This window comes from Phocoena sinus, chromosome 6 (genome assembly GCF_008692025.1).
Source record: "Phocoena sinus isolate mPhoSin1 chromosome 6, mPhoSin1.pri, whole genome shotgun sequence".
Lineage (NCBI taxonomy): Eukaryota > Metazoa > Chordata > Mammalia > Artiodactyla > Phocoenidae > Phocoena > Phocoena sinus.
This window is the reverse complement of record NC_045768.1, coordinates 2,895,501-2,954,240: the sequence shown is the minus strand read 5'-3', so window position 1 is coordinate 2,954,240 and position 58,740 is coordinate 2,895,501. Positions and strand designations below refer to the sequence as shown.

At 53.9% G+C, this 58,740-nt stretch overlaps 1 protein-coding gene and 1 long non-coding RNA gene across 12 annotated transcripts in view; one reads left to right on the top strand and one right to left on the bottom strand.

The window, feature by feature from the left end:
* Window positions 1-3,710, top strand: part of LOC116755432 — a 4,007-nt gene extending 297 nt beyond the window's left edge. The window contains exons 1-3 of the long non-coding RNA XR_004350378.1: window positions 1-1,721; window positions 1,968-2,151; window positions 2,872-3,710. The exon at window positions 1-1,721 is cut by the window's left edge and continues 297 nt beyond it. This is a non-coding gene — a long non-coding RNA (uncharacterized LOC116755432). The remainder of the gene's footprint in view (window positions 1,722-1,967; window positions 2,152-2,871) is intronic.
* Window positions 3,711-30,864: 27,154 nt separating this feature from the next.
* LOC116755430 lies at window positions 30,865-58,505 on the bottom strand. Of its 11 annotated transcripts, XM_032634893.1 has the most exons (5): window positions 57,944-58,083; window positions 54,219-54,319; window positions 39,097-39,207; window positions 37,024-37,547; window positions 32,402-36,315 (listed from the first exon to the last, which is right to left on the bottom strand). In XM_032634893.1, the coding sequence occupies exon 5, from the start codon at window positions 34,888-34,890 to the stop codon at window positions 33,952-33,954; it is 939 nt and encodes a 312-aa protein (XP_032490784.1). In that variant the 5' UTR covers window positions 34,891-36,315; window positions 37,024-37,547; window positions 39,097-39,207; window positions 54,219-54,319; window positions 57,944-58,083; the 3' UTR covers window positions 32,402-33,951. The 11 variants fall into 11 exon arrangements, 9 of the variants coding, with proteins under 9 accessions (XP_032490784.1, XP_032490779.1, XP_032490778.1 ...); XR_004350376.1 differs by lacking the exon at window positions 39,097-39,207 and adding an exon at window positions 30,865-30,897 and having other exon boundaries at window positions 32,988-37,106; window positions 52,184-54,319; XR_004350377.1 differs by lacking the exon at window positions 39,097-39,207 and having other exon boundaries at window positions 32,402-33,619; window positions 33,851-37,106; window positions 52,184-54,319.
* Window positions 58,506-58,740: the final 235 nt, after the last annotated feature.

The window sequence follows — 58,740 nt, the reverse complement described above, 5'->3', positions numbered from 1 at the left end:
CCCCATTGAGTGGATTCCAAATTTGTTTATTTATCCACTTTCCTGGTGATGTGCCTGCAGCTTGTTTTCTTTAAAAAAAAGAACAAACATCTGGGACTTCTCTTGTGGTCCAGTGGTTGAGACTTCACCCTTCCACTGCAGGGGGCTTGGGTTCTATCCCTGGTCAGGGAGCTAAGACCCTACATGACTCACTGCATGGCCAAAATATAATAATAATAAAAGATAAAAATCTTCATTGAGGTATAATTCACATACCATACAAATCACTCATTTAAAATGTTTAGTTCAATGGTTTTTAGTGTAGTAATAGATGTGTGCAACCATCACCACAGTCTGTATAATACTGTTTTCATCACCTCAAAAAGAAGCCCTGTACCCTTTAGCTATCATCCCCAGTACCACAGCCCCCCTGCCCTAAGCAACTGCTAACCTACTTTCTGTCTCTACGGATTTCCCCTTTCTGGACGTTCTCATAAGTGGAATCGTATAATATATGACTTTTGTGGTCAGCTGCTTTCCCTCAGCATGTCTTCCAGGATCATCCAGGTCATAGCATGTATCAGTTTCTTCATTCCTTTTTATGGCCACGTAATATTCCATCGTATGGAAACAGCACATTTTATTCACACATTCATCAATCGATGGGTATTTGGGTTGTTCCTCCAGTCTGTCTGTTACAGATAATTCAGAACACTCGTGTGTCTTCATTTCAGGAAGTGGAATCGCTGGGTCACATGGTAGCTCTGCATTTAATTGTTTGAGGAGCTGCCAGACTGTTTCCCACAGCAGCTGCCCCATTTCACCTCCTCTCAGAAGTACAGGAGAATTGGATATATGTATCTTTAACTCCACAAGATACCACCAAATTGTTCCCAAGGTCCCTGTGGCAACCCAAGTTGAGCCCCGCTGACAGGGCAGAGTATGGTGAGAGGGTGCCACTCTCACCAGGTGAGAGTGGTGCCACTCTCACCAGGAAGTGGCATCACCAGACGTGAACGTCTGATGACCACGTGGGTACGCAGTGGTCACTCACCAAGTTGGAGCTTAGACTTCCCTGATTACCAGGACAGAACCATGGGAAAGCACCAATATTCTGTCGTGCTGACCTACTGGGAATATTATTTCACAGGGCTCAATCTCATAGTAAGATCGAGCTTCCTTTAAGGAATGAATGAATCATTTATTTCTTTATTTACTTCGTCCACATTGATCTCCTCAGCTGTGAGTTTCGTATTTATATATTTTGCTGATTTCCCTGCTTTTTTAAGCAAAGGGGTCTTTTTCCTTTTGATATATGGATATAGGGATATTATTTATGCATTCGGGATATTAATCCATTATTGCACGTAGGATGAAAATATCTTCTACTGCTCTGAGGCCTAGCCTTTTCACTCTGCCCATGGCGTTGTTTCACGATAAGAGGTTTTTCATCTTAAGACAGAAGAACTTATAAACCGTTTTGGGGTCTGTGCATCCTCTTTGCTGTCTCCTTTAAGAAATCTTTCCCCACCTTGAGATGACTCAAGATAGCTTCCTTCTTTCTCTTTTAGTAATGCTGACATGTTCATCACACCAGGTCCTTAAACCATCTGGAATATATAATTTGTAAGTGATGTGATGTCACAACCTGATTTTCTCTCTTTTTCCGCCCTGATAACAATGATCTACACATCGTTTGTTGTCTGGGCTCCCCTGAGGATCACTTGTCCCGCTGCCACTTGGTGAGTTTCCCTGTGGGAGCGGACCTGTTCCCTGGGCTCCCGGCTCTGACCCACTGGGCCCCTTTTCTCTCCCTGCTACACCAATCTCCCTTTTTTTTGCCATCACTTTATAAGGCTTAATAGTTGAAAATGCAGATAACACCACCTCCTTCTTCAAACTTGTTTTGCTTATATTCCTGCCCTGGTCCTTGCTCAGCAATGCTTATGGTAGAATCAGTTTTTCAAGTGTCGTTAAAACAAACACAGGCCTCCTTGAGATTGCACTGGCATTCCAACGGATGAAAACATGAAGTGAGGACGGATGACATCTGTAGGACGCTGAGGATCCCACCCATGAGCCTGGGACCACTGCCTCATTCTTTTTTCCCAGCTGTTTTCCCAGGATTTCATCTGGGGCTGCACCAAAAGTTATGTAAGCAATTCTTCACCGGTGAGTGCTCAGCTAGGGTTGAGGGTTTTCTACTGTAAACACTGCTGCGGTGAGCGTCTCCTTGCGTGGGTCTCAGAATCCGTGTGAGGGGTGGGGTCAGGATGCGTCCCTAGACGTGGGCTCGCTGGGCCGTAGAGCATGAATGCTCACAGTGCGGGAAGGTGTGCCACGTTTCCTCCTGGAAAGATTATACCAGTTTACGTGGCGAGGGGCCAGACCTCACGGGTGAGCAGTGGGCTCAAGGCAGTGGGATTCGCTTTGTTCTGATCCCACTCACAGGCTGGCAAAGGTGGAGGTGTCCTGCCGTGAGTCCATAATCGCAGCAAGACACGGCCCCCCCATACCCACCCCACCAATGTGGTCCCTCTGCTGGTCTCACTGACCAGGCTCGGGGGTCAGTGGCTGGAGGTGTGTCTCCTCCTTCAGCTTTGCCCCCAGACCTGGGGTGAGGTCCCAGCCAGGGTATGTGGAGCTCATTTGAGCTCGTCTATGTGTGTAACCTCTGCAAGGGAAGAAGTGGAGGCCAGCCCTTCACACTACATCCCCAGGGCTATGGCAGCACCCAGGCACAGAGCCCGTCCTCAGGATATACTTGGAAACTAATTAGATTAAGGACTGTCCCAGCTGTGACCGGAGTCTCAGGCTGCACACTTGGCAGAAACATCCCTGTTCCTGTTAACAAGACGCACCCTGATCGGGTCCTATGTGCACCTTCTCCAGGCTCCCAGAGGCACCTGAAGACACCTGGCGCCCCATGAACCAGGGAGCCACGTCTCCTGGGAGCTGGCTTTGCGACCGCGGGGATAACCTGCCCTCCCAAGAAGCTCCCCCTGAGCCTGACCCTCAGCCAGATGCAGAAGTTCTTGGGCACAATCTCCGCCATGTTTCATCAGTCAGTGTGCACACAGGGCCAGCCCCGATTCAGGGGAGGGAAAACGAACTCCACCTCTCAACAGGGAAGTGGCAACAATGTACCGAAGAAAGTGATGGTGGCCACCTGGACCCTGGTCATAATGTCAGCTTCACCCATAATGGAGGTCATCTGCCAGGGTTGATTCTGGGCCCGGCATTGGGCACCTACCCTTCTGGGTACATACTCTTGTTCCCATTTCATGGATTGGTGAACTGAGGTTCCTGGGGGCCTTATATCTAACAAGTAGCAGCACCAGCGTTCAAACTCTCTTCCGTCTTGTTCTCAAGATCTTACTCTTTCTACTACATCAGGAGGCTTTGTGACAAGAGCCACCAGGGGCCTCCTTTAATTGTTTTCTAGGATATCTTTCCAAGGACACTCAAATTGCTTCAGCTCTCCCATTTAGTTTAATGTTTTAAATTATTCTAATTTTGAAGATATATAAGAATATATACATGATTATAAAGCAAACAGCCATGGATCCACCACCAAGGTCAAGACAGACAGCTGCCGACAGCCAGATGGCTCTGCCCTGACCTTCCCGAGCACGGCCCCCCTCAGCCCTCCAGAGGTAACTACCACCCTGACTTTTATGGTAACTGCTTCCTTCTTTTTCCAATTATGCAGCCCTAACAAGACAGTTTAGTTTTGTCTGTGTTTTAACGTTATGTAAATGGAATCATACAGTAAGCGTTCTTTCATGTCTGGGCTTTTTCTCCCCCTCAAAATTATGTTTTTAGGTTTATCCGTGTTGTTTTGTGGAGCTCAGTTTACGCGCGTGTGGATGTGTGTGGGGTTTGTGGGTCCCGGTTTTTGTCGTCACTGGCTCCCCGTGCCGTATGCAATTTCTTTGCATGAATACACCACACTTTACCATTTCTCTCTCGACGGACATTTGCACACACGAGCCCAGGCTCCATCAGGATGCTTTTCCAGGGGTGGGACCGCTAGCTCAAGGGCAGGCACACTCCCAGCTCTGCCAGATCGCACCCACCCATTTCCCCACGTCCACTCCGACTGGCAGAGGTTAGGCATCCCAAAGCGTTACATTGTTGCCAACACGTGATATTGACAGATATTTTCACTTTCCTCCATCTGGCTAGACTTTATGATACCTCGCTGTGATTTTATGTTCCACAGCATTTTAAAGCCCATTTCCACGGCAGGATTAATGAGTAAACAGCGCTCAAGAATGACGCCCTCTCGCATCTAGAAGCAGTGGGGCTCCAGGCCTCCTTCCCCAGCTTGTTCTGGTTTTATTCCTATTATTTTTATTTCAGCGATCGCAGCACCTGTCTTTCTTTGGTGATGAGGTTCCAAAGCCAGGGGACGGTTATGTGTCCCCCCAACAGGCGTCCAGTCACAGCCCTGAGGTTTGGCCCCCTGCCCGGGGCCTTCCACAGTTCCGAGAGCTAAGCAGGGTGAGCTCGCCACGCCATCCACAATTACAGACAGGGACAAGAGGCACGTCCTGTGTCCTGTGCGCCTGGCTAGCAAGCCCCCCACCCTGAGGTCTCTAGTCGACGACCAGGGCCTTTGGCGAGTGGCTACCCTACATTCATTTATCCCTTCGATCCACCTTTATCACGTGCCAACTCCCAGATAAGAATGGCGGACACCACTGTGCACCAAGCTGTTTTGTGTCGGTCTCAGTCTATCCATAGCGATGCTACTGGCTGGGAAGGGGATACTGGCCGGGGAACACTCACGTGGTCCCCTGCTTCTTGTGGCAGCTCCCGCAGACATTTCTCCACCGGAGCCAATGTTGGGTTGCACCCACCCTTGTGGTTCTCCTGACTGCAAGATGCATCTCAGCAACACCCTTCAGGGAACGATGGAAAAACAAGGCTTGTCACTCATGGGTCCTGGACGGTCTACGCCTCACATAGGTCTGACCCCACATAGCGAGGTCACAGGTAGAGAGATAGCATCGACTGGAAGTTCTGCCTTTTTTGAGGGATCCAGGGTGGAGTCACTCTTTATTGGCAAATTTTAAACCCGAGAGAGAGAATTAAGGTTCAGGAAGGGAAAGGCGGGGTCATTTGAAGGTCAGTTACCTAGGTCCCCCAGGATTTCCTAAAAGAACGTCGTGAGAGGGGCGGCCGAGCTCTTTATCTAGTTGTGCAGTGGGAAGGTGTTTATTGAGGAGGGATGTCTTTGAAGTGGGTGCCCGGGCAAGCAAAACCTTCACGTCAGGCACCTGCCCTACAAAGCCACTGTCCTCAGCATTCATGCCGTGTTAGCTCACTCAACCCTTAGGCAACACCGTGAAGGAGGTACAGTAATCTTCCCTTTGGACAGACAAAAACACCAGCACAGAGAGGTTAAGTGAATTACCCTAGGTCACACAGCAAGCAAATGGTGGAACTGAACTGGGGATCAAACCCAGGCACTCTGTCTCCGAGGCCCACACACAGAAGCATCCTGGCTCAGGGCACCTGGAAATGACGCCTGTCCCCCTCCTCCTAAAGGGCTCGTGTGGCCCAATTTCAAGACACGCTACAGAGCCACAGACCACGTGATAGAAAAAAGGATAGACACGGGGATCAATGGAGTAAGATAGAGAGCCCAGAAAGAGAGCCACGAACATCCCCAACCGCTTTTTGCAAACTCACTTTAAATTTTAGAATAGCTCTGAGCTTACAGAAAAGTTGCAAAGATAGTACAGAGTACCCCTGCACAGCCAGCACCAAGCTCCCCCACTGTTAGCATCTTACGTTACCACATTACTACAGTATAGTTGTCAAAAGTAAGAAACAACATTGGAACATTTGTAACTACACGGGTTTGGAAACTATAACAAAACTCCACTTCATTCTGAGCTCATCAATTTTTCCCTGATGTCCTTTTTTTGTTCCAGGATCCCATCCAGGACACCGTACTGCATTTAGTCATGTCTCCTTAACTTCCTCTGAGCTGTGACAGCTCCTCAGACTTTCCTTGCTTTGGGTGAACTTGGCAGTTTTGAGGACTGCGCAGGTGTTTGGGGGAAAATGCTCCCCCACTGAGATGTGTCTCGGGTTTTTCTCATGACGGTGCCGGGTTCGAGGAGTGGAGACCACAGAGGCGAGGGGCCACCCTCCCAGAGGTACAGGACGTCCACCTGACTTATCACTGTTGAACTTGACCTTGAGCCCTGGCTGAGGTCGTGTTTGCCAGCCTTCTGCCCCGTGAAGCTTCTCTTTTCCCTTCCACGCTATCCTCTTTGCAAGGACGTCACTAAGTGTAGCCCACTCTCAGGGCTGGCAGGGGTAGACAGGAGGGTCTACGTGAATTATTTGGAATTCTGTGTGGGAAATTTGTCTCTTCTCCCTGTTCATTATTTATTCAATCATTTATTGATATCAGTATGGAATTGTGGGTATTTATTTTATAATTTGGGTTACACTCCCAATTCTACATTTTGGTTTGGCTGCCCCAACTATTGCAGTTTTGGCCATTGGTAACTCTTTCAGGTTGGCTCCTGTGCCCCGTTTGTTTCTTGAACCCACCCTTACCTTCTGTGCCTACAGGATGCTCCAGGCTCATTGTGTGTATCTCCCACCCCAGCCCTAGAATCAGCTGTTTCTATACAGAGCCCTGCTTCCTTTCATTGGAGGATGGTGTTAGAAACCAAGATCTGGGCACTGCGTGTGCTCATGGCTGCTGGGACACCATTGCTTCTCACTCTTCTCAGCTGACAGAGCTGGGAAGTACATGTGTGTACAGTAATCTATGTATACAAACATATCTGTAATTATTTCTGCATCTGTCCATCTTTATCCACATTAAGCTAATACGAGCCCATTCTTTTTGGTTTTTTTTTTTTGCGGTACGCGGGCCACTCACCGCTGTGGCCTCTCCCGTGGCGGAGCACAGGCTCCGGACGCACGGACTCAGCGGCCACGGCTCACGGGCCCAGCCGCTCCGCGGCACGTGGGATCTTCCCGGACCGGGGCACGAACCCGTGTCCCCTGCATCGGCAGGCGGACTCCCAACCACCGCGCCACCAGGGAAGCCCTGAGTCCATTCCTACGAATCCAACTTTAATCCAGTACCGTATGGTCCTTTCGAACTTTCCCCTTTGCTTGTGTGTAACCTCCCCCTTCAACACTGAGAAACCTAGATTCCACCACTCACCTTATATTCACTTATTTGTTCCCTGCCCGTGTGCCTGCACAGCACAGCACCTTCAGAACTGTTAACCCAGACCCCCACAAGAAAGAATATCCCCAACCAGCACAGCATTTATGCACTGTGCCGTTCATCTTTACTCTTACAGTTTCTAATCAAAATACCCTTTTCCGTAGTCACTTAGGTCAGCTTCTTTTCCCCCATTCCCTTCAGAGATGTTACATTACACGTATCTAATACAATTAGCCTTTTGTCACCATCTGCCTTCCATCTCGGGATCCCCTCACATTTTGGTTGATTTTTTTTAATTTTATATATCAAAGTTCACTCCATGTGCTGACAAGCTGTATGAGTTTTGACAAATGCATAGCGTCATGTATCCACCAGGCAGTGCCGTGCAGCGTGATCCCACCACTTAAAAATTCCTCTGTGCCTCTCCACCGCTTCTCCCGCACCCAGCCCCTGGCAACCACTCATCTCTTTCCTATCTTTATAGTCTGCCTTTTCCAAAACGTCATATCAATGGAATCCTACCATATGTCGCCTTTCTGGTCTGGCTTCTTTCACTTAGCAGAACGCGTTTAAGCCTCATCCATGATGCTGCACAAATTAGCAGCGCTTTTCTTTTTCTTGATCGATTCTGTGCCGTTGTCCGGAAGCACCGCCATTTGTTTGTCCACCTGTTGGAGGACATCACGGTCGCTTCCAGTTTACGGTGATTATGAATCACGCTGCTTAAAAGTTCACACGTAAGCTCTTCTGTGAGTGTGAGTTTTCAACTCACGTAGGTAACAATACCTAGGAGCGTGGTAGGTCTACATTTAACTTTAGAAGAAACTGCTAAACTGGCTTCCAGAGGGGCTGCACCATTTTGCTCCCACCAGCCCCGAACGAGCTTTCCTGTTGCTCCACACACTTTCATGTGCCTGTTTGCCGTGTACCATTTTGGGTGAAGAGTTTGTTCAGATTTTTACTCGTTTTGAATTGGGTTGTTTTCTTATCACTGAGCGTGGAGTGCTCGTAATATGTTCTAAATACATGCCCTTTGCTGATACAAGATTTGCAAACATTTATCCCCATCTCTGGTTTGTCTTTTCTCTCCACATAGTTAAGAGTTTGATTTTTTTCACCAGTGTTTTGTGCTTTTCCATCTATAGATCCTACACATGTTTTATTAAGTTTACGCTTAAGTAATTCATTGCTCTTTGGCGCCGTTCAACTGATTTTTGACAATGATGTGAAGACAATGGGACGGAGAAAGAATAATCTTTTGAACAATCGAGGCTGTAACCATTGGTCATCCATATGCAAAAATAATTAATAACTTCAACACGTACCTCTCAGCAAACAAAACGAAGTGAAGGGGATCTGAAATTCCACATAAACCAGCTCTCCCCTTGGCCTCCACTGCCAGGGACCCAGCGGGCCCAGGGCATTGGGTGAACCCACAGGAGAAGCGGCCAGGGTTTGAGTCCCAGCTCCTCCACTTCCCAGCCATGAGACTGGGGTGAGTGGCTTCAGCACCTCTGTGTCCCAGTTTCTCCAACGGGAAAATAAGGATAATAATACAGCTGCCTGGTATGTTGTCCCGAGGAGTCCATGAGCTAACACACAAAATGCGTTAGAACAACGTCTGCTACACACAGAAGCTGTGTATCCTTTGCTATGTTGTCGAGGTCACAACAACCTCATCGACCTTTGCTGCTCCTGCATCCCACAGCCCCTCCCCTCCCTGCAGAAGGTCCCACCCTAGGATCGCCAAGGGCCCTTCCGTGGTTCCGGGCGGGCTCCATCCCTGGATCTCAGTGATCTGCCTCCACCGTGAGGGCCCCTGTAGTACTTGACCCAAAGCCGCAGCCCAGTGCCTGGGTCCTACTGAGGCCGCGTCAGGGTCCGGGCAGAGGAGGGACACATCCCGTGAACAGGGACTCCCCCTGCAGGCAGCATTACCCCACCTCTTGACCAGGGAGTCAAAGTTCAAAGGCCCCGTGGCTGCCCAGGGTCACAAAGCTCTGAGTGGTGAGTGAGGATTTGCACCCAGGGGGTCTGATGCCATCGCTGGGTCCTTACCCACTGGGCCGGGCTGCCTCCCAACCCGGGCTTTATTCTCTCCAACACGCAGGGGGCAGCTCTTCGCGAGAGGGCCTTGGCTGGGAAGCCGGGCGGAGGGGAGCCTAGGAACCACATTTTACCGGGAGCGTTGCAAAACTTTCTAACCTTTCATCTTTTCCAGCGTGTTCTTCTCATCAGCCACAAGCCTCGAAATCATCACCCTGACCCAGGAGAGTAGCACAGACAGAAACGTGAGGGGACCCGATTGCATATGGCAGGTGGACTCGCCCTGTGACTGCTGGGAGACTCGAAAGATAAGGAGACTCTGCCCTCTGACAGACTCCTCGTTCCCTCACGTGGGCCCCTGTCTGTCCTCCGCGTACATCTGCAGGCCAAGTGGCTGCTCCAGGAAGCCGATTGGCTGGGCCGGGGACTCTGAATCACGGTGCGTGAGGCGCACAGCCCAGCTCCAGCTCACTTCCTGCCGATTAGAACATTTCCCCCCTGGGGGATTCCTGAGCCCCCAGTGTTCTGGCGTCAATCTGTTTCCTTGCAGACTTCACATCTCAGGCAGACACATAATGTATAGGAACAGCCCGGCCATCTGGGCCAGAGGCTCTGCAGGCGCAGGGCTGCCGTGGTCCAAGGGGCCCCACCCCCGGCCATGCTGGCGCTTTCTCTCTGATGCATGGTCCAGCCACCATCAGTGAGAGACGGCTCCCCAACTCCCGCCCCAAGGCAGCCAGGAAAGTTTGGCAGGAATCCACCTCTGCCGAGGGCACGGAGCCCAGCGGTGAAGCGTGGGGGCTGTAGCCTCAGGCAAAGCTGGGCGCAAAGCTGCTCTGTCCCAACTCCCATGCAGCCCCGGAGGAAGGGGCTGACCCCGCGGGTCTCTGTTTCCCCATCTGTAAAGGGCGCTCAAAACTGCCCCAACATGCTGGGAGGACGCAGTGACCACTGCCGCTCGCCACGTTTGCTGGTTCCCTGCCCACACCCTGGACCCTGCCCCTGGCACCCACAGTGCGATGTCTTCAGGTGGACGGACAGGCACCCCCAGAGAGCGTGGACTCTCCTGACGCAGGCTGGCACACAGCAGGTGCTCAAGAAACGCTCCCATTGACCCCGTTCTGCTCACACAGACCTCAGGTTTTGCCTCGTGAGACCGGAAGCTCTTTGAGGAAGGAGCATGTCCCGGAAACACCCAACAAGACGGCAGCTGGGCTGGGGGAGACCTCCGCTCTCTACTTCTTTAGAATCAGAGCCTCCGGATTAGGCTGCGTCCGGGGACCCCGGGGAAGGCCCCGCCTGCTCTGGGCCTCACTTTGCTGTCTGAAAACAAAGGGGTCTGTTTCATCTGCCGTCCAAGCTGGCCCTCAGTGCCTTGCTTCCAAAACGTGGTAAGTAATGTATCAAAGGCTTCAAAGTGTCCTCCCCACCCTGACAAGTTCTGTGGTCGAGAGAGAAAATTCCCACGATCTTCAGCTTCTTTAATAGGTTCCAAGGCGTTTCCACACCAGGGTCCCACACTCCCCCAGCTGTCCCTTCATCTGTGCCGCTTTAACAGCTGTTGGCCTAGAAAGCAGCATCCACCTGATGATGACCACCAAGGGACATGACAGATTCATCATAGGGAAACAATGGCCCAGAGAGGGCAAGCGACCGGCCCCGGGCCACACAGCACAGCCACGGTTGGTGGGATGGACACCAGGCCCGAGTCCTCCTCTCTACCCGACACACCTCAGGCGCCCTCCCCAAGCCCCAGTTTTCTTGTACCCAGAGCATCCGAGAGCCCTGCAGCCACTGGACATTCCCCCCACGAGGGCTCATCACCTGGGGACCACTTACCCTCTGGGCTTCCCTGGATAATTGGAGCCCCACCCTGATCCCCACCCCCAGCCCTGGCCAGCTCGTGTGGCCTCATGGGAGCTGCTGGCCCAGCATGAGAATGAGCTCAGCCTTCGTGTCTGCTCTCCAGATGCCCCAGTCCCAGACCTCCTCTGATCCCTGCCCCAAGCACACATTCCACGGTTTGTCCTCAAAAGACAAAGGTCACACATCATGTGTGCTTGCTCTCAGCCCAGCTCCTCCCTGGGACCGTGGTGGACCCCTGGCCAGGACGGCCACTGGATGTCACCTTGTGTGCTGCTGAGGTTTCTCCCCGGGGCTGACAGGACAGCAGGGCGAGGTCAGCCTCCGACCGGGCAGGAATGAGGCGGGATGGATCGGTGATGTCTGTCCTGCTGGGAACGGACGGGGGGCTCACCTGTAACTTACCAGGTGACCACCTGAGCCCGCCTCCAGAGTTTACTGCTGGTTACTAATTTGTGCTCAGCCCAGGGCTCGGCCTGGGTGGCACTCCTCACTTGCAGACTCGCAGACGGCTCCCCAGGGTGGACCCCTGTGGCCTACATGGACAGGACACTGTAACAGCTGAAGTGTCGTCACCCAGTCCTCCCAGAGGCACAGCAGGAGTCAGCCCGTGTCTCAGATGAGAACCGAATCCCAGGGGCCAGGTAACAGTCAAGGCAGGCTCAAACCCCATTCGCTCTCAGACCAAGGAGGAGGGAACCCGGCTAAGCCCCCAGCCTCCGCCAGCCTCCGCTCCACCTGCCTCCTCTGGGCTGGGGCTGGGCCACCCGCTCTAGTCCTCACACTTCAGCTCTCACCCTTGAACCCTAAACGGCCAACTCCCACCCTTGCCCATCTCTCTATATGTGCTCATCAGAGCCCCCTACTCCCCTGCATCCCCGCATCAGCTCACCTGGGTCGCCTGGAGCGCCCGCCCCACCTCCCCGCACCTAGCTCTCTCCCCCAGGCCTGCAGGACCCAGCTCGCTCTACGGCTCCCTCAAGACCCAGCACTGTCCGAGTCCCCCGAGTGGGTGGGTGTCCCTCTGTGGCCAGAGCACTCCGTATATTCATGGGAAAATTAAACGCCCCCTCCCCGACCTTCCTCCGTCTCCTCTGCCTGGAATGGCTCTCAGCAAGAAAATGTAAGGAGATAGGTAGAGACGTTCTCAGCCTGGGATCTCATCAGAGGTGTCGGAAACAGCAAAACATCACCGTCATCTCCAGGGGCATCTGTACGTTTTTCTGTGAAGACGGAGGGACCTAGAACCTTCCAGAGTCGCCTGGGAAGTTCCCTGAAGGCTATGGCAGTGCACCTGGGGGAGCTGGGATTCTAGGGACTACCGGGGAATTGAAGGGTCCCAGAGTATGAGTGGAGAAGCTCACACAGCTGTGAACCCTCTGTGTGTCTGTCGAGTCCTGGGGGCTGGAAGTGGCCACCTGTGTCATCACAGCCGGCTCCCAGGGGGACTCACTGAAGGTCTGGACACAAGGCACAGTGCGGGGGTAGGGGGGTGGCTGCCTCTGTCCCCTGCCCCCGCCCCCGGGGAAGCCGGGAGTCCAGGAGAATGGGGCGGAAAGTGCCGAAGGAGACCACAGCCCCCGCCTCCCCTCTCCCCGACCCAACACGGAGGCCGGGCCCATACGGGCTGGGTCCGCCGGACCGGCACTGTGGCTGGCACGCAGTGGGCATTCTAGCAGCGTCTGCTGTGTGCAGGTCCAGCGACAAGAGCCGTGGCTGTGGCAATGTTCACAGGCCACTGGGGGTGTCCTCGGGGCCCTCTGTTCCTTCTGCCCCAGATGGACGGCAGCTGCCTGGGCTTCTGAGCGGCAACAGAGCCACCTAGGACCCAAGAGGAGCGGCGTGGGAAGCCGTGCCCCTAACCCATCGCTATCCAGTCTCCAGACGCCTCTGAGGCCCGAGGAAGCTGTGGGGCTCGGGAAGCCCCCGAAGGCCTGCTCACCGACTGCAGTCAGTGCTGCCACTGTCCCCGCCGGCTGGACCCGTCCGGCGTGGGGGCGGCGTTCCGTCACTCCCAGCCCCTAACCGGTCACTTCCAGTTGCTTGGAAAGAAAACACGGCAGGCTGGCTCGGCCGAGGGAGGATGTGTTTTGTGAGGGGCCTCGGCAAAACCAGAACCTAAACCGTGGAGCCACTTAAGCTCAGAGTTTATCCTTCAGAATGTTTACCAAGGGCCTGAGGCCAGCCCCTGGTGAAAGGCCACGCACGGCCCTGCCCGTGAGGAAAGCGTGGTCCGGGAAGGGTGGCTGCAGGGATGCAGGCACCGGTGGGAGCAAACCCTCCGTTTTCTGACCTGCTAAAGGGACAAACAGCACCAGGGCCCAGCCTGCAGCTGGTGGTCCCTCTGCGGCCACGTGGATCGTCTTAGGTCACCGACAGCAGGTTCCCCGGGAGAACCTCCCCCCTCAGCTCTTGAAAGACCCTCTCCATCTCCAGGGGTCCTGGCCGTGCCTGCCCAGCCCACCGCTCCCAGGGATGCCCACCCGGGCCCTGTCCGCCAGCCCCCAGGTCAGCAGAGCAGAGCACTGCTTGGCCAGGCAGGGGACCCAGAGTCCTGCTGGGCACGGACCCCAGCCCCTCCCCTCGCCCCCGTCTATTCGACTTGGCCATCCTAGCTTCCCTTCTGTTTGTCATTTCAATCATCTCAGGGCAATTTCCTTTCTCATCTGCACACTGATTCCCCTCCAGATGGCTTCTCCCCCCCACCCCCCTCTACCAGGGTCTCGGGCCAAACCCCAGGGCCAAAGGCGGGGAAGGAACAGCGGAGGGTGGCTGGCGGACAGGAAGTCGCTGGCGGCGGTGCCTGCTTGGAAAGGGCCGTCCTCTGCAGAATGGCTGGCTGAGCGAGCTCGGGCTGGTCCCACCAAACCAGGGGCAGTGGCCACAGCTATGCCATGAGCACATTTTTAGACTGTGAGTCAGCTGTTAATAGAGAGATTTTTTTTAATCACCCCAGAGAGAAGGCTGATTTATAGCTCTCCTCCACCGGGGCTGCGCCATCAGGGAGGGGGTTTGAAAGAGGCTTGGGTAGAGGGAGAGGGCAGCGGGCCCCAGACCATCCACTGGCTGGCAGCGGAGCGGGTCAGAGAAGGGCGTACCGACCTCCTGTCCCATCTCCGTGAGGAGGCTGGCTCCCGAGATGAACGGTCCTATCACCTAGGGCTCAAGCTGGGGCCTCCATCGGCTCTGACACCCGCTGGTGTCACTGTGACTCTAATGCTTCATTACAAGGGAGCATGAATCAGTCACAGAAATGGCTTTTCTCTGTCCCCAGCCTGTGCCAAGGCTTTGGGGTTTGAGGGATGAATAAGACAAACCTCTTATGCAGAACAGGCAACACGTGTGAAAAAGAGCTTTCCAGATCTAAGCAAGGTGAATGGACGTGTCCCTCTGCGCCTATAGAGCAGGGGCCGGAGGGGAGAGGGACCGTCAGACCGGACTGCCTGTGCTTCAGGACAGCTGCGATCACCGCTTGGCAGCGGCAGGCGGGGCCGGGGAGGCTGATGCAACAGAGCCAGGCCGCCGGGAGCTCCAGCCCTCCCCGCCCCATCCCTGCAGAAGCCTCACTCCCTGGCTCGAGCAGGACGCCCTCTCACCTCGGGGGCTCCTGCAGGGCGGCTCCCGGCACCTCTGGGGTTTCTGCTTGGGTTGGGGGACGGGGAGCCAGGACACGAGACCTTGGTGACCCAACCTCTCCATTTTCTGGGACGACGGAGCCTCAAGCCCACTTCGCACCCAGCCTGACAGCGGGCTCTGCCCCCGGCTGTGTAGCTTCTCCAGGCCTCGGCTCCCTCAGCTCCAAAACGAGGGTGGGCACCGTGTCTACCTCACGGAGGGTGTAAAAGGGGTGGAGGTGTCTACTCCAGGACAGCAAAGGACAGGCACCGATCTGACCTGGCCCCTCTTCCTTCTCATTCCCAAGACAGACATTGCTAATCAACCACCGCTCTCCTTCCTACAGATTCGAGTCTGCCTCAGAATCCCTCTCAACACCGCCGTAGGCCACCACTTGTAATTGATCAGAACTGTCAATGAAAAACATCTCTCTACGTAGAGATGAAAGGGAAGCCCAAAGACGAGCAGGGACCTGCCCGAGCTCTCAGAGCTGGCAGTAGAGGGGACACCAAGCTACAGTTGTCCAGAACATCGGGGAGGAGAGGACAGGGAAGGCAGGGCTCTGGGGGTGGAAGAAGCAGCAGGGTTGGCAGCACCTGAGTGAGCAGGACCCAGCTGGGTAGCGTGACCACCACGGGGATCGAGGATGCTCCCTGCTGGGGATCCTAGCCCATCCCCAGGGGGTTGCCCTGTCCCTGCCCTTTCCCCCTCACCACTCATGCTGTCTGGGCACAGCCCAAAGATGCACCCAGTCCTGGGAGGAGGGCTGGATGAGGGCAGAGAGGGCTGGGCCTGGGGGTCCGAGGGCTGGTGAGATCCAGGCCAGGGGCTGGCACTGCCACTCACAGAGCTGTGGGTGCTGGTCATGGGGCGTGTCCCCTTGTCCCCCTTCAATTACATGGGAACTGCAGCAAGTGGGCCGTGGGTCCCAGGTCTGGGGGAGGGACACAGGTGGCTCCCCAGGGGCCTGGGGGTGAGGGTCTCCCACAGGCAGCAGCTACAGCCTGTGTTTCCTTCAGGTCTGCTCACATGTCCGCCCTGGTTCCCCAATGCTGAGCAGGGGCCATAGCTGAGCCCTCCCGGTGGGCCCCATGCCTGTGCCAGGCTGACCTTGTGCAGCTCAGCAAGGCTTGCTGAATGCGTGATGCCGAGGACGCGTTCCTGGGGGCTGACCAGACGCGGAAAGGGGCCGGGGCTCAGAAGCTGAGAAGCAGTGAGGTCACCGTCTCAAGCCACCAGGCCCCCGTTTTGCCCCAGAGCAGGGTCCCGTGACAAACCAGAGATGAGGGTCAGCGGCTTGCAGTGAAAGTTATTGCCATCAGACAGAAAACCTCCTCTTCTGATGGTGGGAAAAGAGCATGAACTTGGCCCAAGCACTTGGAATGAATATTCCAAACGTCCCGCAGGCAGCAAGAGGCAGAGGAGGAGATGCAGCCGGAGGCCCGAGAACCTCCTGTCTCAAGGCCAGCTCAGGGGGGCCCCCTCAAGGTCCCTGCGGAGCGTCAGAGCAAGCCCCCCAGCTCTGACGACAGAGCACCCACGGCCAGCGAAGGCCTTCAGGGGCCCACACGCTGCCAAGGGCAGCGCCCACCTACCTCCGCCCCCCAGGATGCAGTGCTAAACAAAAAACAAATCGTGTACACTAAAATAAGGGGAAAGAAGCCTAATAAAACATTTATTTTCTCCCAAATGACAACCTTAATGCTTTTTACGAAATATTTTAAGAACGTTTCAGTGTCTCCGTCTTGCTAAGCGCGCATACTATGCACTTGATTTCAGCCCAGCATGGGGCTGGGAAGTCTGGCTTTCTCCCATAACCACCCGCACAACTCTGGAGGCAAACGGTACGGCTGGGGCCCTCAGCTCCTCCGGGGACCAGTGTCCCGTCCCCTGCACGCCGTGCCGACCCCAGCCCCAGGCTGGCACCGTGGCTCCCGCTGGGCAGGCAGAAACCCAGACAGAAGCGCTCAGGAAGCTCCAGGGCTCCCTCCTACGAGGCTGGCCTGTGACGGGGATTCCACAGATTCTGGCTCCCCGGGAAAGTCAGCAAGAACCCGAGAAGTTCTGACGCTCTGCTTTGCCCAATCGCTCACCCCCTGAGAGGCCAAAGTCGGTGTCCCGACAAGGAGGGACTTGGGGAGGAAGTGACGCTGTTGATCTCCGTGGTCAGAAATGGTTTGGGTGCCAGCAACGGAATGAATTTCAGCCAGAAGGGAGACATAACCAGACACATCCACGGGACAGTGAGGGTTTCAGGAGGCGGGGTCTGAAGTCAGACACACCTGGGTTCAACGTGGGACTCTGGGAAGTTCCCTGAACTCTCTGCACCGATTTTCCCCATCAGTGAAGTGGAGACAATGCCTGTATGATGGGGTTGTAGTGAGGGTGAAAGACGGCAACATACACGCGTGCGATACACAGACCCAGGAGCGCATGCTGCCTAGCCGGGAAGCGCAGCTGTGGGCGCTCCAGCTCTATGCCGGAAAGTTTTTAACAACCAGCTCAAGGGGTTGGGGGGAGGACAGCCCCACTTTGAACCACTTGCCGATTTCCGTGGCGTGAATATTCCCACCTTGTCGGATTCCGAGCTCCCATCGTGATGTCTCTGACGCGGAGCTGGGGGAGACGCACACCATCAGCTCTGGCGGGCCAGCCTGCCCCGGCTCGGGCATTCCACATCCCAGGAGCTGTGGCCTGACGGAGCCACGGACAGGCCTTTGAAGATGCAGCTGAGGGGTCAGCTTGGAGACAACACCCTGTGAACGTGAGGACGGGGCCCCCTCCTGCACATGGCATCCCCCCTAAATCAATGACCTGTTGCCAAGAGGGTCAACACACAGAGGGGTCTAAGAGTCAAGGGGAGGGAAGACGGGGTGGTCCCTCCCACCAGCACTCCCAGCAATTAAGTAGGGGGAGCTTGTCCTTCTATCCACACAACTCCGGGTTCCAGAGAGAATCACTTTCACCAGACACAGTAAGAGCTCCCCCAGCTGTCCCCCACCGCCACCCCCTAGTAACTCCAGCCTCCTCGTGCCAGGAGACCAGTAGCTTGAGAGGGAAGTAACTCCACCAACAGGGTGACCGGCCGTCCTTTTCCCCTTTGAGACCAGCGGCGATGGGGCAAGGGGGGGAGGCATGCTGTGTTCGCCCCCAGCCTGTTCTGTTAAGTGTCCCCGGGAAAAGGGCTCAACCAGAGCCCAGGAGGAGCTGTTTTCCCAGGTGGAGTGTGTGCCCCTGGGGTGACTGGAGTGGCCACTGGACCAGGGCTTGTGCGGCAGGAGCCTGGTGCTCACGGCCCACGCTGCAGCCGCGTCTCTCTGGCAACTGCTCTGGACTAGAGGAGCCCGCTGTGCAAGGTCATCCCTCCCTGGGCCACCCACATCCAGTGACTTGTCAGGCAGGATACAGAGTCTCTGCCCCTTCCCTGGAGGCCGCCACCCGCTCCAGCATTCCCCGTGGGGTGCGCTGCGGCCCTGGTGCCTCTGCTCCACGGCCCATCTCTCCCTCTGCCCAGGCCCGTGCTCCTCACTCTTTTAGGCCTTGGTCCCCAAAACCATCTGCGCATAATTCTGTATTTCCAAGGCTTCCACAGAATCCATCTTCCAGTCGGAAGTCCAGACCCCGGCCCCAGAGTTGCCACGACCAGGTGTAGAGGGAGGGGTCCCGCAGCTGCACCATGCATGGCTGGGGTGGGGGGGCACGGGCACTTGATAGGCAGCTGTCCCTGACGGTCCCCCAGACCTCCCTCCAGCAAACAGGGGCAGGACAGCACCAGGAGCCTTGTCCCGCGGCGAGTGTGCTTTTAATTAGCTGTACGAGAAAGTCATAGGGATTGACTGTCCACTGACTGCGTTTCAAGGGGGTGTTGGAAGAACTTGCTGCGCGTAAACTAGCCGTGGAGAAAAGCGCCGCCGCTCCGTGTGCACGTGGAACTCTTGACTGGGCTTTGCAACGTGGGCGGGAGCCAGGCTTAGATTCCTCTAGGAAAACATCTGAGATTCTACTGAAAACCAGTGAGAAAAGAATTCCATGTACACAGTAGGCAGCCTCATGCTAGAAAGAACTCAGGCCTGCCTGGATCTATACAGACTGGAGATGAACTTTCTACGGTGTGGCATTTAGAGGGTGAGAAACAGATCCTCTGGGCAGACGCTGAGGAGTCCGGTAGTTTTCAAACAGTGTTTTCTGGAGCCCCAAGGGGTCCACTGGGCCTCAGAGGCTGCCCGCGGGGTTGGGGGTACTGCTCCCCCAGACGATGCCGAGAGCATCCCACCTCAGTCCATTTCACCTCCTGGACTTCCACAGGGACTTCCTGTGACAGACGCCAGGGAGGCTTAAAAACATGCTGGCACGTAATGACAGCCCCGCTCTCACAAGGTCCTGTCGGAAACGGAGAAGCAAGACGGCGGTGCCTCTGCAGGCACATGCCAGTTGGGTACTGAGCTGCCCAGTTCCACGTAGGCAGCAGCTGGGACCACGTGGTGGGGGAAGGGTAACCATGGCAACCTCCCCCCAGTCATCGCTAAGTAATTCCTCCACAATGTACAATTGCTCTGTTTATAGGAAGAATGCTGACCATATATTCTGGTTTTCCATGCACAATACTTCACTAGGAAAGAATGCAGAACCCACCAGAAGGAGCTCACGTTGCACTTTTCCCAGTCAACCAAACCTCTTCCTGGTCCTTGGGGAATATGATGGATGGGGTTCCATCGCTCTCCCTGCAACCCGAGAAGATGTAGACTGCCCGGCCTCAGATTCACTGGCCAGAGGAGGGTCCCCATGTGTCAGACCACGGATGCCTCCCACCTGAAAACCTCCTGAAGACATAAGGGGCAGTGGACTGTACCAGCCGCGGGTCTGGAGTCTGTAATCGGGCCAAACCACCACGGCACTGGTTGGTCAGAATGAAAATTCAGCCCGTTGAAGCACAAGGGAGTTTGGCTTCTCGCTGGCCGAGGCCACAAACGCTGCTCTGTAACTTCAGCTGAGCCTCTGTTCTCTGGGGAAGAGGCACACACGCTCGCTTCCTTGCGACACGAAGTTCAAACTTAGGAGGGAAAGATGAGTTTCAGGTGCTAAAAATAATCTATGGGTTCTTTATGAGGAGGGCAATCCGCCCTGCCGCTGGGCCCGCCTTGGGAGAAATGTTTTCACTCCCCATCCCGCCTTTGATGGATGTGGCGGCCGTGTCGTTGGTATTCCAAACGAGGCCTGTAATTTCCTGCGACCTGGAAATCCAGATGTTCCCCGGTTTAGACTTTACCGCTCAGAACAATGAATTTTACTAAAATGCACCCTGGAACTTTTTTGAAACTATTTTTTTCATGGGATGCGCGTGACGGGAAAGTGCAGAAATCAACAAAGTGTGGCTCAATGAACGATCATGGAGTACGCGTCCAGGTGTCGACAGCCAGGTGGTGGCCGCTGTGGATCCCACCTTCTCCCTGAGAGCCCGTGAGCCCCTCCCACCTCTGTCCCTTCACCTGCGCCCAGAGTGGCCCCCACTGCCTCGAATGACGCCTTAAGTGAGATTCATCTGTGTCGCCAGGTACGCTCTTTTTTCCCATTGCTGTGTAACCACATCGAGGCCTTTCTTAAAAGGAAAAGAAAATTAGTTTGTTATTTGAAGGGGAAACCTACCCCGGGGGGAGCTCTGGGTGGGAGGAACTTGGGCTCTCCCGGGCCACCGTCCATCAACGGCACCCATGTGTGACTCACCGCTGGTGTCTTCAGGCTGCCTCCAGTGAGCTGGCGAAGGAATCTCAGTTATTAAAGGCTGTGCTAATTGCAAGCGCCTCCCGCAGATGGTCCAGTGCGGGGTAATCCTTTCCTTTCCCTGTCCCCTGTTTCTACATTTTTTAATGAGAGGAGGCAGAGAGCTGGTCTAGGATGCAAAAGATAAGCTGTTCTCCCAACTTCAAACACCCTCCCTGCATCTGGAGCCTAGACGCCCCACCCAAGCCCCGTCCTCTGCAGAGACAGTACCCAAGAGATACACGGGCTTGGCATCCACCCTGCCCAGGGCCTGGTCACGAAATCAGTGGGCAATATCGACCGCTTTCCTATAAAGAAACAAAGCCAGCAAGAACACGTAAAGGAAGAACAGAACCTATTTACAAAACACTAAAACATTCCAAAATGACTAAGCCTATTTGACAAAGATGCATAGGATCTATAAGAGGAAAGCACTGGACCTAAGTTCTAGAAATCAGACAAAAATGGAAGAGGAAACTCTTCGTGGATAGGAGACATATTAAATATAAATAGATAATTTCTTCCTAAAATTATCTATTCGTGGAACTGAATCCTCAGTAAAATACCAGTAGTATTCTCCGTGGTGGTGTTGCAGGGAATTTAAGAGATAATTTTTCAGTTCAAATAAAATAATGAACTCATGAGGACAGACTGGAAATTTCTGCTTCATTACTTGAAGTCACCAAAGCAGCCCTCTCCGACATTAAAGCCACCACATTTAAAACAGCTTGGTACTGGAGATGTCAGCCCATCGGTGGAACTGAGCAAATCCAGAAATAACCCCAGAAAGACATGTGGGCCCTTAGAAGATGATAAATTGGAGGGAGAAGATGGAATGTCCTGTAAATTATGGTCCCGCAAATGACCAGTCATTTGGAGGAAAAAAGCTTAAGGAAGAACTGAAGCCCTACTCTCTCCTTGCACCAAAACAAATTCCAGAAGGATGGAGTTTTAAACATGAAAAATAAGACCATAAAAAGTAGGGGCAAAATCACACATGGATTTATAATACAGTCTTGGAGTGGGAAAAAACATTCTAGCCAGTACCCAAAAGAAGTCACATCAGAGAATATTGACTGACTTGAATACATAAAATTTGAAGGTTCTGCAAAGCATACACATGTACACATATGTGTGCATACGTATGTCCTTATAACATACAGATGCTATTACATATGCCTATATATCACATATATCACATATATCACACATACACATATATATGTAAGTATCTCACATACAGATCCAAATTCAAAGATAATCTAGCCAAAAAACAAAAACCTGCTACAGGATAGACCGAGGCTCCATTCCTTAATAAACTAAGAGCTTATACAAATCAAAAAGCCTCCAATTAGATGAAAAGATGTGAAACCCAACTCAAGTTATTTCTGAGCTATTATATTGGCAGAAATGTGAAAGTTTTCAATACCCGGTATTGGCGAGGGTTCGGCAGAAGAGGCAGGCCCGAGGCCACGGTGCAAGGCCAGTTCGTGTTCTTGTTGGCAGGACACTCTGCTCACCCCAGTCGACACTTAACACGCACCTTCAGCCTCTCAGTTAGGAATTCCACTGCACGACTTTACTTACTTTTAAGGAAGTACGCCAAGATACACACAAGAGAGTGTTTACAGCCCCATTGCTTGTAAAGGCAAGAACACTGCAAACAACGGAGGTGTTGCCCCGGCACTGAGGCACTAGCCGCGGGAGCTGCTCTAGACGCTTCCCTGTGACGTAGACACCCTCATCATCCTCGTGATGCAGACAAGGAAACAGAGGCACAGAGAGGTTGGGTCCCTGCCCAGGGTCACACAGCAGGTGAGGCCTGGCACGGAAACTGGCACGTGGCAGAAGCCGCTCCCCAGCAGCCAGTGCTATTCTTATCATGGTGGGCATGAGGGGCTCTGGCTAACGGTTTATTTCTTGAAGTGGTTTGTATCATCCTTGCAAACCGTGTGAGGCTAATTCTCTTCACCTAAGCACTCTAACAGCTAATTGTAGGGTGGACCTGACTGGGTGAGCAGTCCTGGAAAACAGGAAGATTTGGTGACTCCGCTGTGTCCCGTGCAGACCATCACCATCCTGGAGGCCACAGGAAGGTGCCAGGGTCCTGGAAAGGAGTCCAGAGCACCCGCGGGCTCCACAGATGCTGGACAAGGGCTTTTCCCTCCCAAGCGAAGCTGCAGCCCCTCCTGCCTGCTGGAGCCCAACCAGGCTGGCCAGGCAGTGCTTCTCCCCTGCACGGAACATTGCTCCCCGACGAGGCCCCGGGGCTGCGAGCCACACTCGGCCACTTCCAGGAAGTCATCTGAAGCCAGTCGTAAAGGCTGGGAGGATCCCCCTCCTCTGGGTTCCGGCTCTGGAGCCGCTCCAGACGCGCTCCCCACACCCATGGCAGAGGTTCAGGGGGATTCTTCCCTCTAGTTGAACCAGAGAATCTACAGGGGGGCTTGTCCTGCAGATGAAGCGTGGCTCCCTGGGGCACTGCAAGCCAGTGTGGAGGTCACTCTGAGGGCAGGGCCTGGGGATGGGGGGGCTCAGTCCCCAGGGAACTAAGAATAAGGTATTAACAAATGTCTCCCATGGCACATTCTTTTGTCCTTCCACCACCCCCAGACCATCCCAGGGTCCTCACCAGCTGTAAGGGGAGGCCCCTAGGGGCTGCTTTAGGGGCCCTAGAGAGAGTGGCCTGGCCCAATAGCGGGGAGCACAGGGCTTGTTCTCCAGACACGTGGTCACCCTTCGCACCACGCATGACTCGCCCGTCCCGGGAGAGGGGCCAGCGGGGAAGGGGGACTGGACTGCCCAGCTGGGAATGACGAGCAGTGGAATCTCCACTCCGTTGATAAGGAAATAATTCTCCATCATTGTCTCCAGTTCAGCCGCGATCACCTTGTGCGTTACAACTGACGTTCCTTCAGGAAAACCACAGTCAAGGACAGTGAGAGCTGGAGGGGCCTGGACGTAGCCATTCAGTCCAGGAGCCGTCTGGGCAAGCTCCCTTCCCGCTCGGCCCTCAGTTTCCCGGAATGAGGGGTGGCCTGGATGAGAGCTCCCAGAGATCCTTTCACCTGGAACTTCTGGGTCCCCAGGGCCTCTCTGGACATCTCCATGGGGTGGCGGGGTCTGCGGGGGAGAGAGCATGGCTGGTCACGGTGAGGCCATGGGGGTGGGGACAGAGAGGAGGCAGGTTAAAGGGGAGCAGATGGGCAGGGGTTGGGGAGGAAACACCGTGGCAGGCTTGGGCAGCCTCTGAGGACAGAGCGTCAGCAGGTCCAAGGCTCGTGGCGCTGGGGAGGGGGCCTGGGCCTGGGCAGCAGGCAGACGTGCCCCTAGGTGAAGCCCCGGAAAGCCCAATACGGCCGGAGGGGGACAGAGCAGCCCCGGGCCCAGCCTCAAGGCCCAGTCCCTTCTCCCACAGCCACAGCTAGGCAGCAGCTGTCTGTATCTGAGGCCTCCCCCCACTGCCCCCACCTCCTTGGCTTCTTGCTCCAGTTGCAATTTCGTTCCAAATGGTAAATACTTTATTTCCATCTGTGAGGCTCCCATGCAGATGATTTGCATGTGGAAAATACCTTTTGCTACTCAATCCAGCACAGGAGTCTGTAGTCCAGAAGATGAGTTCTTGGTGACGCCAGCGGGCAAGCTTTTAGCAAAACACTCCGCCTTCCTCTGGACCATGATAAACCAAGGGAATTACCCTCCCCCCGGGCCCCTCCATCAAGGGCCTGCCTGGGGGCTGGTAGATGACATCTCCAGGGGAAGGAAGCAGGGAGCCCACTTCTGAGTTTTCGTTTCAACCCCGCCTGGCTCAGCGTTGGCACACAGCCCTCCAAGACCCCTCCACTGGGTGGAGCACAGGGGTTCCCGCTGTAGACTTGGAGAGCCGCTTTCTAGCTGAGTGACCTGGGGAAAGTTACTTCCCCTCTCTGATCCTTGCGTTCCCCTCTGTAAACTGGAGGCAAGGATGGAACCTTCTTCAGAGTTTGCTGCAAGCGTGGAATCAAGTGATGCTTATCGAGTCCTTAGCCCACTGTTCAAGCTATTGCAATAGAAGTGGCCAGAAATATGGAATCTTCGAAATTTAGTGCGCCCCTTCAGCTTACAAAAACATGCTTGGGTTGCTAATTAAAGTAACAGCTGCTGGGTACGCCGGGGGGCTGCTGGCACATCAGGGATGCGTGCTGAGGCCCAGAGCAAACCCTGTGCTTGTAGCAGCACAGGGTTCAAAGAACGTATTTAAAGAAGATCAACCCGTTGGGTGTCTCTCTCCCCCGAGAGCAAATCCAGTCACCTCTTGACTGCGGCTGCCCTGAGCGTGGAGCCTCACGGGTCTGCCCCCAGCACTGCGTTCCCAGGGGCCCTTTACAAACGGAGGATGGACGGGGCCTCTGCAGTTCAACCCTGGACCCACTGGCCTCTCAACAGAGTTCACACCCGAGAACAGCTGCTCGTAAATGCAGTTTTCATTAATTTCCTGGAAGATGAAGTTTTAATTTCCACATGATGGGTCTCGGGAGACCTGGGGAAGGAGGACCCAGTGCAGAGCTGGCCTCCGTGGTCCCTGGCACCCTTGTTTATATTTATTCCCACATTATTTGTTTAATCGTCTCCAGTCCGTGCCCAGTGTTCTGGCTCCGAGGGGAAGCGGCCAAAGCCCATGAGAAAGCGCCCCATGTACTTTCCTGGGGGGAGGATCCCCCCAAGAAACTTGAACTTGCAGCAGCTCAAAGGGGGGCGGTGTTGAGACCCCACAAAGGACAGCGAGGCCCCTCCAATGGGTGGACATCACGTCACTCCACTAGAATGTTCTTTGAGCAGTCCCAGAACGTCCATTCCAGGGAGGGGACCACTGTGGTCCAGGAAGCCCGGGAAGGAGGACAAAGCTTGCAGCAGAAACGCCGCGTCGGGATGGACACACGGACACACGGGCTGCCCAGTTCCAAGTCTTCAGAGTGTGAGCGTGAGGGGAGAGCGCGGCCGGGCATCGCCGCAGGCAGGGCTGCCGGTCCCTGCGGCCTCCCTGCCGACAGGTTGAGGGCTGCCAGCTCCTTCCTCTGCTTCGAGATGTTGCTTCCATCCAGCCAAAGCGCAGGGGGGCCGGGGAAGGCCGAGCAAGGGCCCTGCCTCTCACTCCCAAGCAGTTTAAAGTGTTACAGGAAGACAGCTCCTGCTGCCCTCGCGCGGGGACTCTGCGCCAGGCGCGGCCACCCTGACTGTGTGACGGGGGACAGTTCGTGCATCCTGCCCGCCTCAGGTTCCTCGTCTGGAAAATGAAATTCGTAAGGGCACCCGTCTCACGGGCGCACGACATCCTCAAGGGAGCTAAAATCTGCCGAATGTTTAAAAGCCATCAGGGCACACGGTGAGTTCTCCAGAAGTGATGGTTAAATTAAGAAGATGCATAAGAAAGGAGGCCAGATACAGGAGGAGGTGGGTGCCCCAGCACAGTGGGAGGCCAGGGGGCCTCATCTCCCAGACAAGGAACCGAGGAATCAGAGAGCCGGGGGCCCAGCTGGTGGACAGGAGCGGCCTTAAACTAGACATTCCAGGAAGCAGCAGTAAGGCGGCCCTGCTCCCCAGCAGCAGTGACCTCCAGGGTGGAGGGTGAGGGCATGGGACCCCTCCCAGCGTGGAAGTGCCCACTCCGCCTGCCCCGGGCAGCCCTGAGGGGGCACATCGCCGCACGGACATCTGTGGAGCTTCACCAACAGCCCAGTAAGGTCCTGGCCTGCAGGTCCTGTCTTTGGCCCTCAGATGGGGTCCCTGCTCCAATAATCAGGGTGCTAAAGCAGTGCCTCCAATCCCAGGGCGCCCCATCCATGTCCCCAGACCCGCCCAGCTAGCCAGGGGCCCTGTTCCAGGCTGAGAGGCTGAGTCTCAGCTTCCCCGAGGCAGCTCACCCAGGCCAGTGCCACCAGCACCTTCCAGCACCTGCCCCCCTCGGGCCCCAAACTCAGCTTGCTTTTGTTGTTTGTTTGGGGACTTTTGAGGGCATATTTTTAAGTGTCAAAAATGTACACTTTTAAGTGTAAAATATTTCAAACACATCGGAAAGTACATAGCAGCACCGTCCAGTAGTCTTTTCTGTGATCGGGGGGTGTCCTACCTCTGCCCGTGCGATTCAGCAGCCCTGGACGGACACATGGGGCCTGGGGCACTGGAAACATGACCTGCCTGCCTGGAAACCTTCAGGTGGAATCTGATTCGATCTCAATTCACTGCCGTGACTGGGCTGCCACGCGGGACAGCACGGGCTTAGAGGAGATGGCTCAGACACCATGAACGTCAACGTTCATGAAGTTTCTGTGCCATTTTAGTTTCTCCAGAAACAGAGCCAGAGACAGGGATTGGAGGGCAGCTTGTTCATTTGGAGGATGGAGAGAACGCTGGGGCGGGGAGTGGGCCACAGGAAAGGGGAGGCACCAGTTAAGAGCATCCCCTCCAGATGGACACATGAGGACTGGCCCGGGCACACAGCGCTGTCACGGCAGCGGTACCGTGCTGGATGGATGAACCACGCATGGGCACCCACACAACGGAGTGTCATTCAGCCGTGCAAAGAGGTGAAGCGCTGACACAAGCTATACTCGAACCCCGAAGACATGGTGCTGAGGGGAGAAGCCAGACATACAGGGGATGAGGGGGAGTGATGGGTACAGAATGCTATTCGGCTGAGGAAATGTATTCCAAGTAGACAGAGGTAACTCGGACAACATTTGAATGTACCGAAGTCCACCGGACCGTTAGCCTCTCCGCAAAAAAACACACAAGAATGTGTGAAGCCAGTCCTCACAGCAGGGGACTGGGGGTGCAGTGCTGCAGGGGCATGCTGGGAAAATGTTCCAGAAGTAACATCCCCAGGGGTAGGGAGCTGGCGTATTTATACACCACCACCACCCCCCGCCCGTCATGGTGGCCAAGCATCCCTGGGCACAGAGGTGCAGCCCTGGGGGCTGAGCTGTCTGGAGGACGCGGAGGGAGAGGGTTGGGGGGACATGGGGGGGCACAGATGCTGCTTCTCCCGTTCTTTATAATAATAATAATAAAACAGCCCCTCTGTGCACCACCTGCATCCCATCCCACCCGCCCCCAGAGATCATCTCTCTCTTCTTTTTTTTTTGGCCACGCTGCACACCTTGCAGGATCTTAGTTCCTCGACCAGCGACTGAACCCAGGCCCTCGGCAGTGAAAGCACGGAGTCCTAACCACTGGACCGCCAGGGAATCCCTGAGACCACCTTTCTCTTGAATGCCAGGTTGAGCATTCACCCGTGTGACGGGGAGAACGATGCCCCCAAAGATGCTCTAATTTCCCGAACCCGTGACTCGGTTATCAGAGAGGACCATGCACATGATTAAGTGAAGGATCTGGAGATGGAGGTTACCTTGCGTGATGGGGCTGGGTCCTGTGGTGTCACGAGGGTCCCTACGGGAGGGAGGCAGGAGGTCAGAGCGGAGAGAAGATGTGAGGGCGGAGGCTGAGGCCTAGGAGGGAAGACGCCTCCGGGAGCCCAGGAAGGGCCGAGGAACGCAGGCGCCTCCAGAGCTGGGACAGGCTGGGCGGCCGATGCCCCCCGGGAGCCTCCGGAAGGACCCCGCCCTGCTGACACCCGGACTGCAGTCCAGTGGGGCGGCTTTTGCACTTCTGACCCCCAAGACTGTAAGATCGTACGTGTGTGCTGCGTTAAGCTGCCAAGCCTGTGGTCATCTTACGGCAGCGGCAGGTGTGGCAGTTACGGCGCGAGCATCGATTATCGTCTGTCTCCCACTTGCCTTGCTCCCTCACTTCTGTTCTATATTCACCCCTGCTGATTCCTGGAACCGTCACCCATCCTTGTACTGCTGAGTAACATTCTGCCACGCGGATCCACCACAATTCATTCGTCCCGATCCCTGTCTATGGGTTTGGAGCTGTTTCCATGCGTTGGCGTTCTGTTTTGTCTTTTTGTTCTGGTACACAGGCCTCTCACTGTTGTGGCCTCTCCCGTTGCGGAGCACAGGCTCCGGATCCGCAGGCTCAGCAGCCATGGCTCACGGGCCCAGTCGCTCCGCGGCACGTGGGATCCTCCCGGACCGGGGCACGAACCCACGTCCCCTGCATCGGCAGGCGGACTCTCAACCACTGCGCCACCAAGGAAGACCCCGACGTTGGCATCTTAACGGACGCTTATAAACTTCTTTGCGCTGTTTCCTGTTTTGTAGGGTTTCTCTGGACTCGTATGTCCAGTGTTTATTTATTCAGCAAATGCTTCCCGAGCATCTGTACTCGATGCTACTTACTAAGAACACAGCCGGGCAGGGCTGGGCTCCAAACACAGCTGGTTCACCAGCCACAAGCCACAGAACACAAGTCAGGCTGCAGGGGGCTCCCTGGTGCCCCTTCACCAGGCACCCCGTGAGAAAGAAGTACCCTCATCTCCATCCCCCCCCAGCAGCCCCACAACCCCCCAAGAAACCCTTCCTGCCCGCCTCTCTCAGTGGAAGCTAAGCCTCCTTCTGTGTGCCCTGGGGCAGGCAGGGTGAGAAGTGACCGGTGGTTTGGAACCCTCTGGTCTCGGCATCTGTGCCTCTGCCCTGGTTACAAGACATGTGGCGGGCCGTGCTGAGCAGACACGTCAACACCGTCAGACCACGAGCATTTCAGGAGGGGCACTCAGTGCCCTGAGGACGTATCATCAGGTGTGAGGTATGACGTCATCACAGAGGCTGCCCCAGGCCTCCCTGTACGCGCCAGGCAAGGCGAGCCCCTCTCTGCAAGCCTCCTCTGCAGAGTCATCACGGTGAGGCTAGCAATTTCCCCATCTCACGGATGAAGACGCTGAACTTAGAGAGGACTGGTCCCCCGCCCAGGTACGCCCAAGGGGGGCAGAACGTCGACTGCAGGGCTTTCGAGGTCTTCTGCCGGAGGAAATTCCACCTCTTCTGGGAATGCCCTGTTTGGTTCGTCCTGTAGATGGGAGGCCCCTAAAGGGAAAGCCAGTCTTTCTGTACTCAGGACCCAGGCCAGGGGCTCTGAGCCTCGGTTGTGCTTAGAATACAGGGACCTGATCTGAATCCTGAAATCATTCCTTTATCAAAAAAAAAAAAAAATCTACTGAGCTTTGCCGTGTGCTGGGCGCTGGGCTTGGCGTGGGGCCGGATCAGTGGATGAGACAGAGAGGGCCACGCCAGTCGGAACCTGCAGAGGGTCTGATTTCCAACTCACCTGAGTCAGGGCTCCAACAGGAGGCAGGTGCTCTCTCAGGTCAAGATCATTCAAGGAGGGTTTATTCCCAAAGGGACGATTGCAGTGGTGCAGAAGAAGGGGTGCCCTAGGGACAGCACGGTGACTGGGAGCTGTCATCCCAGCCCCCAGGGAGGAGGGGAGGTAGTTTCCAGACCCCACGTGGAGAAATCAGCCTGGTAGGAGATGCACGGCCAGCAGAGACGACCTCGGCGGTGGGGGGTGGGGGTGGCGGGGGTCACACAGCCTGCCTACTCCCCTCCCTCCTTTCTTCCCACCCCCACCCAGTGGCTGAGTCCACCTGGAAGCCAGAGGAGCAAGGTGCCTTTGATATGGTCTACCCAGGACCACCCTCAGGACAGAGAGCAGAGGGGAGAAAGGCGGACCCTGGGTACGGAGGGGCAAGCAAAACACCAGCAAATGTGAAATGGTGCAGCCACCTTGGAAAACACAAAGCTAAACGTGGAGTTTCCAGATGACCCAGTGAGTCCACTCCTGGGTACAGACCCAAAGGAACCGGAAACGGGAACCCAAGTCCAGGTACACATAGGCTCACAGCAGCACTTCCCACAATAGCTAAAGGTGCAGACACGTGCACCCACCAACAGACGAAGGATAAACAATACATGGCCCATCCATACAGTGGAATATTATTTAGCCATAAAAAGGAATGAAGCACTGATTCGTGCTACCACATGGATGAACCTTGAAAACATGTTGCTAAGGAAAGAAACCAGGCACAAAAGGACAAATACTGTACATGAAATATTGAGAAGAGGAAAATTCATAGAGACAGAAAGTAGATCGGAGGTTACCAGGGGCTGGGGGAGATGGGAGGTTGTTACTTAGCAGTGACAGAGTTTCTGTTGGGGTGATGAAAGTGTTTTGAAAATAAATAGTGGGGATGGTTGTACAACATTGTCAGTGTAATTAATACCACTAAATCGTACATTAAAATGGGTGAACTTTTTGGTATGTGAGTTACATCCCAATAAAGCTGCTTTTTTTTAAAAAAAAAACATCAGGGCTTCCCTGGTGGCGCAGTGGTTGAGAGTCCGCCTGCCGATGCAGGGGACGCGGGTTCGTGTCCCGGTCCGGGTGGATCCCACATGCCGCGGAGCGGCTGGGCCCGTGAGCCATGGCCGCTGAGCCTGCACGTCCGGAGCCTGTGCTCCGCAACGGGAGAGGCCACAACAGTGAGAGGCCTGCGTACCGCAAAAAAAAAAAAAAAAAAAAACAAACATGAGACACATTCCACCCCTCTGCCCCTCAACACTCACCCAGTCCTGTCCTCCCTCTGGTTGAAAAGCTCATGTCCCCAGCACAGAGGATGGACCATGTCCCAGGAGCTGCCACATCATCGTGGGCAGTGTCAGTATGATTACAGGACACGCTCCCCCCCAAAACGTACAACCAGCTGTACCAGCGCTTGTCCTGCAGGGCAAATTGAAAGGGGCAGGGGGGACAGGAACAATGTGGGGCTTTCTTCCACCTAGGGTTCCATTGCCCCTTGACCTCTGCATGATCTCTGCTGGTGGGGTGACCCAAGACTTCACTTGCCAAGGATCCGGGTCCTTGGTGGCCCCGCCTTTGTTTTCTTCCCTAGTGAGGAATTTCTTATGTAAACAGCACAGCCTAGGTTTGATATATTTCTCCAATCGGTCAGCATCTTTTAACTGGTACGTTTTGTCCTTCTATGTTTAGTGTGATGACGGGTGACCTTTGTGACCCAGTCTTTGAAATCACTCTGTCTTCCTTGCGCTTTTGCTATCCATCCTGACCCCTCCAGGCTCCCCGCCCAACCCTGTCCTGCCTTTCTATGGACTGAGGTTCTCTTCAGTTCTGTTTTTCCCCTCTGCTGCTTTTTCCACACTGTTTGTTTTTAGCAGCTATCCTTATAGGTTTGACGTGCCTATCTAAGCTGAAAATTGATTTCTCTACCTTTCCCTGAAACAAGAAGAGGAATCTAAAATACTTTCACTCCAATCAACCCCTCCCACCTTTCTTGTTATTCTTGGCTGGTATTTGAGTTCTATCTTTTTCATCCCTCAAATGAGATTTGTTTTCTACAGTCACAGCGGACAAGGCTGGTGTTGGGCCGGGTCTCTTATTTTTACCATTTCTTCCAACAGCAGCACCCGTCTGACTGAATGCGTGTGTGCGTGTGCAGGCGTGTAGGAGCGCCCTTGGGACAGTGGTGGCCACTTTGCCTGCAGGGGATGCAGGCTGTGCCCGAGCCCACCCCCACCCCTCCCTCCCTGACCTCCAAGCACAGCCTCCTTCTGTGTTTGGCAAACGTGTGAGAAACTCTAAACAAAACCGTTGCAAACCATTCCTTCTGACGTCTCCTTCTCCCTTTGGATCATTCTCTTTCCTCCTGAATGATATATTTTCTGAGTCCTTTTCCTGAGCGTCTGTGGGGCTCTAACTCAGATCTTGTTTGTCTGACATTGTCTTTACCCAACATTTTTGTTTTGTTTTGTTTTGTTTTTTTGTTTTTGGTTTTTTTTGCGGTACGCGGGCCTCTCACAGTTGTGGCCTCTCCCGCTGCGGAGCACAGGCTCTGGACGCACAGGCTCAGCGGCCATGGCTCACGGGCCCAGCCGCTCCGCGGCATGTGGGATCTTCCCGGACCGGGGCACGAACCCATGTCCCCTGCATCGGCAGGCGGACTCTCAACCTCTGCGCCACCAGGGAAGCCCTATCCAACGTTTTTTAAATGGCCTTTCATGGGTATATGATGGAAGGAAGGGGAGTGTTGTTTGGGGAGCACTTAGGAGATGCCTTCCCGTTGCTGTTCTTTGAGAGTTTGTTGTCAGCATGGTTGTCCTTGATGGGGAATCAGTCTTTTCTGTCTGTCTGATTACATAGGACCTTCTCTCCGTTCATAGCCCCAGCGTGCTATCGTGTGTCTGCGGTGGCTCACCTCTCGTCACCCAGCTTCCCGAATCTCAGGACGCATGCCTGTCATCAACTGTCGCCCCTTCTCAGCTGTGAGCGCTTTGATCACAGCCCCTCTTCCGTCTTCTACTTCCCCTCCTCCTGCCGCCAGGACGCTGGTCCCCTCCCGCCCTGAAGCAGGCCTGCGTCGCTTCCAAGACTGGGTCACAAAGGTCGCTGCAGCCTCCCCAGCTCTCTGGGGAAGCGGCCACCACGCTACCTGCCCCTGTGAGGACACGGGAGCAGCCCCCCCCAATTCTCCTGCCAGGGCGTAGATCCTCAGGCTGCAAATGCACGGTTGCCTAGGAACGGGGTGGGGGAAGGTGACAAAATGGATCCCCCTGCACACACAGACCTCCCTTGGCCCCGAGCGTCTGCCTCAGCGTTCTCTCCTCCAGGAAGTTTCTGGAACGTCTGCAGCCCCCTTCTCTGGGCGTCTTGCCGTCTTCCAGGCCTGTCACTTTCAGTGCATGTCCTGTTGTGTCATAAGCCCAACTTTTCTTTCATTTGAGTTTCTTGATTCAAAGTCCATAGATTATCAGATTATTTCCTTGTCTCCTGCGTGGTGCCCAATTCTGGACCCTGTTCCCCGTAGGAGGCCGGGGGAGATTTCTTGGAGAGTCCAGGGCCTGAAAACAGACGCCCCCCGTGGAAATCACGCTGCTGTCCTCACCACGAGGGGCAGCTGTATAAAGGGCTTCCTACCACCGCGGGATCCCCAAGGGCAGGGATATTTTGGTCTCATCATTACCAGCACTGTGTCCCCCACGCAGGCCTGACACCGTAGGGGCTCAGCTTCTATTTTCAGAAGGATATGAATGTGGTTTTCTTTGCCCTTTGGCTGCTGACGGAAGAGTGGAGAGCAAACCCCGCCTCCGTTTCATCAGCTGGGAAGGCCTTTTGGTGAAAAGCCCTCTTCCATTGCACCCATTCCAATGACAATCTTCCCTGGCCCGGACTCTTGTTTTCTTTTAATATTGTATTTTACTGTAGTAGAAAACGCATCACATAAAATTTACCATTGTAACCACTTTAAAGCGGAAACTTCAAGGGCATTTACGAAATTCTCGATGTTGTGCAATCATCACCCCCTCTGGTTCCAGACTTTGGGCCCTGAGTTTTCTTCCTGCTTCCACACTGTATACTTTGCTCTACGCATCTCCCGGGAGCTGCCTAAAATCCTCATGGAGGGAGGCGAGATTTCCATTAAGAAAATACCTGAATTGAAAGGATGAAGTTTGGGCTCTTTTAAACTCGTAACTCTCCTGAGAACGCACGGCGGATGAAGGTGAGCTGGGGGTTTCTGCGTTAGCATTGGTCTAGTCGTCCAGCTCTTTCTGAGTTTTGGCAGCCAAAGACCTCTTTCCACGACACCACCGACTCCCAGCTCCTGGGCTCCGGGACCCCTCACTGGCGGCCCACACCCGGGAGCTGCCCAGGCTGTGGATTCTCTGTTTCCCTGGGTTACACACAAAAGTTTTGTCCCCCTTGGCTCTGTAGGTGGCTCTGTGTAACACAAACTGACCAACCCCAGAAGCGACGGCTAGAGCCGGCATCCCGGGGAGGTCGGAGGGCCGCTCCCGCCCCGCGCCCCCTGCCTGCCTGTCGTGGCCGCACCCTCGGAGGAGGAGACCGGCGGAGGCCCAAGAGCAAACTCCCAAAGGGCAGCAGCCCTTCTCCCTGCCCTCGACCCCCAGGCCGCTGCCTTTCCTAGCTTTTGTTCCCTGTCGGGACATCTTTGCCAAACCCTGAGTGGAAACATCTGAGCAGCTCTGGCTGCATCTCAAGGCTGGGATTCGAACACGGCTCAGAGCTGCCAGCTGGTCAGTGCATCTCGGGCTGTGGACCTCTGCAGCTTGGCAGTGAGAAGTCTTGGACGAGAGGCCCCAGCTCTGCCTTCTCCTGCAGCATGTCTGAAACCAGGCGGGCTCCCTGGAGGAAGAAGGAGAGACGGAGGAGAGGGCACAGCTGAGGCCTTGGAGATGGAGAAAACTCCTGACCCCCTCACCATTACCTGCGACTCGGTCATCCCAGCTGCACGCTGTCCAGTCAGAAGTGTCCGCAAGGCTGCGGAAAGCGCGAGGCAGAGCTGCAGACCCCAGGCCACCCCCCTCAGACCTGGGCCAGCCTCCCTCTGCTGAAGGTCCGACGGGCCGGAAGGCAGCAAGGGCGCTCCGTGACCACCCGGCACAGGGCGGCGCCAGCAGCCCTGAAGGCTGTGTGGGGTCTCCAGCAGAGCCAAGACGGGGCAGCCACATACACCACAGCAGCACCCAGGCCCCGGCCTGCAGCAAGGAAGAGGGAGGAGCCGGGTCCTGGATGTTCCTGGCACAGCAGGGGGAACCTGGCGAGTGTCCACTGAAGCAATCTGCCAGCTTCAGAAAGGCCCGTGATGTGATGCCAGGTGGGACAGGAAGTGATCTTTTCAAAAACGTTCACTTTCACCTCATCCAGCCTTTGCAGCTGAAACACAGGGGACAGGGGAAGCAGGGAAAACGACGCCCGAGGACATCCAGACTACGACAGTGCACGAGGCGACCGGCTTGCTCTCCAAAACGTCCATGAGTCAGTGTCCTGGGAAAACGTGAAGGGGGCGGGGGGTGTTCTCCCGTGAAATAGATCAGAGGCGGAGCCAAGCGGGAGATGCGAATTACATTCTAGATCCCCAAACCCAGAAAGCCAGAAAGTGCCTCCCTGCACAACTGAAGAAATGAAAGATAGACGGAGTGAGGAGATTGCAAAGTTCTCCAGGGCCAGGACGGTATCACGCTGATGATGGAGCGTGACCTCCTTTTTAGCGGAGGCAAAAAAAGCCAGAGGGTTTGGAGGTGAAGCATGGGATGTCTGCAACTTTCTTTCAAATGAGAAGAGGAAAAGCGGGAGGGGAGGAGGGGCAGAAGCCTCCCGCGGCTATCCATCCATCAGGGTCCGGACAGAAGCACCGGCAGCCTGGGTAGCTGAGCACATTATGTAGAGGGACTGGTTACAAATGTCTGGCCAGGGAGGGGGAGACTGGGGAGGAGAGCCCGGTGGGAGCTGTTACCCCATCAGCAGGGAGAAGGATGCTTGAGAGACCCTGCATGCACACACCCACCTCCCGCCCATGAGGAGGGAGCCGGGAGAAGACTGTCAGGGCGTCGCTGAGGCCAGGTGGTGGCCTCATGGGCCAGCGTGGGCCTGTTGGGTTTTTTTCCCTTTCTGTTTGAAATGTGGAACATTTGAAAACCCTCATAATAATAAAAAATGGGGGGTGAGGAGGAGAAGACGGAGAGGCAGACAGAAGAGGGCAGATGCCCACCCTGGCCTGAAAGGGGTGGAGGAAAGGCAGTCTGCAGCTCCTCCCCCCGCCCACCTCAGGGTCCCCGTGGGCCTCGGGCCGGGCAAGGGGGATGCAGGCGGTCAGCTCGGGGGCGACGCAGCCCCTCTCCCCGGGAGGCAGAGCGGGCATCTGCCTGGATACCCAAACATAAACGGGCAAAACGTGAATAACGGGGGTTTCTGGGGGAATAACAACATTTGGGCCAAAACCAAACCCCGTAGACACGCTCACACTTATTTAATGGGTTAGCACTGTTCTTCTTGGGAATTGCATGGGTGTGGAGAGTTTCGGCGCTTGACCCGAGAAGCAGCTCCTGCCAGGCCCTGCAGCGGAGCTCAGGAAACTCGGCGAACCCTCAGACCTGCTGAGACACGTCCCCAGCGATCAGGGCCAGCCCTGCGGCCGTCACACAAACACTAGGAGGACAGGCCAACCCAGGGCCCAGAGCCACCGCCCGGCCCTCCTGCTGGGCCCAGGCCCTGGACACCCCTAGCCCACACAGGCCCACGCTGCCCAGCCCACAGCAGGGGCCACGGTTCAGGTTTGTGTCTTGGTTACTTAGCGCCAGGAGCGGTGGCCTTATTGGCACAGAGAGAGGACAGAGCCCCCTCCCCAACAAGGTCCCGGGGAGAGGTGGGGCTGGGGCACAAGCCAGTGAAGGCGCCAGGAGGGACCCCCTGAATGTAGGGAGGGGCGGAGGGCACCCACGTCACCCACCCCTGCGCCCCTGATGGGACCCAGAGACAAAACAGGCTGAGTGCATCACCCAGGGTCAGACAGACATGGGTTGGAACCCAGCGCCCTCTTCCTGGCTGTGTGCCCTGGACAGGTCGCCCAGCATCTCTGAGCCTGTTTGCTGCTCTGTGTAAAGGGCTTGCTGAGAGCACCCACGACAGAGGCCCATGGAGAGCAGCGCCCGGGAAGCCGTTTAAAGCAGCTCCTTTGCACCACGAGTTGATTGACTTGGCGTGAAAATGTCCTGGGGCTGCTGTAACAAGTGACCACAAGCGGGGGGCTGCAAACAACAGACATTCATCTCTCCCACTTGTGATGGCTCCATGGCTGTAACAACCTCTGTTTACTGAAGTGGCAGGCAACGTTCTTCATTCACAGGATTATGTGTGAGAGTAGCTGTATCATCTCTGCATTTCATTTCTGGATCATAAAGGAACCGGTAAAAATATTTGTTAGAAAAGGGCCGCTGGGTCTGATGGGGTGAGAACCATATGTGAAAGTAACAGCCCAGGGCTGGAGCTCCGGGAGGACCGGAGGGGGTGTGGGAAGCAGGACTTGATCAGGAGTCTGAGAAATGGGTCCAAGAGAGGATCCACGTGCAGGGGCCGGCCCGGAACCACAAGAGCCTGGCCTGAGGGTCTGTGGAAACAACCGGCCTGCCGTGGGTTTGCACCCACAGGGCCCAGGACAGGAAGGGGCACCACCATCTCAGGCGCACCTGCCCCTCCAAGGGCGCTCTCGCACTTGCTGAGGCTGAGAAGTTGTGCTTCTCACCCGGCAGGAAGAGCAGGATTCAGGCTGAAGCCAAGGTGGGGGGCTGGTGGGGGGAGATGCAGACAATGAACCCGGGCTGACATTTCCCTAAATGGAAAAGGCAAGAAACACAAGGGACATTTTAGCCTTCCAGGCGGGAAAGAAGACAGAATTCTTTCTCTTTTAATAGTTCAAGCACCAAAAAGACACTTTGAACAAAGCCGGGCGAGTCAGAGGGCAGGAGGCCGGCTCACAGGCCAGGGCGGGGGCAGCTCAGCACCCACGGCCCACGGGAGTCTGGGTCAGAAGCCTAGCAGCGGAAGCCAGGGGGTGATGGACCCAGCTCCGTGTCCCCCGAGTGCCCTGGGGACGCACAGAGAGGCAGTTAGCGGCTCAGAGCCTTTCAGTCCGTCCAAGGGAAAATCATTTTTTTGGAATGGGTGGGAGAGGAGCTCTATATACAAAGATGTTCTCAGCCGTATCATTTAGGATAATGAAGAGTTCAAAGTATGGAAGAGAGGTGGGGCGTGGTTAGTCTGGGAAATGTCTCTCCAGGTCAACAGCCCACAGACGTTTAAATGGCCTGCAGGCTGGCTTAGGGGATAAGATTAACTGAAGAACGAGATTAGAGAGGCCCAGCAGGACGCCCACGCTGTGACCCACAGAGAGAAGGCCTCCTGGAAGGGGTAGCACAAATGCAAACGGCAGCCTCTTTTAGGGAATAAAAACATAGGTCAGGGTTTCCCTGGTGGCGCAGTGGTTGAGAGTCCGCCTGCCAATGAAGGGGACGCGGGTTCGTGCCCCGGTCCGGGAGGATCCCACGTGCCGCGGAGCGGCTGGGCCCGTGAGCCATGGCCGCTGAGCCTGCGCGCCCGGAGCCTGTGCTCCGCAACGGGAGAGGCCCCAGCAGTGAGAGGCCCGCGTACCGCAAAAAAAAAAAAAAAAAAAAAAAAAAAAAAAAAAAAAACATAGGCCAATAGAAAGAGCGGGCAGAGGCCAGGTGGGCGTGGGATGTGGCGGGGACGCTGCGTACCTGGCTACAGGGCCTCCAAACCTGAGGAGCCGGCAGTAAAGTCAGCCCAAACGTGGCATCCAGTGGACCGCACCCCGCCAGGGGCGTCCTCGGCTACAGTCACGCCGTGTTAACGCGCTCTCCCAGAAAGCCCCTCGAGGGTGCATGCAAGCACCACGGAGAGGCCACTTACCCTGAAGCAGGAGCATCTGTTAACATGTTGTCAACCAGGGGTGTGTAGCAGGTGAGAGGGGGCAGGATTCCCCAGGGGGAGGCTCTGGGCAGGCCCAGCGGGCCCGGGAGGTGGGCTCCGTCTACCTTCCTGCCCCAGCTTCACATCCCCTGCGAGCCGGGCCACGTCAACATCCCCCAGCCACCTCTCCCAGACTTGGTGCTCATCCAGAGACGCTGTGACCTGCGGGGGCTCGGCCCTCCCGCCATGTCCTCCCCCGGCTCTTCAAATGTGGGCCCCAAGACATCCGTCATCTCACCCAACCTCCCCCAACAAGCCGCTAGGAAAGTGTCACCAGCACCACCACCCCACTTTGTAAGGAGAGGACCTTGCAACTCAGAGGCTGCTTGTCCCCAAGGCCACACACTGCAGATGGAAAAGGGCTCAGGACCTCGCCGTCCAGGACTCCTTACCCTGAGCCAGTAACAGCACGTGGGCAGAGCCAAGAGCATGGCTTTGGGGTCAGCCAGACGTGAGTTTCAGTCTCCACTCTGCACGAGGCCTCTGGGCCTCAGCTTCCTCATCTGTAAAGTGGGGACACGGACACCTGGAGGGTTAAAGGTGACGACCTGCTTTCCTGGGCTGGCACGGGGTGGGGCGGTCGCTGTCAGCTCATAAACACAGGGTCAGGGCCAGAGCTGGAGATCTCAGGCCACTCGACACCTCAGGACTCTCGACCCATCCGTGCAGGGCTCGGTGTGGCCCAGCCTGAGGCCCTTGGCAGCCCACACTCTTGGCCCAGTGGCCCCAGTGGCCCTGCCCTGCAGTCACGGGCAGCAGAAGGGGGATAAACCCTCAAGGAGTGGGGACAGCCTCCCCACAGGGCTGGGCCCGGGCCTCAGCTCAAAGAGCCCGGCCAGGCTGGCCTGCCGCCAGCCCTTTAGCAACATGAGGGTGGTGAGGGGCTGTGGGAGGGGGAGCGCAGCAGCCTAGCCCCTCATCCCAGCAGGAGGGAGACCCCACCCCTGCCCATCGGCTCAGGCCAGGGTTCCTGGACCAGGCCTCGGTCCCCACTGGGGCCTGGACGGCCACAGCCCTCTTCATCAGCTGGGGTTCCCAGTCGAGCTGTCACGGTGGCCGGCCGCCAGCACCCGCCAGGCCGAGAGCTCCGATGACATCACTCTGGCCCAGGCGGCGGCAAAGTAAAAACAGATGGCGCCTCGTCCAGGCTTAGACCCGCCTCAGGAGGCACCTCGCGAGCGGCCCTCCACTGGGTGGACCCAAGGTGACCAGAGGCACCAGGACAGCTGCCCTGTCACGGTCCTCACCTCCCTGAGTGGTCACCGCTCCCCCCTGGGCTGGGGTTCCAGGGAGGGTCGGCACCGCCTGTGCCTTGTTCACGGGCGTCTCCCAACCTCCGACATGGCGCCAAGCACACGGTTGGCGTTCAGGAAATGCCAGTGGGATGAATGAAGGGCCACCAGCTGTCCCGGAGCCGTGGCTGGGGGTCCGAGGCTCCCCTCCCTCCGCCCTGGCAGGGTCACCGCCATTCCTCCTCGGTGGTGCTTTGCAGTCTCCCCCAGCTCCCAGCCGTCACCAAAGACCATAGATTAGATGATTGCATTCACATGGAATGTCCAGAAGGAGCGAATCCATAAAGACAGAGAGCAGATGAGTGGGTGGAGGCGTGGGCTAGGGGGTCACAGCTACAAAGCGTGGGATGCCCTTCCAGGTGCTGAAAGTACCCTAAAATTGAGAGTAGTGATGGCGGCACACATCTGTGACCACACTCACGCCATGGACCCCTTAAGTGGGAGAACCATGCTGCGTGTGAATTACGTCTCATAAAGCTGTTTAAACAATGAGGGAGCCAGTTCCTGATAAGCCAGAGGCCTGGGGCTGCTGACCTGGGAGCTCAGCTCTGAGGACCACCCACGTATAAGGATCCAGCAGGCAGAGGGTCGAGGGTGTCTGTTTGATCCCCGCCCCAGGTTTTAAATGGGGCCTTCCCTGTTATGGGTGGAGGTGATGGAGACTCAGGCTTCCTCCTACTATCATTATTATAGCTCTTACCGCAGAGCTTAATGGGGTCTCATTTGGTCCTTAGGAGAACCTCCGACCAATGGTATAATGGGCCCTGTGTGACGGGGGAGCTGAGTGCAGGGGGGCCACAGGCGTCGGGGGTCTGGTCTGGCCCGAGACCCAACAACAGCATGTGATCTCTGCACAGGACACAGCTGCAGGTTTCTCACTCTTCTCTGAGGCTGTCAGAGCGGAACTTTCAGAAAACTGAAAGCAAGGCTGTCACACAGATATAAAATGAATATGGATCAACGATTCATTAGCTCATTAATACAGGAACCAAAAAGAGGCTGCAACAGTTTGAGGATCAGGGCAGGTGAGTTAAAGGTGACACAGGTCAGGGTCCCACCGGCAGGAGAACTGTAACCCTTGGGGGTCACCTTACGCCGGATGCAACTCTTCAAGTTAACATAACTTCACAAAGTCCAAACTCTTAATTAATAGCAAACAGCAAAGTCCACAGGCACATTCTCTAGATAAGAAAATTCCTTGTGTGGCCTTAAATAATGCCCCAGGATGACTTAGAAAGGATAGCTTTTTTTTTTTTTCTTATTTTCAAGCTTTAAATAATTTTCTTTGACATTAAAGAAGATACAAATAAATGGAAAGACATTCCATGCTCATAAATTGGAAGAATTCATGTTGTTAAAATGTCCATACGACCCAACGCAATCTGCAGATTCGGTACAATTCCAATGGCATTTTGCATAGAAATAGAACCAACAGGGACTTCCCTGGCAGTCCTGTGGTTAAGACTCTGTGCTTCTACTACAGGCGGTGCAAGTCTGATCCCTGGTCAGGGATCTAAGATCCCACATGCTGTGTGGCACAGCCTAAAAAGCAGTAAATAAAAATAAAATGAAATGGTGCATTTTTTAAAATAAATAAATAAAATAAAACAACAGTCATTAAAAAAAACAAAAAACACCAGGAAAGTTCCCTGGTGACCTAGTAGTTAGGATTCCAGGCTTTCACTAACATGGCCTGGGTTCAATTCCTGGTCAGGGAACATCCCACAAGCCATGTGGCGCAGCCAAAAAAAAAGAAAAAGAACCAACAATCCTAGTTTGTATGAAACCAAATAACCAAAACAACCTTGAGAAAGAAGAACAAAGTTGGAGGCATCACAATTCCTGCTTTCAAATTATGTTACAAAACTATAGTAATCAAAACAGTATGGTACAGGCATAAAAACACACACATAAACCAAGGGAACAGAATAGAGAGCCCCAAAATGAACCCACATATATATGGTCTATTCGCTTACAACAAAGGAGCCAAAACTATACAATAGAGAAGAGATAGTCCTTTCAATACAGACAGACCTCACTTTACTGCACCTTGCAGATACTGTGTTTTTTACAAATTAAAGGTTTGTGTTGAACAAGTCTATCGGCACCATTTTTCCAACAGTGTTTGCTCATTTTGTGTCTCTGTGTCACATTTGGGGAATTTTCCCAATATTTCAAACTTTTTCATTAATGTTATATCCGTTATGGTGATCTGTGACCTTCAAGGTTACTATCGTAATTGGGGAGCCATGAACGGCACCCATATAAGACGGTGAACTGAATCGATCAATGTGTGTGTTCTGGTTGGCCCACCGACCGGCTGTTCCCTGTCTCTCTCTCTCCCTCCTAGGGCCTTCCTTTGCCCTGAGACACAACAGTATTGAAATTAGGCCAATTAATAACCCTACCATGACCTCCAAGAGTTCAAGTGAAAGGAAGAGTTGCACGGCTCTCACTTTAAATCAAAAGCTAGAAATGACGAAGCTTGGTGAGAAGGGCATGTCAAGAGCTGAGATAGGCCTAAAGCTGGGCCTCTTGTACCAAACAGTTTGCCAAGGTGTGAAGGGAAAGGAAAGTCCTTGCAGGAAATTGAAGGCGCTGCTCCGGTGAAGACACGAATGATAGGAAAGCAAAACAGCCTTATGGCTGGTATGGAGAAAGTTCGAGTGGCCTGGATAGAAGATCAGAGCAGCCCAACGTTCCCTTAAGCCAAAGCCTCATCCAGAGCAAGGTCCTAACGCTCTTCAATTCTGTGAAGGCTGAGAGAGGCGAGGAAGCTGCAGAAGAAAAGTCTGAAGCTGACAGACGTTGGCTGAAGGGGTTTAAGGAGAGAAGCCGTCTCGTAACGTCGAAGTGCCAGGAGAAGCAGCAAGTGCTGATGGGGAAGCTGCAGCAAGTTATCCGGAAGATCTAGCTGAGATCGTTCATGAAGGTGCCACACTACACAACAGATACTCAGTGTAGACAAAACAGACTCAACAGGCGAAAGACACCATCCGGGACTTTCGTAGCCAGAGAGGAGAAGTCAATGCCTGGCTTCAAAGGACAGGCTGACTCTCTCGTTAGGGGCTAATGCAGCTGGCGACTGTAAGTTGAAGTCAGTGCTCATTTACCATTCCCAGAATCCCAGGGCCCATAAGAATAATGCTATATCTACTCTGCCTGTGCTCTCTAAATGGAACAACAAAGCCTGGATGACAGCACATCCGTTAACTACATGGCTTACTGAATATTTCAAGCCCACTGTTGAGACCTACTGCTCAGAAAAAAAGATTCCCTTCAAAATAGTACTGCTCATTGACGATGCACCTGGTCACCCCAGAGCTCTGATGGAGATGATATACAGTGAGATCAGTGTTGTTTCCAGGCCTGCTAACACAGCATGCGTTCTGTAGCCCCTGGATCAAGGAGGAATTTCCACTCTCAAGTCTTATTTCTTAAAAAATACGTTTTGTAAGGTGACAGCTGCCACACACAGTGGTTCCTTTGATGCAGCTGGGGCCAAGTAAATTGAAAGCTTTCTAGAAAGTGTTCACCATTCTAGATACCATTAAGAACATTCTTGATTCATGGGAAGAGATCAAAATATCAACATTAGCAGAACTTTGGAAGAAGTTGATCCAGGACAACAAGCTTGGCAAAGATTTTGGATTTGACACTAAAAGCAAAGGCAACAAAAAGTAACAATAAACAAGGAGAACTACATCAAACTAAAATCTTCTGCAAAACAAAGGAAAACATCCACAAAATGAAAAGGCAAAACCTACAGGATAGGAGAAAATATTTGCAAATCGTATAAAGGACTAATAGCTAAGTTATATTAAGAACGCATGCTACTGGGCTTCCCTGGTGGCGCAGCGGTTGAGAGTCCGCCTGCCGAGGCAGGGGACGCGGGTTCGTGCCCCGGTCCGGGAAGATCCCACATGCCGCGGAGCGGCTGGGCCCGTGAGCCATGGCCGCTGAGCCTGCGCGTCCGGAGCCTGTGCTCCGCAACGGGAGAGGCCACAACAGTGAGAGGCCCGCATACCGCAAAAAAAAAAAAAAAAAGAATGCATGCTACGAAGTAACAAAAGCTGATAATAATTTGATTTCAAAATTGGCAGAGTAACTGAATAGACAATTTTCCAAAGAAGACATATACAAATGACCAATGGGTACATGAAAAGATACTCAACATCACCAATCATCAGAGAAATGCAAATCAAAACCATAATGAGATATACCATCTCACACCTGTTAGAATGACTATTACCAAAGAGATAAGAGATAAGAAACGTTGGCAAGGACTTTGAGAAAAGGGAACCCCTTGTTGGTAGCCATGTAAATTGGCGGAGCCACTATGGAACTTAGCACGGCGGTTCCTCAAAAAATTAAAAATAGAGCTACAATATGATCCAGCAACTCCACTTCTGGGTACTTATCCAAAGGAAATAAAATCTCTATCTTCAAAAGACATCTGCACCCCCAGGTTTGCTGCAGCATTATTTACAATGGCCAAGACATGGAAACAACCTGTTGTTTCCATGCGGTTGGATGGATGGACGGTTGGATGGATGGATGAGAAGATGCAGGGATGTGGGAGGTTTCCTTCACTTAACACTTCTGGTAAAAGGACAGATTAGGTTAATCAGGCCAATCTCTCGCTGAGGAACAAAAGTGCTTTAAAAAATTTTTTAAAGCAATGAGGTAACAAGATAGTAAGGAATAAGGAGGCCACAGTCTAAGGGGGGCAGGCCCGCAGACGTGAGTGCAGTTGAACATGTTCTTAATCGAGAACTTGTGGAAAAACCAAAGGGACCTTGGGTTTCAATAGCCTCATGGAAGACACAGAGACCCCAGCCCAGGCCCGCACGCCCAGGGCAGCCCCCAGGAGGCACAACTCGTAAAGCCTAGAGCATGAAGAGCCCCACTCTCAGGACACAAGTGAACCAGAAACGGACCCACTAAAGGCCCACCCCAGGGACCACAGGGGAGCCACCTCAGGACAGAGCGTGGGGCTGGAGTCACTGGAAATTGGGACCACAGTACAGACCCACATCACCCAGTGACTCAAAGAAGCCTTGTCAATGAATTTACCTCAAAGTGACCCTGGCTCTGTGGTGGCCCAGGACCCAGAAGGACCAAATGTGGACTTTCCCCACTTATCCTCGACCCCAAAGGAATTCCACAAATTTTCTACTCACGACAGTAAACAGGTCTCAGTACAAGCGCAGAAGGGCACATAACCCAAAGAGTGAGTAACAGGAGAGGAAGCACACCCACAGAGCTCAGATACTGGAAAAATCAGATAGATTGTAAAACAACTACGTGTCTATCAAGCCTAAAGAAATCAGGGCCAGATGGAAAAATCTACAGGAAACTATTCAAAAGGAACCGATAGGGTAAAAACAAGTCGAAACCTGGGAATACAAAATACATTAATTAAAATTATTTATTGGATTTTGATTTTCATAGTATATCCAATTCAACTGAAGGAACAGTACTGAACCAAAGAACAGAGCAGAGATGTTATAGAGGTTGCAGCATAGAGAGGCAAGAAGATGGGAAAGGTGTCAGGTTTGGTGACATGGAGAAGAGAATGACTTGGTCTAACCACGCTCCAGAAGGTGAGAAAAAACAGAAGCTCGGAGCAATACTTGAAGAGGGGACGTCTGAGAATTTTATAGAACTGGTGGAACTCACACACACAAAATATCCCCCAGAAAAGCCCGATGAACCCCAAGTAGGATTAACAAAAGGGAATCTACACCTAGACTCATCTTAGCAAAGCTACAGAGAGAAAGAGAAATACAGTTGACCCTTGAACCACACAGGTTTGAACTGAGCAGATCCACTTCAACGTAGATTTTTTTCCAACAAGTATATTGGAAAAATGTTTGGAGATTCGAGACAATATGAAAAAACTCGCAGACAAACCACATAGCTAGAAATGTCGAAAAAATTAAGAAAAAGATGCACATCATGAATGCATAAAATCTATGTAGATACTATTCTATCCTGACATAGGCACAGGGTGAATGATATTTAATATAAAATTAATAATGTGTTCGTTTTCTTACTGTTTTATAACTTTGCTTCCAAAGAATTACATTACCTTACCGTATGCCTCTCTCTCTCTCTCTCTCCTAATTGAAGATACTACGGAAACCGTACCAGCCTCTCATCAGAGGTGTTTTTTCTAACGTGACAATGTTTCCAATACGGTATTACGAATGTGACAGTAATACTGTATACCATAAACATTTTAGAACGATTCATTTATTAGTGTCAGGTTAGGCTACTGTGAGGCAATTGTATTGATGACGCCAGGTGACCGTAAAGCAATCACAGTGCTGTGTCTTTGTTATGAGTGCATGAATCGTTATACCTGCATATAAACGATTTCTTTCACGCTATCTTTTCATTTTTGATGTCCAGTGCTAGTAATACATATTAACATGTACTGTGTTTTGTATCATACAAGACAATATTGATATAGGTACCGGCAGACAATTCATCCTGTAAACAGATAATGTAAACTCATAGCATGGATAAATAAATACTCTAAATGTATTTTCTTTTCCTTACAAGTTTCTTAATAACATTTTCTTTTCTCTAGCTTACTTTATTTAAAAAATACCATGTACAATACATATAACATACAAAGTATGTATAATCAACTGTTTATGTTATCAGTAAGACTTCCGGCCGGCGGGAGTACAAAAGTTATATGCAAATTTTTGACAGCATGGTGGGAGCCGGGGTTCGGAGTCGCTAAGCCCCGTGGTGTTCAAAGGTCAAATGTATTTGAAAAAGAGCCAGAGAAGGAGACAGATTATTTTCTAAAGAGTAACATGAACGGCTGACTTGTCCAATACAGGAATGAAAACCAGAAGCCCGTGAAAGGCCATCTTCAATGAGCTGAAAGAAAATACCCAGCGAAAATGCTTTCTAAGAATGAGGGTAAAATAATGACATTTTCAGGATGATAACAAAACAGAGAGAGTTCACCAGCAACGGACTATCTCTGCAGGAAATCCTAAAGGGAGAATTCCAGGCATATCCTTACGTGATTCCAGATGGAAGGAATGTTTGTAAGAAGAGAAGGAGTGCATAGAAAGTTGGGTGAAAAAAAGTGGGTAAGTCTAAATGAGCCCTGAATGTATGCAAATAATGAAGTCTCTCGTGTTACGAACATCCAGCCAGGTAGTGTTAACATACCTGTCAATCAGGGGCCGGTAACCAGGAAGCCGAGGAGGTCCGTGCTTCCTGCGTTCTCTGGTTAACTCTGCCTCTTCATGAGAAAGTAGATTGAATAGTGCCCCTCCCAAATTCGTGTCCACCCAGAACCTCAGAATGTGACTCCTTGGGAAATAGGGTCTGTGCAGATGTAATTAGTTAAGGATGGAGAAAAGATCCTCCTGGGTTAGGGTGGGCCTAAACCCAAGGACTGGCGTCCTTATGAGAAGAGCAGAGACACAGACACAGAGGAGAAGGCCATGGGGTGATGCAGGCAGTGGCTCCGAGCCTGGAGTCTCCAGGGGCTTTGCAGGGAGGGAGAGAGGGACCGAGAGGATGGGGCGGGGGGGTCTGGTCTGCAGGGAGGGCCTCCTGAGCAGGAGCTCGGGTGTGGAAAGGGGTGTCCAGAATCCAGCAGCCAGGGTGGGTGTCCGCTGCTCGCTGTGAGGTGTAGGGTTCCTGCAGCCCCGGAGGACTGGAGCCTCTGAACACCCTCATCTGGCCCAAACGTCACATGGCCCATCAGTTCTCATCAGGTGGAAACGTCTGCCACGGGGTGGGAGCAGAAGGTTCCAGAGGCTGCCTCCTGCTAGGTAGGAGAAACAGCCTAATTTACGTGTCTGGCGGGGGCACTGGGTCACTGCCAAGCACTCGCCACCTGGGCTGGACCGCAGCTCTCAGAACAGACAGCAGTGATTTATTCCCAGGAAACTCTGGGTTCCAAGCCTGGTGACCTCGGGGCCTTGGGCCTGTTACTTGATTTCTGGGTGCCTCGGTTTCCCCATCCCAGGCCATCGTATCAGGAGAGACAGCCAACGTGGTTCAGCTACCCAGACCCGACCAGGGGGACCAGCTGTGCTGTGTGCCCAGGACCCTCCCGGCTCCAGCACACAAGGGCTCGGGTCCCCGGAGAGTCCTCAGTGCCAGGCGGTGCAGGCTGGACCCGGGGGGAGCCGTACCCACCCGGCAGCCTGCGGCCTGCAACAGCCTTTCCCAGGGAGGTCAGCACGCGGGACCCGCCCACACCCCTACCCCCGCTCAGTTTGCAATAACACAGGGACGTCCGCGCGGCCCTGCGAACAGCTGGGCCCCGTTCCGCTCAGCTCTGAGCTCCTATGACTCACCCCGCCGGGCCTCCCACAGACCAGGCCGGCCGGCGAGGGCTGCAGACGCCACGTCCCCAACTTCCGCCTTCCACGAGGCAGCACTGCGCCTCCTGAGGGGCACCCCGCCCCAAGACGCTCTCCCCAGCTCAGGCCCTGCCCTCTGCAGCAGCCGCAGGAGTCTGAGTGAGCTCCGGGGTCTGAAAGCAAGCAAGAGCCAGGCTGGGTCCAGGCCCCGTGGCCGCACCCGCTGACCACCCTCCTGGTCCATCCTCGCAGGGGTCCAGCCCACCGGTCCCACGCCTAGGAGTACAGTGCTCCCCGGGCACCCCCCTCTGAGACAATGGAAGGTGGCCCTCAGGCCTGGGCCGGCCTGTCCCTGCATCCCCCTCCCATCCTGAGGCCCCTCCACGGAACCCTCTGCGCTGAAGCCCGCAAGCTCACCTGTCACCAGAAGCTAGAGCAAGTCGCACAGCTGGCCCGGAGCAGCCAGCCCTCTGCTCCCCACAACCTAAGACTGAGGCCCTGCCTTCCCCCCGGGGTCTGGGTGCAGAGGGAAAGAGATGTCTGGAGGCCACTGGGTCCTGGCTGCAGGGACACGCTGAGGAGCCGGTCTGACCTGAAGGGGCCTGTGCCCCCGGGGCCACGGTCCAGAGCTGGTGCCTGAGGGGCAGTGCTCCCCAGACGGCGCCAAGGGTGGCGTGGCCGACGCCATCTCTCTCGCTCAGCCCAGCTAGGGTGACGCTGGGTTCATCCCCACCGCGGGACATCCCAGACTCCATCGAGAGGATATTCCTCAAATAAAAATACGATGGTCGACAGCGTAAGAGCTAGTGAGGGCCTCAAGAAAGTCAGATTGATTCCCATGAACTTGAATGATTTGCCAGAAATTTCATGAAAAAAAATGTTTTTGAGACCACATTAAGATAAACACCAATTTTAGAGTTCCACATGACTGAGCTGAGTGCCTGGCACCGTACCAGGGATTATAAGTACGGACACAGCCGCGGAGGGGTGCCAGCCATAACCAACGTTACCCAGGCTGGCAACGCGCTTTCACCAGCAAGTTGGTTGTATTGTAATGGAGGCTCTGTAAAATAGTTCGATTCCACAACCATGTCCCAAAATAAAATGCTTTCCAAAAGTAGGAAAATACATCTGAGTACATTAAAGTGAAATAAAATGTGTGTCTGTATTTATAATCCTTGGTCCATTACCCATCTCGGCCGCGTGGACCTTTAACGCTCACTGCTGGTGTTTATTCCAATTTGGTCTTATTTTTTATGTTTTTCATGAAATTGCTGTCAGATCATTCAAATTTATGGGAATTAATTTGAATTCCTTGAGGCCTTTGCTAGCCCTTTCTCTGTAAACCATAGTATTTCTATTTGAGAAAATATATATTTTTTTTTTTTGCTGTACGCGGGCCTCACTATTGTGGCCTCTGCCGTTGCGGAGCACGCAGGCTCAGCGGCCATGGCTCACAGGCCCAGCCGCTCCGTGGCATGTGGGATCTTCCCGGACCGGGGCACGAACCCGTGTCCCCTACATCGGCAGGCAAACTCTCAACCACTGCGCCACCAGGGAAGCCCCAGAGAAAATATATTCTTGATAAATGCTGAGATACCTGATAAGCTCAAAGCAATTTCTGCTGAATGGAGGATACTTGCAATCTTAGGTTTATTTGTTTGGAGTCTTGGTTTGTTGTTTTTGTTTTACTTAAACGTGTACATATTTCAACCCCAATATTCTTTCAGGTGCATCTCTATTCAGAGAGCCTTTCTTCGGCAAGTCTATTTATCAGGCAAAATTCAGATGGGTGGTCTCTACATATGATTCCCTTGAACAGCTCTCTCAATTTTGTTCCATTTAGCTTCAGGAAGTAAATGTATCCAATTAAACCTAAAAGCACCCTCAAAACATTCTTCCCACAAGTACGATTTTCCAAAGCACAATTATACGACTTGAAATTAGATCTAACGCACTGTCTGAGCCCTCCAGTTAAATGTGTCTGTTTCCTCCTTTGCTTTCATAGGAATAAGCATCAGTGGCCTCAACTCTGCAAACTTTGTTTTCAATCATTACAGTTCTTAAAAGATTCAGAAGCTCACGTGCTTTGACTCTTTGTCAAAACGTTTGATGAAAGCTCTCCAAGCGAATTTCAATCAAATGCAAAAGACTCCTTTTCCAAAACGTTCCATACCATCCCAGGTAATTCTTCGATGGCCCAAACATTTCTGAACTCAGATGGCAGGCAGCAAACAGAGAACGTACAAGCTGCTACGCTGAAGGGTTTTTTTCTTTAATGACACATCACCTTTGAAACAAATTTTGTAGTTCAGTTTAATTTTTTGGCTGCACCACGCAGCATGCGGTACCTTAGTTCCCCGACCAGGGATCGAACCCGTGCCTCCTGCAGTGGAAGCGCAGAGTCTTAACCACTGGACCGCCAGGGAAGTCCATTTTGATGACTCCACCTTCTATATCTATTGGCCACACATCAAGCTAGCTTAAATGCAATTAGGAATTTCATACAAACCACAAGCAGTTCCCAATAATAATGGATTTCTTAATTTAGTCAAAATATTGTATTTTTTATCACAGTGCTGTGATCCTTCCAAATTCATCTTGTAAACCCCTTCAAGATGAACAAAATTTCAATGTTGAAGGGTTTGTTTTGTTACTGGATTTGCACCAGGATTGACAGGACATCAGCAATTTCACATTTGTTCGAATGAACTTCCAGATGCTTTACCTATATTCCATCCACTGGATTAAAAAAAAAAGCAAAACATTTTTGGAATTAATTTAACTGATTTCTTGCTTGAAACAACTGATGTCGCTAATCTGAACAGGATTCACTCAATGGCTCGTAAAGTTCTTCTGAAGATGTGCGTACAACAAGACTTGGAATAAAAAGACAAGCAAAATCCATTTCAAAGAACAGACGTTCCCTCTGAAGAAAATGACAGGCTCCAGAGTCACGTGTCCCTGACCTGCGGCGGCACCTGTGCCATTGCCCCAGGCTTCGGGGGACCGCCCACTGGTGACCAGCTGGCACCACACCCACAGCCGTGCCCTCTGGCTCCCGCCCACTCAGCGTTGTCACCACTGGCCCACGTTGGAGATCAATGTCCACACCGATTTCATACAAGTTAAATATTCCACTTTCTCGAGAAAAAGGAATCAAACTTCAATCGTTTTTTTAAGTGCGATTTTCATGTTTCTGCTGGTTGCCACTGAATGGGTTTATTGCAAAATTTTAAAAGCATTACCAAGAGCAATAAAAAAAAAAAAATAGCTGTGGATTTGCACCATTCAATAAATGACAAAACCACAGGAGGGGGTTCAGCCTATTCTGCCTCGACTCCATGGCAGGGCCACTCGGCCTTCCTTCTGCACACGCCATTCATGGTTTCCTAACGGGGTAATTTCCACCCCTCCCCACCCACTGGCCGCCTAGTGACTCACGCCCGTCAAGACCACAGCACCCACCATGCTCCAGCCCCCCTCACTTGGGGGTGGCCCTGAAAGACAGAGCTTCAAGCAGGAAGCTTGTCATCAACTCTGTGTGGCAGCAGAAGCAGCGGAAGATCAGCATATACCATGCCTCTGGGGCAGGGACAAGTGGCTTGAAAGGAGCAGGATTGGAAGGGCAGGGACCCGGAGGTCTTGGCGAGAGGTAGGTGGGCTCCCCTGCAGGTGATGGTCTCTGGGGGGCACTGGTGTGAGCACAGCCATGAAGGCGGGATGCTCGCCTGGAGAGGGTCAGCCAGCCTCTCTCTCATCACCCAGGGTTTGAACAATGAGTGCGGGAACAGAGCTGCGTGCCGGTGAGGCTGGGGACTCTGCACCGGCCCACTGACCTCAGGCCCCTCTTGCCGGGGCGGCTCTAGCTTCTGCCCCTGCTGAGTGCGCAACTGTCAGCAGCAAGACCACCGCTGAGCCCCGCACAGGACGCCATTCCTCCACGCAAGCAGCCAGCATCCCTGTGTCAAGGCAAGCATATCAGAACCATCAGACTTTCTGCCCTGGAGGCAATTTGCCTTCCTGCATTGGTCAGTGTTCCAGGCGTGGGTTCTCTTTCCCTGTCCACACAGCCTCTGCCAACAGCATTCACCACGACTTCACAGGGCATCTCACTCAACGACACAGGGTCCAGCAGGATGTGCCTCAGGCCAGCAGATCCCCATCATGGTGAAGGTAGAGTGACAATGGGACCGTGACCCCGGGACCCACTGGTCCCGTCTCATACCTTGTCACCCAGAACCTCCAGCCTGCTAGACTATAAAAGGCTCCTGAAAGGCTTAGCTACTGCCTCGGCTTGACAACGACCACTGTGGAGCTAGGACACTGTCCTTCAAGATACAGTGTCTAATAGCCAAAAGCTAGAAACAGCCCAAATGCCCGGCAACAGAAGAATGGATAAACAAACGCAGTCTACCCGCGCAGTGGACTATTATCCAATCACAAAAAGGGATGTAGTACTGGTCCGTGCTGCAACGTGGATGGACCGTGAAAACATTACTCGGTGAAAGAAACCAGGCGCGGAGGACCCACGCACCGTTCGATCCCATGCATATAAAACATTCAGAATAAGCACGTCTGTAGAGACGGAAAGCCGATCGGCAGTTGCCAGGAGACGGGAGGAAGAGGATGGCAGAGATGATTTCATGGCTGTGGGGTGTTCTCGTGGGGCGATAAAAATGTTGGAGAGCGAGACAGAGGGGATGGTCACCCAACATCGTGAACACGCTAAATGCCGCTGAGTTGCTCACTTTAAAGTGGATGATTACATGTTAGTGAATTTCATCTTGATAGAAGTATATTAAGTGAAAGAGAAAAGAGAAGCATTCAGTATATATTTTGAACCATTGTCCTTCAAGGTACAGTATGCATTTTGAACCTACGGCCACCGTACAGTGACTGCTCTGACCCCAGTAATTAGAAGACACGTGTCCCCGAACCAAGGTGTGGAGGGCGGAGTGAGCCTTCTCGCTACGGCTTCCCGTGCCCACCGGGGAACCTGCGCTTCCCGACGCCACAGCTTCACACTCTGTAGGATGAGAGGTCCCAGTCCCCAGGGATGAAACCCTTCCTTCAGGGCAGTTTACAAGGGTCCCTGTGAACCTAACGTGACAATTGCCACCCGGCTCTGGGTTCCTCTCGGCAGCTGAGCCCGAAGCCAAGAAAGGAGTCTCTCCAACCTACCTCTCTGCCCCCTCTCTGTGTAATGGGGGCAGGGAGGCGTCGTCCTGGGCCCCCTCTTGGGGCTGCCGCCCTGGGGGTGACAGTCAGTGGACAATCACAGCAGCCACCCTGGGGCTGGAAGGCTGCGGTTATTTCACAGCAAGCAACCCAGGCCAGGAAGAGTGCGGGTACAGGGTGTGGGTGCAGGGCGGTGCGTCTCGCTGATGCAGTGGAGGGCACTGGAGTGACAGTGCTGTAGCTCGTCCCACCAGCTCTCCTGAAGGGAGGTGTTTTCTGGGGTGGGCGTCGGGGGATGCTAAGAGCCGCCACACTGAAGCATCAAAGACAGGACAGGATGGGCTTACAGAGAGCCTCAAGCGATCTGAACAGTGCAAGGGATGGACCGTCCCCACGGGGTGGATGCCCCGCCCACATGCCCTCACCCTGCCCCAAGGCCGCTGGCACACAGCTCCCTCCCACAGCGACCCCTGCTCGCCATGTTTCTCTGACGTGGGGTTGCTCTGTCCACGAATGCAGGGGATCGAAACCCCAGAATGACCCTCGAAGAATAAGGGATGAGAAGGGCCAAGAAGCACCCCAGCACCATCACCAACCTCATCGGGATGACTCAGAGGCCCGCTCAGTCAGGCACACACCCGTCGGTGGCCCCGCCTCGGAGTGACTCCTAACATCACCGCCAATGTAACTTACTTGCATCCAAATCTTCGCCTGGGGGTCTGACTTGGTGGGAAGCCAGTCTACGTCAAACTAAGGCCCTGAGGCCCTCCTGAGCAGGAAGAGGTCAGCTGTGTCTGAAAAGGAGAAGGAAAAGTACAAAGTCATTCCCCAGAATCGACCACACGACGAAGGGATGGAGACACTGTCGAATTTGCCACCTGCGCCAGGAAAGGAGGCTTCAAGTTGGACTCACCCAGGCAGACCCAGGGCCCAGCACGAAGCACGGGCCGCACTCCTCCACTCCAGGTCCACCCCACGTCCACCCTGCCCAGCCTGGCCGAGTGTCCGGCGCCCTGTCGCGCCCAGAGGACAGTGGGACCCTGGTACCTGGTGGTACGTCCCCTTCACATCCTTGACAGCCTGTCCTCACCCTGCAGTCAGCGGGGCTTAGCCAGATGCCGCCTGATGACATCCCCACCGCACACTCTACTCCCATGAAAATCTTCCCATTGCTCCAGGGCTGCAGTGCCTCTGGGACACGGGACCACTGGGACGGGGTACAAAATATTGAAATACTGCCTCATCAGTCAGTAAATGGTGATGTTCCATGCTCCCCTGTCCATCCCAAACGCCGGCATCTCTCCGAGACGACGGGGTTCATTCCAGGACCTTGCTCCAGCCCGGCTGGCCATCCATTCTCACCAACCTGTCCCACTGCCTCCCCACTGTCGCCTGTGCCTTTGCTCCAGCCTCACCTCCTTAGAGCCCTGGACCGGCCCCACTCCCTCCAGCCACGGAGCACAGGCTGTCCCTCCCCCTCACTAGTTCCTACTCAGCCGTCAAAATCTGACTCAAAAGCCGCTTCCTCCAGGAAGCCCCCACCCCTCCCCAGCCCCCGAGACGAGCTCTGGTCCCAATCCTTCTTCCGTGGTTCCGGCACCTGCCTTCTCAGCACCTCCCGCCCAGGTAATTACACTCAGTTCTCGGCTACTTGGCTAAATCTCTCCTCTCCTCTACAGGGCTAGCTTCTCTGGAGCAGGAACAGGAACAGGCTGGGGGTATTTTTGGTTTTTCTTTCTTTCTCATCATTGTATTCTCGGCACTGGGCAAGGTACCAGCCCAGAGCAGGGACTCAGCAAGTCTCTGAATGAAGGAGTGAATGAAATGCCATCCGATCTGGGCCCCAGCCCCCCGCCAGCCCCCCCCAGCTGGTGACGGCAAGCAGTACACGTGGGAAGCTCAGCCTCTCTGTGACTCTGGACTCTCAGAAATGCTTCGGCAGCACAAAGAATTCTGCTCCAAACCCCAGCTGGACTTCTTATCTTCAAGGATTGCACAAAATCCTGGAACTCACTTTAATCTTAACTGTCCATTTAGAGAACGCAGCAAACCAGTAAAGCTCGAGGGCAGGGGCGGGCGGGGAGCGAATTCACTGATCCTTAATCTCTAGCAGATGCTGGGCGGGGCTGAGCTGGTTCTTCTGAAACATAGGGACTGTTGCTTAATGCTGGTGTTGAAGTCCTTCAGAGGTAAATCTGGGCTCGCTGGCTGCACAGGCCCCAGCTGGAGGGCTAGACACAGCCCTTCTGGTGGGCTGACGAGGCCTGACAGGGCCGCCGTGACCAGTCTTTGAGAAAATCCATGTCCCACCTTCTCCAAAACCTTCCCTGACACCCCTTTCCCCAACTCCGAGGGCGCATACAGAATTTTACACGAGTCAGCAGTGGTCCGTGCTCCAACTCCACCACGACAAGTATTTACCCCACACTTGCTGTAGCTGGAGAGGCTGGGAGGCAAGTGGGTGCGGCGGGGAGAGCAGGGAAATTGCTACCACCAAGGAGGTCAGGGCACCGGAGCAGTTAAGTAGGCATCCCTGGAGCTGGACCGGCCTTCAAATCATGGCTCTCGGCCCCTCCGTGGCCCATGGCAAGTCACTTACCCCAGAGCCTCGTCCATAAAGAGGGGAAAAACCACTCTTCAAACATTTACACTGTACCTGGCACATACTAGGCACCTGATGCTTGCGAATGACTTTGTTATGTACCTACTGTATCCCAGGATCCGGGCTCAGTAATAATACCCACAGGATCACTGTCCTGGGGGCCGTATTTCTGGCCACGAAAGGATCCTGTTTGGGACTCAGATTATACCGAAGCCCATTCTTCATCTACGGAGAGAGCACAGACCCAGGATAACAAGCGTGCAAATGAAGAAGCAGGACGGGAAGAATCGTGGAGGCACACATGGCAAACAGAGCCCTCCCGGGAACAGACAACTCTTTCTGGAGAGTTTCTTGGAGGAAAAGCAGCGAGACACAAACGCTCTGCTGGAAGGGTTCCTCCAGTGAAGATGAAGAGCTCCAGCCCCTTAGGTGCACACAGGCCAGGTTGGGAGCAGCATGGCACAGACAGAAACACAGTAACATGATCCTTGGGTATCTTTGCCGAGCGGTCACTCAGGGAAGGTCCCAGGCAAAGTGTTCTTCCCCCTTTATCTCGTGGATTCCGCCCAACAGCCCAACATGGCAGGCACAGCCATCACCCCAGTTTTACAATCGGGAGGTTCTGAAGGGTCGTTAGATTGCCCAGGATCCCACACGGTGAAGCCAGGATTTGAATGCAGGCCACTGACCCCAGAACTGCTCTTTCAGGATCACCTATGCAGAAAAGAGGGAAGAGACCAGAGCAAAAGCCTGCCCTCACAGCATCACTGGGTGAAGCCCCAAGCTCTCTGGCAAGAAGGAGCTGGACATGTATCCTCCGGTCCCACTGCCTGCCTCTTCTAGATGTCGGACATACCCACGTCGTGGGTGACTTCAGAGTGTGCTCCCCAGAGTTTTCATGCTGTGTGTAGGCTCAGCCATTTGCAACTTTCATCGTCTCCCGAAATCCTAAGGGAGAGCTTCCTTCCAGGTGGTATCAGGCATCATATCTGTCTGCAAGGAGTAGACCCTTCCTCACTGCTACAGCCGAGATTCTGGAAAACCAGTTATCAGCAGTAAGGAACTGATTCCAGCATCCACTCTACACACCCTAACCCATCACATAGGATGCCTGCTTCTGGTTAGCCCTCCTACAGCTTCCCCAGACCAGCAGCCTCCAATCAGGGCATATCCGTCCCCTTTTTTCCACTATAAAACGTATCTACTCTGGGACTTCTCTGGTGATGCGGTGGTTAAGAATCTGCCTGCCAGTGTAGGGGACACGGGTTAGAGCCCTGGTCCAGGAAGACCCCACATGTCGCGGAGCAACTAAGCCCGTGCGCCACAACTACTGAGCCTGCGCTCTAGAGCCCGCGAGCCACAGCTACTGAAGCCGGCGCACCTAGAGCCTGTGCTCCACAGCAAGAGGAGCCACCACAATGAGAAGCCCGCTCACTGCAACTAGAGAAAGCCCATGCGCAGCAACGAAGGCCCAACACAGCCAAAAATAAATAAGTAAAATAAATTAATTAAAAAGAAAAACCCACTTACCCACTCCCCTGCCTGCCTCTGAGTCTCTGCCAAAATGAAAGTCGTGATACATGACTCCCTCGCTATAGCAAGACCTGAATAAGCAGTCTTTGCTTTTCTCACTTTATTGGCCTTCATTTATTTTCCCCTGGGGCTCTATGTTAAGAAGGATTCTGAGGCTTCTTCGGGGCTCAGTGGCCAACTAACAATGGCCCGTGGGCTGTGGCAGAGGTGCTAAGAATCTGCCCCTGTCTTAGAGCAGCCCCTCCTGCTTCAGCTAGAAAGACGCCTCCATCGAAACACCCACCTTCTGCTTCCGTGATCCCAGCGGTAATGCAGATCGAAATGCAGGAGAGGCAGCTGGTGGAGGATACGGGAGAGTCTGCTCACCCACAAAGTCTAGCCAAAAGTTCAACCCAGTACTTGGCCGAGTTTCCCGCTGTCCCCTCATCTAGCACTAGAATACAAGAGATGGCACAGAAGGTCTGAAGGCAGATGGTAGATGGCCCTCAAATCTGATCATCTGACCATAACATCAACGCAAGCTGGCTGAGATTGTGGAAAGGTAAAGGAAGCGTTACCAGGCCAAGATGGGGAGGCCTGAGCCAGTGGTAGAAATGACCAGCTGACCCGCCAGCATCTGACTCGCCTTTCCGAGGTGTGATTATGCTGGGGGCCGGTGCCCCGCCAGTTTCCCAGCCTCCTTGCAGCTGAGTGGAGCCATGTGATTAGTTCTCACCAATGGAAGGGAAGAGGAAGTGCCCCAAGCACTTCCGGGTCCGGGTGGTCGAAGGCACACACGTAGCCGTGCTCTCTCTGTACAGGCTTCCGGGAGCCCGGGTGGAGCCTGGGTTTCCGAGGAACGCTCAGAGGAGAACCAAGCAGGAGCAGCCCCATCTACTGAGTGGGCGCCGTGCTTTTGTGATGCAGCCGCCGAGGCAGCCCCACCACCGGCAGTGCCCGCAGATCAATGAAGGAGCGAGGAGTCCGGGCGAGCAGAGCAGGCCTCCCCCGTCCGACGAAGAGAGGAAAACAGAGTGGGAAGCTCCTGTGTCAGACGTGTGGGGGATAGACAGCCCTGGCCACCAGATGGAGAGCTGGAAG

Excerpts from the sequence above, each read along its gene's own strand:
- LOC116755430 (XM_032634894.1), bottom strand. The coding sequence starts at position 34,890 with ATGTGGCTGCCCCGTCTTGGCTCTGCTGGAGACCCCACACAGCCTTCA.